General features: G+C 39.6%; 2 protein-coding genes across 8 annotated transcripts; one reads left to right on the top strand and one right to left on the bottom strand.

Moving 5' to 3' along the window:
* Nucleotides 1-16,493: 16,493 nt before the first annotated feature.
* On the bottom strand, nucleotides 16,494-35,985 carry ZNF577 (zinc finger protein 577). Of its 4 annotated transcripts, none has more exons than XM_064294137.1 (7): nucleotides 35,021-35,985; nucleotides 34,511-34,646; nucleotides 33,599-33,690; nucleotides 31,012-31,201; nucleotides 29,423-29,549; nucleotides 29,039-29,134; nucleotides 16,494-22,839 (listed from the first exon to the last, which is right to left on the bottom strand). In XM_064294137.1, the coding sequence occupies exons 4-7, from the start codon at nucleotides 31,024-31,026 to the stop codon at nucleotides 21,482-21,484; spliced, it is 1,596 nt and encodes a 531-aa protein (XP_064150207.1). In that variant the 5' UTR covers nucleotides 31,027-31,201; nucleotides 33,599-33,690; nucleotides 34,511-34,646; nucleotides 35,021-35,985; the 3' UTR covers nucleotides 16,494-21,481. The 4 variants fall into 4 exon arrangements, with proteins under 4 accessions (XP_064150207.1, XP_064150209.1, XP_064150208.1 ...); XM_064294139.1 differs by having other exon boundaries at nucleotides 35,067-35,985; XM_064294138.1 differs by having other exon boundaries at nucleotides 35,089-35,985.
* Nucleotides 35,079-56,395, top strand: LOC100668328 (zinc finger protein 605-like). 4 transcript variants are annotated; one of them, XR_010323385.1, is made up of 5 exons: nucleotides 35,079-39,569; nucleotides 41,202-41,328; nucleotides 41,884-41,976; nucleotides 42,464-44,873; nucleotides 55,049-56,395. XR_010323385.1 is itself a non-coding variant. In XM_003406564.4 (5 exons), the coding sequence occupies exons 2-5, from the start codon at nucleotides 39,555-39,557 to the stop codon at nucleotides 44,350-44,352; spliced, it is 2,124 nt and encodes a 707-aa protein (XP_003406612.2). In that variant the 5' UTR covers nucleotides 35,079-35,618; nucleotides 39,393-39,554; the 3' UTR covers nucleotides 44,353-50,816. The 4 variants fall into 4 exon arrangements, 3 of the variants coding, with proteins under 3 accessions (XP_003406612.2, XP_064150205.1, XP_064150204.1); XM_003406564.4 differs by lacking the exon at nucleotides 55,049-56,395 and having other exon boundaries at nucleotides 35,079-35,618; nucleotides 39,393-39,569; nucleotides 42,464-50,816; XM_064294135.1 differs by lacking the exon at nucleotides 55,049-56,395 and having other exon boundaries at nucleotides 35,079-37,113; nucleotides 39,393-39,569; nucleotides 42,464-50,816.
* Nucleotides 56,396-72,089: the final 15,694 nt, after the last annotated feature.

Below are 72,089 nucleotides of genomic sequence, written 5' to 3'. Positions count from 1 at the left end.
CATTCTGGCTGTAGTTCTCCAAGACAGATTTATTTGTTCTTTTGGCAGTCCATGGTGTATAGTCAATATTCTTCACCAAAACATAATTCAGAGCTGTCAATTCTTCTGTCTTCATTGTCCAGCTTTCGCGTGCAGATGAGGTGACTGAAAATACCAAGGCTTGGGTCAGGCCTATCTTAGTCCTCAAACTGACTGCTTTTTGTTTTTGTTTTTTAAATAATTTTTATTGTGCTTTAACTGAAAGTTTACAAATCAAGTCAGTCTCTCACCCAAAAACCCATATACACCTTGCTACACACTCTCAATTACTCTCCCCCTAATGAGACAGCCTGCTCTCTCCCTCCACTCTCTCTTTTCGTGTCCTTTTCGCCAGCTTCTAACCCCCTCCACCCTCTCATCTCCCCTGCAGGCAGGAGATGCCAACATAGTCTCAAGTGTCCACCTGATCCAAGAAGCTCACTCCTCACCAGTATCCCTCTCCAACCCATTGTCCAGTCCAATCCGTGTCCGAAGAGTTGGCTTCGGGAATGGTTCCTGTCCTGGGGCAACAGAAGGTCTGGGGGCTGTGACCACCGGGGTCCTTCCAGTCTTAGACCATTAAGTCTGGTCTTATGAGAACTTGGGGTCTGCATCCCACTGCTCTCCTGCTCCCTCAGGGGTTCTCTGTTGTGTTCCCTGTCAGGGCTGTCATCGGTTGTAGCTGGGTACCATCTAGTTCTTCTGGACCCAGGATGATGTAGTCGCTGGTTCATGTGGCCCTTTCTGTCTCTTGGGCTCGTAATCACCTTGTGTCCTTGGTGTTCTTCATTCTCCTTTGATCCAGGTGGGTTGAGACCAATTGATGCATCTTAGATGGCTGCTTGCTTGCGTTTAAGACCCCAGACACCACTCTTCAAACTGGGATGCAGAATGTTTTGTTAATAGATTTTATTATGCCAATTGACTTAGATGTCCCCTGAAACCATGGTCCCCAGACCCCTGCCCCTGCTACACTGGCCTTCGAAGCATTCAGTTTATTCAGGAAACTTCTTTGCTTTTGGTTTAGTCCAATTGTGCTGACCTCCCCTGTACTGTGTGCTGTCTTTCCCTTCACCTAAAGTAGTTCTTACCTACTATCTAATTAGTGAATACCCTTCTCCCACCCTTCCTCCATCCCCCCTCTCGTAACCACAAAAGAATCTTTTCTTCTCAGTTTAAACTATTTCTCAAGTTCTTATAATAGTGGTCTTAAACAATATTTGTCCTTTTGCAACTAATTTCACTCAGCATAAAGCCTTCCAGGTTCCTCCATGTTGTGAAATGTTTCACAGATTCCTCACTGTTCTTTATGGATGCGTAGTATTCCATTGTGTGAACATACCATAATTTATTTATCCATTCATCCGTTGATGGGCACCTCAGTTGGTTCCATCTTTTTGCTATTGTAAACAGTGCTGCAATAAACATGGGTGTGCATATATCTGTTCCTGTAAAGGCTCTTATTTCTCTAGGATATATTCCAAGGAGTGGGATTTCTAGATCATATGGTAGTTCTATTTCTAGCTTTTTAAGGAAGTGCCAAATCGATTTCCAAAGTGGTTGTACCATTTGACATTCCCACCAGCAGTGTAGAAGTGTTCCAATCTCTCCACAGTCTCTCCAACATTTATTATTTTGTGTTTTTTGGATTAATGCCAGCCTTGTTGGAGTGAGATGAAATCTCATTGTAGCTTTGATCTGCATTTCTCTAATGGCTAATGATCGTGAACATTTCCTCATACATCTGTTAGCTACCTGAATGTCTTCTTTAGTGAAGTGTCTATTCATATCTTTTGCCCATTTTTTAATTGGGTTATTTGTCTTTTTGCAGTTGAGTTTTTGCAGTATTATGTAGATTTTAGAGATCACGCGCTGATCAGAAATGTCATAGCTAAAAACTTTTTCCCAGTCTGTAGGTAGTCTTTTTACTCTTTTGGTGAAGTCTTTGGATGAGCATAGGTGTTTGATTTTTAGGAGCTCCCAGTTACCTAGTTTTTCTTCTACATTCTTTATAAAGTTTTCTATGCTGTTTATGCCATGTATTAAGGCTCCTAACGTCCCTATTTTTTCTTCCATGATCTTTATCGTTTTAGATTTTATATTTAGATCTTTGATCCATTTTAGTTAGTTTTTGTGCATGGAGTGAGGTATGGGTCTTGTCTCATTTTTTGCAGATGGATATCCAGTTATGCCCAGCACCATTTGTTAAAAAGACTGTCTTTTCCCCATTTCACTGTTTTGCAGCCTTTGTCAAATATCAACTGCTCATATGTGGATGGATTTATGTCTGGATTCTCTATTCTGTTCCATTGGTCCATGTATCTGTTGTTGTACCAGTACCAGGCTGTTTTGACGACTGTGGCGGTATAATAGGTTCTAAAATCAGGTAAAGTAAGGCCTCCTACTTTGTTCTTCTTTTTCATTAATGCCTTATTTATCTGGGGCCTTTTTCCCTTCCATATGAAATTGGTGATTTGTTTCTCCATCTCTTTAAAGAATGTCATTGGGATTTGGATCGGAATTGCATTAAATGTATAGATCGCTTTTGGTAGAATACCCCAAAACCCCCCCAGTGCCATCGAGTCGATTCCAACTCATAGCGACCCTATAGGACAGAGTAGAACTGCCCCATATAATGTTAAGTCTTCCTATCCATAAGCAAGGTATATTCTTCCACTTATGTAAGTCTCTTTTGGTTTCTTGCAGAAGTGTACTGTAGTTTTATTGGTATAAGTCTTTTACATCTCTGGTAAGATTTATTTCTAAGTATTTTATCTTCTTGGGGGCTACTGTAAATGGCATTGATTTGGTGATTTCCTCTTCGATGTTCTTTTTGTTGGTGTAGAGGAATCCAACTGATTTTTGTATGTATATCTTGTATCCCGATACTCTGCTGAACTCTTCTATTAGTTTCAGTAGTTTTCTGGAGGATTCCTTAGGGTTTTCTGTGTATAAGATCATGTCATCTGCAAATAGAGATACTTTTACTTCTTCCATGCCAATCTGGATGCCCTTTATTTCTTTATCTAGCCTAATTGCTCCGGCTAGGACTTCCAGCACAATGTTGAATAAGAGTGGTGATAAAGGGCATCTTTGTCTGGTTCCCGATCTCAGTGGGAATGTTTTCAGGGTCTCTCCATTTAGGGTGATATTGGCTGTTGGCTTTGTATAAACGACCTTTATTATGTTGAGAAATTTTCCTTCTATTCCTATTTTGGAAACCCTGGTGGCGTAGTGGTTAAGTGCTATGGCTGCCAACCAAAAGTTCGCCAGTTTGAATCCTCCAGGCGCTCCTTGGAAATTCTATGGGGCAGTTCTACTTTGTCCTCTAGGGTCGCTATGAGTCCGAATCGACTCGACGGCAGTGGGTGGGTTATTCCTATTTTGCTGAGAGTTTTTATCATGAATGTGTGTTGAACTTTGTGAAATGCCTTTTCTGCATCAGTTGATAAACTCATGTGATTCTTGTCTTTTACATTAATTGTTTTTCTAATGTTGAACCATCCCTGCATACCTGGTATGAATCCCACTTGGTCATGGTGAATTATTTTTTTGACATGTTGTTGAATTCTACTGGCTAGAAATTTGTTGAGGATTTTTGCATCTACATTCGTGAGGGATATAGGTCTATAATTTTCTTTTCTTGTGGTGTCTTTACCTGGTTTTTGTATCAGGGATATGGTGGCTTCATAGAATGAATTTGGTAGTATTCCATCCTTTTCTATGCTCTGAAATATCTTTAGTAGAAGTGGTGTTAACACTTCTCTGAAAGTTTGGTAGAACTCTGCAGTGAAGCCGTCTGGACCAGGGCTTTTTTTTGTTGGGAGTTTTTTGATTACCTTTTCAATCTCTTGTTATGGGTCGATTTAGTTGTTCTAACTCTGTTTGTGTTAGTTTAGGTAGGTAGTGTGTTTCTAGGAATTCATCCGTTTCTTTTAGGTTTTGAAATTTGAGTATAGTTTTTCGTAGTAATCTGATATGATTCTTTTAATTTCCATTGGGTCTGTTGTAATATTGCCCATCTCATTTCTTATTACAGTTATTTGCTTCCTCTCCTGTTTTTCTTTTGTCATTTTGGTCAGTGGTTTATCAATTTTGTTGAGTTTTTCAAAAAACCAGGTTTGGTCTTGTTAATTGTTTCTATTGTTTTTCTGTTTTCTATTTTATTTAGTTCAGCTCTAATTTTTATTATTTGTTTTCTTCTGGTGCCTGTAGGTTACTTTTGTTGCTCTCTTTCTATTTGTTGAAATTGTGGGGATAGTTCTTTGATTTTGACCCTTTCTTCTTTTTGGATGTGTGCATTTATTGAAATAAATTGGCCTCTGAGCACCACTTTTGCTGTATCCCAAAGGTTCTGATAGGAAGTGTTTTCATTCTCATTGGATTCTCTGAATTTCTTTATTCCATCCTTAATGTCTTCTAGAATCCAGTCTTTTTTGAGCAGGGTATTGTTCAGTTTCCAAGTGTTTGATTTCTTTTCCCTGCTTTTCCTGTTACTGATTTCCACTTTTATGGCCTTATGGTCAGAGAAGATGCTTTGTAATATTTCAATGTTTTGGATTGTGCTAAGGCTTGCTTTATGACCTCATATGTGGTCTATTCTAGAGAATGTTCCATGTGAACTAGAAAAGAAAGTATAGTTGGTTGCTGTTGGGTGGAGCGTTCTGTATATGTCTACGAGGTCAAGTTGGTTGATTGTGGCATTTAGATCTTCCGTGTCTTTATTGAGCTTCTTTCTGGATGTCCTGTCCTTCACGGAAAGTGGTGTGTTGAAGTCTCCTACTATTATTGTGGAGCTGTCTATCTCACTTTTCAATGCTGATAGAGTTTGTTTTATGTATCTTGCAGCCCTGTCATTGGGTGCATAAATATTTAATATGGTTATATCTTCTTGGTGTATTGTCCCTTTAATCATTATATAGTGTCCTTCCTTATCCTTTCTGATGGATTTAATTTTAAAGCCTATTTTGTCAGAAATTAATATTGCCACTCCTGCTGTTTTTCGATTGTTGTTTGCTTGATGTATTTTTTTCCATCCTTTGAGTTTTAATTTATGTCTCTAAGTCTAAGGTGTGTCTCTTGTAGGCAGCATATCGGCGAATCTTTTTTTTTAATCCATTCTGCCACTCTCTGTCTCTTTATTGGTGCATTTAGTCCATTTACATTCAAGGTAATTATGGATAGGTATGAATTTAGTGCTATCATTTTGATATCTTTTTTTGTGTGTTGACAGCTTCTTTTTCCCACTTGATTTTATGTGCTGAGTAGATTTTCTTTATATATTGTCCTTTCCTCATATTTATTGTTCTTGATTTTGTTTCTGCTGAGTCTGTATTTTTCCCTTGTATTTTTTTTTTTTTTTTTTTTGGTGAGTAGCATAGTTTGTCTCCTTTGTGGTTACCTTATTATTTACCCTTATTTTTCTAAATTTATAACTTTTATTCCTTTGTATCACCGTATCTTCCTCTCCATATGGAAGGTGTATGATTACATTTCTTGGTCCCTCTTTATTATTTTAATGTTGTCTTCTTTTAAATAATAACATCACTGTTACCCTGTGTTGGGCTTTTTTATTTTTTTAATCTTGCTTTTGTTTTTTGGATTTCCCTGTCTGGGTTGACTTCTGGTTGCTCTGCCCAGTGTTCTAGTCTTGGGTCGATACCTGATATTATTGATTTTCTAACCAAAGAACACCCTTTAGTATTTCTCGTAGTTTTGGTTTGGTTTTTACGAATTCCCTCAACTTGTGTTTATCTGGAAATGTCTTAATTTCACCTTCATATTTAAGAGACAGTTTTGATGGATATATGATTCTTGGCAGGCAATTTTTTTCCTTCAGTTTTTTAAATATGTCATCCCATTGCCTTCTTGCCTGCATGGTTTCTGCCGAGTAGTCCGAGCTTATTCTTATTGGCTGTCCCTTCTAGGTGACTTTTCTTTTATCCCTCGCTGCTCTTATAATTGTCTCCTTATCTTCAGTTTTGGCAAGCTTGATTGTAATATGTCTTGGTGACTTTCTTTTAAGATCTACCTTATGTGGAGTTTGATGAGCATCTTGGATAGATATCTTCTCATCTTTTACAATATCAGGGAAGTTTTCTGCCAACAAATCCTCAACAATTTTCTCTGTATTTTCTGTTAACCCTTCCCTGTTCTGGTACTCCAGTCACTCACAGGTTATTTCTCTTGATAGAGTCCCACATGATTCTCAAGGTTTCTTCATTTTTTTAAATTCTTTTATCTGATTTTTCTTCAGATATATTAGTGCCAAGTGATTTATCTTCGAGTTCAGAAATTCTAGCTTCTACTTGCTCAATTCTGCTCCTCTGACTTTCTACTGAGTTGTCTACTTCTGTAATTTTATTGTTAATCTTCTGAATTTCTGATTGCTGTCTATGGATTTTTCCAGCTTATTAAACTTTTCATTATGTTCCTGAATAATCTTTCTGAGTTCTTCAGTTGCTTTATCTGTGTGTTCCTTGGCTTGTTCTGCGTATTGCCTCATTTCATTCCTGATGTCTTGAAGGGTTCTGTATATTAAACTTTTGTATTCTGCATCTGGTAATTCCAGGAATGCACTTTCATCTAGAAGATCCCTGGATTCTCTGAGAGCCTGTTGAGGTGATCATGGCCTTTATGTGACTTGATATTGACTGTTGTCTCTGAGCCATTTATAAGTTATTGTATTAGTTTATGCTTGCTTACTGTGTCGTAGCTGCTTGCTTTGTTTTGTTTTGGTATACCCCTATGGGTTGCTTGAGTGAGCTAGCTTGATTATTTTCGCCTTTGGAGCTCTGGTGTCCTGTCCCCAGCTGGCTAGAGCTGTTATCAGGTATATCAGTCTAGGAGTCCATTCAGTTTTCTTGTATGAATTCAGCTCAGGTGTCCAGGTAGCTGATATCAAGTGTGTGGTACAGGCTCTGTCCTACAGTCTTAGAGGGGCGGGGTGATTGGCGTATATACCCATATCTGCGGCATGGGGTCATGCTCTGAAGGAGGCAGGGGGCTGAGAACCGACCCCCAAGTGTCTCTGAGGAAAACGTGTCTCTGTTCTCTAGAGCATGCTGGTGGATGGGCTCTGCAGAGGGACCATGGCCCCGCTGCCACCATCACTGCTCTGGGAATGGTGCCTGAGGGCTCCCTGCGATTCAGGTTTGGGAACTCCTCTCTGCTTCTGGACGGTCTCTTCCTTCCCCTGCCCCTCAGTTCGTTGTCTAAGCTTGCCTTTGATGCTCAGGGCTCCCAGCTTGTCACAAATATACCTGTTTCACTTGTTTTTTAGGGTCTTTGTTGTAAAGAGGGCTCAACGGAAGTGTCTGTCTATTCCGCCATCTTGGCTCTGCCTGACATCTTTGCTTTTTAACACTTTAAAGAGATCTTACGCAGCAGATTTCCTCAACGCATTATGTCGTTTGATTTCTTGACAGCTGTTTCCGTGAGCATTGACTGTAGATCCGAGTGAAATCCTTGACAACTCCAATACTTACTCTGTTTATTATAAGGTTACTTATTGGTCCAGTTGTGAGGATTTTTGTTTTCTCTATATTGAGGTGTAATTCATACTGAGGGCTGTAGTTTTTGATCTCCATCAGTAAGTGCTTCGAGTCCTTTTCACTTACCTCAAGCAAGGTTGTGACGTCTACATATCACAGGTTGTAAACGAGTCTTCCTCCAATCCTGATGCCTCATTCTTCTTCATATAGTCCAGCTTCTTGGATTATTTGCTCAGCATATAGATTGAAAAAGTATGGTGAAAGGATACAACCCTGATGCACACTTCTCCTGATTTTAAACCACAGAGTATCCCCTTGTTCTGTTCCCACGACTGTTTCTTGGTCTATGCACAGGTTCCACATGAGCACAATTAGGTGTTCTGGAATTCCCATTCTTGATAATATTTGAATTATCCTCAGCAAAATTTTACTTGCATGTGATGTTGTAAAAATAGACTGGCAACAGCATCTCACCTCCTGTAACTTCACAAGGAGGAAGGAGAATCAAGATCAACAGTCCAAGGCTGATTCCTATGAGAAATGCCTCCTCCCTCTTCCATCTTTACCAATTCTGACACCAACTGTCCCTCCCACGACACTCTGTACTTCTCTGCTGGGTTCAATAATTACTGCAATAACCACATAGAACTCGCAGACAATACTAATGATTATGGAATTTAGCAGGAAAGTAACAGATTACAATTCAGGTTCAGAATGCTCAGGATACAGCTCTACTTAGCCATGCTGGCAAGCAGGCCTCTCTCTGGCCAGTCAGCTTCTGGCCTGCTCAGGCAGGTATTACAAAGCTTTTTTGCTCTGCCAGTAAGTGCCCTAAGACACCTCACTCTGCCAGTAAGGCTCTGCTCCAAGGTGCTCAGCTCTAGCTCCTGTGGGTAGGCAAACCTATCTCCCTCCATCAAGTACCCAGAGACACCTTACTCATCCAGCAAGCCTCCTGCCTAAAGGCACTTAGCTTTCTCGCTCCATGGGCTGGGAAGCCCACCACATCATCTCCTGCAGGTCTCCTGTTGTTTCTCTGCCACTGCTTCTCACCGTCTTCAGTGTTATAGCTTTCTCTCTCTCTCTCTGTCTCCTGATTCCAGGAGCTTCTCAGTGCAGGGATCCCAGGTCCAAAGGATGCAATCCACTCTTGGCCCTTCTTCCTTGGTGGTGGTGAGATCCTCTCTCTGCTCTGAAATTGGCTCTCTTTTAAGCTTAGTGTGATAACAAAACTGACCAATCCCCTTGGTGTGCCACTATTACCTTATCTACCTAACGAACAAGTCTATTTTGGAAGAGGTACAACCAGAATGCTCCTTAGAAGTAAGGATGGCGAGACTTTGTCTCACATACTCTGGACATGTTATCAGTAGAGATGAGTCTCTGGAGGACATCATGTTTGGTAAAGTAGAGGGTCAGTGAAAAAGAGGAAGACCCTCAATGAGATGGCTTGACACAATAATGAGCTCAAGCATAACAGTTGTGAGGATGGCACAGGACTGGGCAGTGTTTTGTTCTGCTATACATAAGGTTGTTGTGAGTCAGAACTGACTCCATGGCACCTAACAACAACCCAGTCACTTGGGTGGGTGTTACAAGACCACAGCGAGAAAGGCCATACAAAAGCAATCCATCACACTGCAGATATTAAATGGTATTATTTGATGTTTTCTGCCTTGTGTTGAATCTCCTTTCTCTGGAATGGGCACAAATATGGATCTCTTCCAGCTGGTCGGCCAGGTAGCTGTCTTCTAAATTTCTTGGCATACACAAGTGAGCACTTCCAGCGTTGTATCCATTTGTTGAAACATCTCAACTGGTATTACGTTAGTTCCTGGAGCCTTGTTTTTCGTCAATGCCTTCAGTGCAGCTAGGACTTCTTCCTTCAGTAGCATCAGTTCTCAAACATATGTTACCTGTAAAGCTGTTAGTTCTTCTCAAATTAATCTGTGAAGTTAGAAATCTTGATCAAAACTTAAAGTGATCCCACAATTCACTTGAAGAAAATGTGGGAAAATGAATACTTTGAAAAGAAAACAACAATTAAAATACACTTCCTGGGCCAGATATGTCCTAAGTAAAAGTGCCATTTTTATTTCTTCTTGCTTTTCCCTCTTAGAGAGGGAGTTTGTTTTTTTTTTTTTAACTAACTTTGTAAATGGTTAGTATTTTATGTTCAGTTTTAATTCATTTCTAGTATCAACCTTTAGGTTATAAAGTTATTTATAAGACTAGCTCTATCTGAAATTTTAAGGCTTGGGAATATAGTATTTTCATTATTTTTTGGCTTTAATCATTTTTTAGTCATTGACACCTTTGAATTGTGGTGTTGGCGAAGCACATCGAATATACTATGGACTGCCAAAAGAACGAACAAATCTGTCTTAGAATAAGTACAACCAGAATGCTCCTTAGAAGCAAGGATGGCAAGACTGCGTCTTACATACTTTGGACATGTTGTCAGGAGGGATCAGTCCCTGGAGAAGAACATCATGCTTGGCAGAGTACAGGGTCAGTGGAAAAGAGGAAGACCCTCAACGAGGTGGATTGACACAGTAGCTGCAACAATGAGCTCAAGCATAATGTTGTAAGGATAGCTCACGACCAGGCAGTGTTTCGTTCTGTTGTGCATAGGGTCGCTATGAGTCGGAACCGACTCGATGGCACCTAACAACAACAAAAATCATTTTTTAAAAATTTTGTTTCAACTTAAAAAAAAATTTATTTTGAAATAACTTAAAGCTTGCAGAAAAGTTCCAAGAATAGCACAAAGAAATCAAGTATATGATTTATCAGATTCAACAATTACTAACATTTTACCAGATTGGCTTTACTGTTTTCTTTCTCTATTTATATGCATGTACAAATATTGTCATACGTTACATATGTATATGTGACATATGTGTAATAAAATTTTTTGAACCATTTGAATGTAATTTGCAGACATCATGCCCTTGTACCTTAAATTCATGTGTATTTCCTAACAACAGAGACATTATCTTATATAAATAAGTACAGTACAGTGATCAAAATTAGTAAATCAGTACTGATACAACAGTATTATCTAATCCATAGAATTGAAGATTTCAGCAATTGTCCCACTAATGTCACTTTTAGTCCAGGATCTCATGTGACATCTAATTGTCATGTCTGTTTAATCTCCTTTGATCTGGAACAGCTGCTCTGTGGTTGCTTTTCAGGACCTTGACCATTTTGCAGAACATAGGCCAGTTATTTGTAGACTGCCACTCAGTTTAGTTTTGTCTGATGTTTCCTCATATTTAATTCAGGTTATGCATTTTTGGCTGGGCTACTGTGTATGTCTTGCATGCAGGACTGGGCAACATTTTGTTCTGTTAGACATAAGGTTGCCATGATTCAGAGCCCTTTTTTCCTGCAACTTTGCTGAATTCATTTATTTGCTCTAATAGCTTTGTTGTGGATTCTTCAGGATTTTCTATACATAGAATCATGTCATCTGTGAATAGAAGTAGCTTTCTTTCTGATTTGGATGCCTTTTTTTTTTTTAATTGTCTAATTGCTCTGGAGCCCTGGTGGCGAAGTAGTTAAGAGCTTGGCTGCTAAATAAAGGTCAGCTGTTCAAATCCATCAGCTGCTTCCTGAAAACCCTATGAGGCAGTCCTACTCTGTCCTGTAGGGTTGCTATGAGTCAGAAGTGACTCAACGGCACCTAACAACAATTGCTCTCTATAGAACTTCAAATACAATGTTGAATAGCAGTGAATACAGGCATCCTGACCACAAACTGAAAGCTTTCAGTCTTTTACCATTGCGTACGATGTTGGTGTGGGTTTTTCATAAATACCCTTTATCGTGTGGAGAAATGAGTTCCTCTATGTGGCCTTTTGCCTTGGTTCCTTGGAAAAACAGCTTGAGAGATTTGACCCCCAAGCCCTGAGGAGTTACCTTTGCCCTAGTTTCTATTTCAGAGGGTTTGTTACTTTTACCCAGGTTGATTGACCTTTCCTGGGCAAGCTGTAAACATCTTGACTTTTTGTCTGGCCCTGGGCTACAGCCTACCCTGTGATTGGTATGAACCTTGCAGGGATTGGACAATAGACTTTGCAAATGAGGTTTGTTGTAGCTTACTATGCAACTGAAGTGTCTGTGGGATCCCAAAAGGGGATTGGTCTGTTCACGGCTCTGCTGGTAGTGCCATGCCTTGAAAATGACAAGGAATTTTTGTATTTAAGCAGCCAGCCCCACAGAGGTTTTACAGACAGAAAGAAGCAAGAGGATAAGCAGCAAGAAGAAGCAAAAGGAACAGAGACAAGAGAAGAAGCATGGAGAGAGAGAGAAGAGGCAAGGAACCTCCTAAAAGAGCTGCAACACCGGTCGAGAGCTGTTACACTGAAGACAACGAAAGGCTTGGGAGGGGCCCAGCAGCAGAGCCAACAGCAACAGGCCCAGAAGGGGCCCAGTGGCAGAGCTGGCAACAGACATCAGGGCCAAGAGGATCCTGTCCTGTGGGGGCTGAGAGGAGGCGCTGAGAGAGCTGTCCTGCCCCAGAGAAGGGAGATTCTGCCTACATGCTTTCTCATCTAGATCCTGAGCCTGAGTTGTACCCTGTTCTTTGATAAGCCACTTAACTGTAAGTATAGTCTGTGAGTTCTGTGTGGCCATTGCAATGGATTATTGAACCCAGCAGAGACACAGAGAGTCCTGTGGCAGAGACGGCTGGGGTCAGAATTGGTAAATAGTTTGGGGAGTGGAGGTATGTCTGAACGCCAGCTCATGGGAATCAGCTTTGTGCTGAACCTAGTCATTACCCACCCTGAAATCAGACAGGTATTACTACTACTACTCTTTTACATCATGTTAAGGAAGTTGCCTTCTATTCCTAGGTTTCTGAGTGTTTTTTATCATAAAAGGGTGAGGTAGTATTTTTTAAAATATTTTGTCCAGAGTCTATGATTGCTGTTTGCAGGAGTGTTGGTTTAACAAGATTTCCCTAGCTATTACCAAAAGCAGAAACTGTTCTTTCTTACAGTGTTTTGGCCATGAAAAAAAAAATTTTTTTTTCTATTTTCATGTACTTAATTTTATCAATATTTTATTGCCTCTTAATTTTGAATCCTGGTCAAAATATATTATTTACTTAATGCCATGTTTCCAGTATGATTTCTTCTTTGACCCACAAGTTATGAGGAAGAGTGTTTTAAATTTCCAAACATAAGCAGCACATTTAATCCTATAATTATTATTGATCACTGCCTTAGTTATCTAGTGCTGCTAAAACAGAAATACCCCAAGTGGATGGCTTCAACAAAGAGAACTTTATTCTCTCCTTAGTCTAGTAGGCTACAAGTCCAAATTCAGGGTGTCAGCTCCAGGGGAAAGCTTTCTTTCTCTGTCAGCTCTGGAGGAAGGTCCTTCTCATCAATCTATCTCTGTACTAGGAGCTTCTCCACACAGGAACCCCAGGTCCAAAGGACTTACTCTGTTCCTGGTGCTGCTTTCTTGGTGATATGAGGTCCCCCATCTCTCTTTTGTATCTCAAAGGAGATTGGCTCAAGGCAAAATCCAATCTTGTAGATTGAGTCCTGTCTCATTAATATAACTGCCGCCTGTCCCACCTAATTAACATCATAGAGGTAGGATTTGCAACCAAAGGAAAATCATATGAGATGACAAAATGGTGGACAATCACACAATACTGGGGATCATGGCTTAGCCAAATTGATACACATATTTTTGGGGGACACAATTCAATCCATGACAATCACACACAGACATATTTTGCAGGAACATGAAGAAAACTCTGAAAGAATGCATACCTGAGAATAAACAGTTATCTCAGGGAAGAAGAGTAAAACTAGAAATGAGCGATATGGGGGCAGAGATTGTTATATTTTCTCAATGTATCTTTATATTGTTTAACTCTTTGTAGTATACACATATTAATGATATGGAGGAACAATTTATTAAATTAGTAAAAATAATAAAATTCTCTATCCTACCACAGGATCACTGAATGTTGGAATCTCTGATACATGTTTCCACAATACCCTTTATGACCTTCATTCATGGCATGATTTATACCTTACTATTACCATATATTTGTTTCCCACACTAAGCTCTGACCCTTTGGGAACAAGAACCCAGGTCATTCAATCTTTTTATATCCCAGGACTCACAACCCCTTCTGGTTCAAGAAAGCTTTTTGAAATGAAAAATATGGCTTTACCTCCAGAACCATGTCCTGGATATGCATACTGAGTGATCTGTGAAATTGACTAAAGAACCATCTTGCATGGCCGTAAGAGCATAAACAGAAATATGCCAGAGTGACAGTTTTGAACTCACTGGTGTGGAGTTCCTGCCCCAGAAGTGTAATTGCTATCCTCGAAAAAGAGCAGTAGTGAGTGCCTAAGAGTTCTTAGCACAGAACTGAGAATATTGGAACAAATCTGTAACTGGTGCTGCTATGTCAAGTTGAAACTCCAGGACCTTCAGGCTCTTTTCTGAACAGCTTCTTCCCATGATCCAAAGAGAATGGCTTCTGGTAACTTAATCCTGTGGTTACTTTTCCTTGTCCAGACTGGGATTGGAGTCCCGGGGAGTACCTTCCTTCTCTCCACATATGCCTCGCCATTCTGCACTGGCCATGTACCAGGGCCCTGATTGTCACCAACCTGGCCATGGCCAACTTCTTGATTCTTCTCTTCAAGGGGATTCCTCAGATGATATTTATCTGGGGAGTGAAACACATCCTGGGCAACACTGGGTGTAAACTTATTGTATCCACATACTGGCCCGGGGCCTTTCTCTATGCACCACTTGCCTCTTGAGCAGCTTTCAGGCAGTCACTATCAGCCCTAGAACTGGAAGGTGGATGGAGTTCAAAGACAAAATTTGGAAGAACATCGGTTCCTCCAGTCTTCTGTGCTGGATCTCCAATCTGCTGATAAACATCTTTGTTCCTAAGAATTTACAGGCTCCTCAGCACATCCATAATCCCACCAAGATACAGGACTATGGACTGTGCTCTTCTAAAAATCCTGAAACATCTTGTTTCAAAATATACAATTCTAATGACTTTCCCGGATGCTGTTTTCATGGGACTCATGGTTGGGGCCAGTGTCTTCATGGTACTTCTCCTACACAACCACCACCAGAGAAGGAGGCATATATTCACACCATCAGCATCTCCCCCAGATTCACCCCTGAGGCCAAAGCCCCTCAAACCATCCTGCTTTTGGCAAGCACCTTCATCTTGTTTTACTTCATCAATTCTATGCTTACAATTTACAATATTGTTTTTTCCAAATCTGGTCTCTGGCTGCAGCACATTACCTACCACCTTTCTGGCAGCACGTCATCCCACTCTCAGCCCCCTAATATTGATGCTCCAATATCCTCGTGCACCAAGGTTTTGCTCTTAAATTATGAAAAATATCCCAAATTATTGGTGGACCCATTCACAAGTTTCTTTTCTTCAAAGAATCTTGCTATTATTCAAATAAGGATTTGTGGCTGTCTAGTTTTTTTTTTAGTAGATGACTAACATACCCCAAGATACTGACGATGAAAAGATCTGTATATTATCTTAGCCATGTAGAAACTTGCAGCTTCACTCATGAGACAAAAATGTCATCAAATAAAGACAACACAGAACAAATGTTAGCATTATCCTGGTGCTTTCTGATTCTTTTTTCCCCTATGAAGTATGTGATGGAAACATGGAGGTGAAGTTGGGCAGAAATAGTTTGGGAACATTTAAGAATTTTTAATGATTTATTAGGGCCATTATTAAATGGGATAAAGTACTGTGGATTGATAAATGGTAATGGCTTCATGTACCAACTACAACTGTAACCTATTGGAAGCTATTCAACCATTATAAGACTTACTGTATTTACTTATAAAATTAATAAATTGCATTTCATGAGATTATTGTACAAAAAAAAAAAAAAAGGGCAAGGAGGCAGGACTTCCATAATGGCAGAATGAGGGCCTCTGTAAATCCACTCTTCCATAAAAACAAAACAAACAACAAAAACCTGGCAAAATTATTAATCAAGTTTTCAGAACTCCAGAAATTAACCAAAGGCCTCAACAATCTGAACAGCACTTATTCAAGAAAAACTACTGAGCCTCAATAACAACAGCTGGAGTTGGGCCTATTCCCATCCCCCCACCCCAGCTCTGCAGTAGCCCTGAAAACCAGGGCTTCACTTAGTTCATTCTGCTTTGAACCCCTGCTGAGAATTTGCATTTCTAACAAGTTCCAGGTGATGCCAATGCTGATGGTTAGGGACCAATTCTGAGAACCACTAGTAGAGCAGTGGTTCCAAAATTTATTATACGTAAGAAACACCTGAGGATCTTGTTAAACTGTGGATTATGATTCAGTATATCTGGGGCAGAAATTAAAATTCTCAAACCAGAATGAACCAGTTTGAAACCCTGTTGTAAACCTGCAGCCTTATAGCCACCAAAGGGTGCAGATAAGCTTAGAGATAAATCTTCAATCTATCCATTGACTTTTTTTGATTGAACTCTTGGAAAGTAAGTGGCAAACATCATGAATTTCACTCTCAAAACCTCAACTTCAATCTCCTAATAACAAAGACATTCCACAAGTCACATCTATATGACACCTAAGGAAATTAACAGTAATTTCTTGATATGATAGCAGTCCATTTTCAAATTTCTCAAATTGCCCCAAAACAGCTTTTTATTGAACTAGGATCCAGTCAGGGTTAACACATACCATTTTGTTGTTATATTCTTTCAGTCTGTTTTAATATAAGCTATCCCTCCCGTTAAGTTTTTTTCTCATGACATGGACTTTTTGAAGAAACAAAGCCCATTGTCTTAAAGAATATCCCACATTCTATGTTCCTCTGATTGCTTCTGTGTGTGTTTGTGGCTTGTTCCTCTATTCTCTGTATTTTTTTTTTTTTCCCCTTGGTGAATGGAAGTTACATCCAAAGTTGATTAGATTTGGGCCAAATATTTTTGGCAAGAATGCTTTATAAGTAATGTGTTACATCATCAACACTTTGTATCCCATCACATCAAGAGGAGTCTAATACCACGTTGTCCCATTGCTTGTGATGGGAAATTTGATCACTCCGTTACAGTGACCTCCACATCTCTCCATTATAATGGTAGGTTTCCCTTTGCAAATAGCAAATAATCTACTTTGGTATTTTGAAAATAAGCTATTCCCAACAGTTCTAATGATTTTAACATCCATTGCTGGTTATTGCCTTAATCATTTATTTCATTGGGCTTACAAAATCGTCATTTTTTGTCTAATTCTTTCACTCTGTTAGAAAACAAACAAACCCACTGCTGTCGAGTCAATTCCGGCTCATAGCAACCCTATATGAGTTCACTCTATTAAATAAAAAAAAAGCTCGCATTAATTCATAAAAAATATTCCTCATTGTATTGATTTACTGAGGCTACTGTATCAAATACATTGTCAAAATAATAGTGAAAATAGTTGGATGTTCCATGGATTGAGAAAAAGCTACATAAAAAATATTTTAATCAACTGAGTACGTTCACCCAGATCACAAAGTAAGCAGGTGTTCCAAGCATTTTAATTTGGAAGCTTTTTGCTTCTAAATTAATGATGTTACTGCACCACCTTCTGGCTTATTTTGTTTCAGACAAGAATTCTGCTGTCATTATTAGCTTTGTTTTGCCCATGTGTCAGCTCTGCTTCTTAGATTTTTAATCACTTTCAACAGTTAGATTACTAAATGTTAGTATGGTTTTCCTCATGTTTCTTTTGTTTGTGGTTTGTCTTGGTTTCTTGGATTTGTGGGTTTATAGTTTTCATCAAATTTGGAAGATCAACCACCGTTTTTAAAAACATCGTTTTCTGTCCTGCCATCTCTATCCTCTCCTTCTGGGACTCTAATTACGTGTACGTTAGGTTGTTTGTTGTTATCCCACAACTCAATGATTTTTTTTTTCCCCTCAGTTTCATTTTGGATACTTTTTTCTATTATTATGTTATCAGGTTCACTGATGATTTCTTCTACAATCTGTAATCTGTTATACCCATCCAGTGTATTTTTCACTTCTAGCTGACTGGAGTCTTTTTTTAGGAGCCCTGGTGGCACAGTGGTTAACTGTTTGGATGCTAACCAAAAGGTTGGCAGTTTGAATCCACCAGCTGCTCCTTGGAAACACAACAGAGCAGATATACTGTGTCCTGTAGAGTCTCTGTGAGTCAGAATTGACTTGACAGCCAACAGGTTTGGGGCCTTTTTGTATTTTCTAGTTCCTCCTTAATCAGACTCATGCTTTCCTCCATCTTCTTGTCACATGCAATATTTATAATAGCTGTTTGGACAGCCTTGTCTACTAATTTTATCAGGTGTCATTTCTGGGTCTCTTTCTATTGACTTTTCTCTCTGTTATGGGTCATATTTTCCTGCCTCTTTGCATTCCTGGGTAAATCTGAGTGGATGCCAGACATAGTGAATTTTTTACATTACTGGGTGTTGCATTGATTTTTATTCCTTTAAATATTATTGGGCTTTGTTCTGGGAAGCAGTTAAATTTCTTGGAAACAATCTGAACCCTTAGAGGCTTGCATCCATGCTTTGTTAGGTGAGTCTAAAGCAGCCTTTAGTCGACCTAATTTGACCCACCCACTGAGGCAATACTCTTCTGAAGATTCACTTTTATTCCCCAAATGTCAGGAAAAGTTTCCATTCCAGTCAGTGTGAACACAAACTATTCCCAACTCAGTGAAAGCTCTGATGATTATTCTGCCTGCTTATTTTCAGTTCTTTCCCCAGCCTGGGTAGTTTCATCACATGTGTTGATTACAACTTATACAGACTTCAGGGGAAACTTGCTATAGATCTCTGACCTCTCTCTCCTCTAGTACTCTGCCCCATGAATTTGAGCCACTGGGCCTCCTGGAGGAGTCTCTGAGTTGTGCAAAAGTTTAATTTGCTTGGCTGCTAACTGAAAGACTGGAAGTTTTAGTCCACCCACAGGCACCTCTGAGAAAAGGCCTGACAATCTACTTCTGAAAAGTCAGCCATCAAAAGACCTAGTATTGAGTGTATGTTAATGGTGGTGAAATAATTTGGAAAAGGGTAGCAAGAATTTCTGCACAACTTGAAGAATGTGATCAATGTCACTGACTTGTATATACAGAACTTGTTGAATTGGTATATGTTTTGTTGTGTATATTTTCACCACAATCATAAAAAAAAGGCAGATTTTACAGATGAGTGGTGTTGGATAGAAAGGGTCACAGGTCATATTTTGTTAGGAAGTGCATTATAAACAGTTTTTGTCAAATCCCTTCACTTTGCAATAGTTTTCGTGTATATTTGAGGACTCTTATTTTCTTACATGTCTAAATATTGTGGCAAATAAGTTTATTTTAAAAAAATTCCTAGGGAACACAGCTGTATTCTGACACATGTGGGGTCACCATGAGTCAGCATCAACTCAACAGCAACTGGTTTTGGTGGCCTCCTAGAACTGTTTCAAACTCAGGGAGACCACTAGGATCTGTTTGGGTTCCTCCTTTCTATGCCAAAGCCTGGAAACTCACTCCAGGCAGTAATTCTGGGGAAATCATAAAACTCACTTCATTTGTCTCCTCTTTCTCAGGAGTTGCTGTCCTGAAATCCCTATGACCCAATATCTGAAAAAAGTTAACTCATATACTTTGTTAGTTGTTTAGGGTGAGAGAGCATACCCATTAAACACCGTTTAAGAGGCTGTTGGAAATGGCTGTGAAAAATGTTAATCGGTATTTAGGTGTCTTATGGCGTATGCATTCCATACTCAGAACTAGGATTTTATTAGGAAATTAGGAATTCTGCAGTTCCAGAATAAATACAAATTTGCATTTTGCAGCATTTCAGCAGCATAAATCTTATGGAAGTTTCAACTTCCTTTGGAAGTTTCAAAATAATTCTTTTCCAGTGCTGATAATTTGATTTACACATTTCAGCAGCATTCCATGGTACGCATATCTAACAATGATGGTGTAAGACTGATTATAGCAAAGTGTTAATATATGTGGATCATAATTACTTTAGGTCATTAATTCTCTGGGAACATGCTTTTCCACGTTTATTTAATGCTTAGGTAGGAATTTATTGTAATGTGAATTCTCTGTAATCCAACAAAGTTGTGATAGGCAGAGTAACAGCCTCCCAAAAACGTCTGTCTTCTTCCTTAGAACTTAATATCTTACATTACATGACAAAAGAGAATTAAGATTTAAAAAACAAAACAAAAACAAACTGTTGCTGTCGAGTCCATTCCGACTCATAGCAATCCTATAGGACAGAGTAGAACTGCCCCATAGGGTTTCCGAGGAGCAGCTGGTGGATTCGAACTGCCGACCTTTTGGTTTGCAGCTGGGCTCTTAACCGCTGTGCCACCAGGGCTCTGAGAATTAAGATAGCAGGTGGAATTAAGTATTTTGGGGCCATGTAACTTGTTTCTTTGGTTTCACAGGCTTACATAAGGAGAGTTGTGCCTCAAGATAAATCCGTAACCAGGATCTCAACTATAGCCTATTTAGATGATGATATTTGATACTTTTGGAATAAGATTTAGATGAAATTTTGGATTTTGATGCTGTAACAGATGGAGACTTTTGGGTATACTGAAATAGGGTAAATATATTTTGAATGTGGGTTGGACATGAATCACTGGTGCAGAGAGGATGGACAGGGGCCTCCAAAGATGTCCATGTCCTAATTCCCAGAATATGTTCCATTACATGGCAAAGGAGACTTAATGTTGCAGATGAAAGTAGGATTGCTAATCAGCTGATCTTAAAACAGGAAAATTATCCAAGATTATCCCAGTGGGCCCAATGTAATGACATGAGTCCTTAAATGTGGAAGGAGGCAGAGGACTCAGTGTCAGGGTGATGAAAGACTTGACCAGCTACTGCTGCCTTTGAAGATAAAAGGGAACTATTGGCCCAGGAACATGGGCAGATTCTAGAAGATGGAAAAGGCGAGGAAAGACATTCTCTCCTAAACAAACTAACAACAAAAAGAAACAAAACCCAAACCCAATTGCCGCTGAATCGATTCCAATTCATAGCTACTCTATAGGACACAGCAGAACTTCCCCACCGGGTTTCCTATGCTGTAATCTTTACAGAAGCAGTCTGCTACATCTTTCTCCTGTAGAGCAGCTGATGGGTTTGAACTGTTGACCTTTCGGTTAGTAGCTGAGTGCTTAACCACTGAACCACACGGGCTCCTTTTGTTCTCCCTGAGAATCTAAAAAGGAATGCAACCCTGCCAACACCTTAATTTTAGCCCAGTGAGAACCATTTGGACTTCTGACCTCCGTAACTGTAAGATAATAAATGTGTGTTGTTTTAAGCCACCCAATTTGTGGTAATTTGTTACAGCAGCAATAAAAACTAATACAGTTGTATTCTACATTCAACTATATTCATAGTTTTTCATTACACAATGCAACTCCTGATGTTTACAAAGACTTAACTTATTGGAGATGCCTTTCCTGGATTCCCAAGGTATAAGAATGTGATATGTGAGTTAGACTGGTGAAAGAATTTCCATCATTTATTACTTTCAGGAGTTTCTCTTTTCTGTGAGTTCTTCCACATTTTATTAAAAATGTTTTCCACATCAGTGTCTGAAGAGTTTTCTGTTTCTCTGACATGTAATGCGGTAAAACTTATTAGTGAAAACACCATCATATTCTTCCCTACGGTTTTAGACCTGTAAGAATATTTGACAGCAATTGTGATCTTACCTCCAGACAGAGGCTTCCCCAACTAAGCTACATTTCTACCCAGTATGATCTCACTGATGTTAAATAAGTCTAACTTACCACAGAGGGCTCTTCAACACCAACTGTATACAGTGTTCCTGTCCTAAATGAACTCTCTAATATATAGTGTGTATGGAATCCTTGTTAAATGCTTTCCCACATTTCTGGTATCCAAAGTTTTTTTTCCCCTATACAGTATCTGTAACATAAAAGACATAATTTATTACTGAAGGTGTTGTCACATTCACTGCATTTACAAGGTTTATTTCCTGAGGAAATTCCTGATTATTTACCAAGGCTGAACTTCTTGAAAAAGTCTGTTCTACAATCACTGCATTTCTACCCCCTAGGAGCTCACTGATGTTTAATAAGGGCTGAGTTCCTACAGAAGGCATTTCCACAGGCACTGTATTCACAGGGTTTTGCTCTTGTATGAATTCACTCATGTATAAAGAGCTATGACTCCCTAAGGAAGGTTTTCTCACCTTCAGTGAATTTATTGCTTTCTCTCTGCTATGAGTTTTCTTATGTTTAATAAGGACTGACATGTGGGCAAAAGCTTTGCCACATTCACTGCATCCATATGGTCTCTCTCTGGTATGAGTTCGCTGATGCTGAATGAGCTTTGATTTGCTTCTGAAGGCTTTTTCACAATCAGTACACTCATAAGGTTTCTCTCCTGTATGAATTCTTTGATGCTTGGTCAGGTCTGATTTAAAAAAGAAGGTTCTTTTACATTCACTGCATTCATAAGGCTTCTCTCCTGTGTGGAGTCTCTGATGTGCAATGAGGTATGCCTTCTGGGAAAAGGCTTTCCCACACTCATTGCATCCATAGAGTTTCTCTCCAGTATGAGATTGCTGATGTCTGTTGAGCCGGCACTTCCTGATGAAGGCTTTTCCACATTCACTGCATACATAGGGTTTCTCTCCTGTATGAGTTCTCTGATGTACCATGAGCTGTGACTTTCTGGAGAAGGCTTTCCTACATTCATTACATTCATGGGGTTTCTCTCCTGTATGCACTCTCTGATGTTCAGTGAGTTGAATCTTCCTCATGAATGTTTTCCCACAGTCATTGCATTTGTGGGGTTTCTCTCCTCTTTCAGTTCTCTGATGTCTAATAAGTTGTGCGTTCCTGGAGAATACTTTCCCACATTCACTGCATTCATGTGGTTTCTCTCCTGTATAAGTTTTTGGATGGTTATTGGGCTGTGGCTTGGTGCTACTGGGTTTAATACATCCACGGTGCTTAATTCCAGGAAAAGTGCTACCATACTTCATGTGGACAGATGACTTCTTGTATCTACTAAACTCGTCAGAATCCTTCTCTGCATCTCTTCTACTCCGGATAACAAAATCTAAGGGAGGTATCAAACTTTTACAACGTGAGTCCAATGTATTCTGCTGTTGTTTTATAGGAACTACATTTTTGCTTAAGTCATAATTATTTCCAAGTGCATAACTTTGCTCACATTTTCCCAAACTTTTAAGCTCATTTTGGTTTTCTGGTTGCCACTGCATTTGGTCAATTGCCCATATTTCTTCTAGAAAAAAGAATAATGAAAACATCCATGATCATTTTAGGGAGGAAAAAAAGGTACAAAAATGCTATAATATGGGCTGGGTTTTATAAGATCCCAGTTTAAGGGAAACATGCCTTATGGCAATGCACCCTATGCTCTAAAAAAAAAAAATACAGTATTATAAAACAGGAAAAGAAAAAAAGTGCTCCTGTAGAAACAATGATGGATAGTCTACAATGACTAAATATAATTCGGGCTACTTTCCAAACAGGACCTTGCAAAATGGGGACAGAAGTAGTAATAGAAAAATATTACTATTGGAATAGAACAAAAAGAGATGGAGGGAAATCTGATCCAGGATTGTAGGGGATGGATCAGTTCATCCAACAAACATTTATTGAACAAGCTGGTGTTTGGGATGTTAGAGTAACTAATATATTCTCTTGTCTTCATGAAGCTGTCATTCTAGTTGGAAAACAAAAAAGAATCACCAGGTAAGTAAAGAAATAAGAAAATTACAGGATGTGAAAAATAACATGAAGAAGGTGACAGAGAAGTGGCAGGTCAATCTACGATAAAGTAGTCACCCATAAGAGACGGAAAGTTGAACTGACCTCACAGGATAAGAATGAGCACCATTATGCAAAGAACTAGATGAAGAATATTCCAACAAGAGGAAACAGCCAGTGCAGAAACTCAGAGGCACAAAAATCTTGGGCGTGATCAAGAAAGCTAAGACAGGCTGGTGTACCTGGTATACCTGGAGCTTGATGAAGTAGGACTAAATAAATCTGGAAAGGTAGAATTGAGAGCATGCAGCTCTTGTAGGAAGACTTTGGGAGAAACTGAATTTATGCTAAGGACAATGGCAGTAAGCCACTGAACATTTTTTGGCAGGAAAACATGTTCTGAATTGATAGTTTCAAAAGGTCACATGGCTATCTTATGGAGAGTGAAATGGAGAGATGAAAATGTAGAAGAAAAAAGAAACGAGGCTATGGTAGAGTTCAGGCAAGAGATAGGAAATTTGGCCCACAAAATGCCAGCTTCCACAACTGCATGATACTTTTCCTTTATATGGTTCTTGAGTTCTGTGGGACGCAGCAAATCAGGGAACCCAGAGATGGAAAGAGAAAGTGCTGAGGGGAAAGAGCAGTTGATATTAGAGATGGTGGAATGGTACAGGAGCTTGGAAAAGCTGGGACATTTGGGACATCTTTAACCTCTGCCTCACAGGAACCGGCACTGATCCTTATAAAACAAATGATTTGTTTAAGCACTCTGACTGTACTTCTTCCAAGACAGATTTGTTCGTTCTTCTGGCAGTCCGTGGTGTATTCAATATTCTTCGTCAATGCCATAATTCAAAGGCATCAATTCTTCTTCGGTCTTCCTTATTCATTGTCCAGCTTTTCCATGCATAGAAGGTGACTGAATATCATTTGGTCACGGACCTTAGTCCTCAAACTGACATCTTTGCTTTTCAACACTTTAAAGAGGTCCTTTGCAGCAGATTTGCCCAATGCAATACATCATTAGATTTCTTGACTTTGCTTCCACAGGCATCGATTGTGGACCCAAGTAAAATGAAACCCTTGACAACTTCAATTTTTTTTTGTTTTTTGCCTATAAGAATAAAAATTTATTGTCTCACAGTTATGGAAGCTTGAAGTCCGAATTCAGGGTATCAGCACAGCCATATTCTCTCTGAAGGCAACAGGGAAAGATCCTTTTTTTTTTTTTTAAATGGTGCTTTAGGTGAAAGTTTACAGTTCAAGTTAGTTTCTCATATAAAAATTTATACACACATTGTTAGGTGACCCTAGCTGCCATTCCTATAATGAGACCACACTTTCCTCCTTTCCACCCCAGATTTCCTGTGTCCATTCCATGAGCTCTTATCCCTTTCTGCCTTCTCATCTCACTTCCAGACAGGAGCTGTGCACACAGTCTCATGTGTCTACTTGAACTAATAAGAAACACACTTTTCCTGAGTATCATTTTATGTCTTACAGTCCAGTCTATTCTTTGTCTGAAGAGTTGGCTTCGGCAAAGTTTTCAGTTCTGGGTTAACAGAGAGTCCGGGGCCATGTCTTCTGGGATTCCTCAAATCTCAGTCAGACCATTAAGTCTGGTCTTTTTACTGGAATTTGAGTTCTGCACCCCACTTTTCTCCTGCTCTGTCAGGGACTCTCTGTTGTGTTCCCTGTCAGGGTGGTCATTGGTGGTAGCCAGACACCACCTAGTTCTTCTGGTCTCAGGCTGATGGAATCTCTGGTTTATGTAGCCCTTTCTGTCTCTTGGGCTCATAATTACCTTGTGTCTTTGGTATTCTTCATTCTCCTTTACTCCATGTGGGTTGAGACCAATTGATGCATCTTAGATGGTCGCTTGCTAGCTTTTAAGACCCCAGATGCCACTCACCAAAGTGGGCTGCAGAACATTTTCTTAAACTTTGTTATGCCAACTGACCTAGATGTCTCCTGAAATCATGGTCTCCAGACCCCGCCACTACTACACTGACCCTCAAAGTGTTTGGTTGTGTTCAGGAAACTTCTTAGCTTTTGGTTTAGTCCAGTGGTATTGATTTCCCCCATATTGTGAGATCCTTCTCTTCACCTAAAATAATTCTTGTCTACTACCTACTTAGTGAATTCAGTTCTCCCTCCCTTCTCACCCTCATAACCATCAAAGAATACTTTCTTCTGTGTTTAAACCTTTTCAAGAGTTCTTATAATAGTGGTCTCACACGGTATTTGTCCTTTTGCAACTGACTAATTTCAATCAGTATAATGCCTTCCAGTTTCATCCATGTCATGAGATGTTTCAAGAATTCATCATTGTTATTTATCGCTGAGTAGTATTTCATTGTGTAAATACACCATCATTTGTTCATCCATTTGTCCGATAATGGGCACCTAGATTGTTTCCATCTTTTGGTATTGTGAACGGTGCTGCAGTGACCATGGGTGGGCACATATCTATTATGTGACGGCTTTTATTTCCCTAGGATATATTCCAAGGAGTAGGACTGCTAGATCATATGGTACTTCTATCACCAGCTTTTTTAAGGAAGTGCCAAATCGATTTCCAAAGTGGTTGTAACATTTTACATTCCCGCCAGCAGCGTATAAATGTTTCAGTCTCTCCACAACCTCTCCAACATTTATTACTTTTTTTTTGGATTAACGCCAGCCTTTTTGGAGTGAGATGGAATCTCACTGTAGTTTTGATTTGCATTTCTCTAATGGCTAATGATTGTGAGCATTTCCTCATGTATCTGTTAGCTGCCTGAATGTCTTCTTTGGTGAAGTGTCTGTTCATATCCTTTGCCCATTTTTTAACTGGGTTATTTGTCTTTTCGTGGTTGAAGTTTTGGAGTATCTTGTAGGTTTTAGAGATTAGACCCTGATCAGACATGTCACAGCCAAAAAATTTTTCAGGTTGTCTTTGTACTCTCTCGGTGAAGTCTTCTGATGAGCATACACAGACAACTTCAATATTTCTCTGTTTATCATGATGATGTTTATTGGTTTAGTTGTGAGGATTTTTGTTGTCTTTAAGTTGAGGTGTAATCCATACTGAAGCCTGTAGTTTTTGATCTTTATCTGTAAGTGCTTTAAGTCCTCTTTATTTTCAGCAAGCAAGGTTGTGTCATCTGCATACTGCAGGTTGTTCATGAGTCTTCCTTTAATCCTGATGCCGTGTTTTTCTTCATATAGTCCAGCTTCTCAGATTATTTGCTCTGCATATACATTGAATAAGTATGGTGAAAAGGTACAACCCTGACAAATACCTTTCCTGATTTTAAACCACGCAGAATCCCCCTGTTCTGTTCTAATGGCTGCTTCTTGGTCTGTGTACAGGTTCCTCATGAGTACAATTAAGTGTTCTGGAATTCTCATTCTGCACAGTGTTATCCAGAATTTGTTATGATCCATACAGTCAAATGCCTTTGCATAGTCAATAAAACACAGGTAAATATCTTTCTGGTATCCTCTGCTTTCAGCCAAGATTGAGCTGACATCAAAAATGATATCCCTTGTTCTACATGCTCTTCTGAATCTGGCTTGAATTTCTGGCAGTTCCCTGTCAAAACACTGCTGTAACTCTTTTTGAATTATCTTCAACAAAATTTTACTTCCGTGTGGTATTAATGATACCATTCGATAATCTCCACATTCTGTTGGATTACCTTTCTTTGGAATGGGCACAAATGTGGATCTCTTCTAGTCAGATGGCCAGGTAGCTGTTTTCTAAATTTCTTGGCATAGATGAGTACCTCAGTGCTGCATCTGTTTGTTGAAACATGTCAACTGGTATTCTGTCAATTCCTGAAGCCTTATTTTTCATTATTGCCTTCAGTGTAGCTTGGATTTCTTCCTTCAATACCACTGGTTCTTGATCATATGCTACCTCCTGAAATGGTTGAATGTCAACAAATTCTTTTTGGTACAGTGACTCTGTGTATTCCTTCCGTCTTCTTTTGATGCTTGCTATGTTGTTCAAAATCTTGCCTTTAAAAATTGTAACTCGATGCTTGAATTTTTTTTCTTCAAGCCACCACAGTATGACAAACTGACAGACGGGTGGAGCATCTCTGGATAAAAAGCATTAAAACAGTGGAATCTGATGAGAACTATAAGAAGTTAGTGTTGGTTGAAAATGCAAGAAGTCCACATATATTCAGTAGAACTGAGCCAACTCGAATGAGAAGGATCAGGGCTGAGATAGAAAAGTCAAAAGAACTTAGGACTTCTATTTACTTAGGAGTACCTATCCAAGTACAGAGATCTGAACTCTTCGGTACTACAGGATGAAGAACTATTTTATGCAAAGAATTTGATCTCTGTCCCCAGTTCCTGGGAAATAACCTCTAAACGCTAATGAGATGACTCAGAACGGGAGCTTGCAACACCAAAAAGAACCACCATATGATAACAGCATGACACCTCCAGGCAGGGGAAGGGGGCTACAGATTCGGTTCAATCACGTGGCCCATGATTCAAGCAATCAGGTCTACATAATGAAACTACAATAAAAACTCTGGGTGATGAAGCTCAGGTGAGTTTCTCTGTTAGTGATGGACATCAACACACCCTATGTGTCTCTTCTCTTGTATTCTTTTGCTATAAGAAATCAGAAATCATTAAGTATAGTGCTTTCTTTAGTTCTATGAATTGTTCTAGTGCATCCCTGAACCTTAGGGAGTTGTGAGAACCCCCAATGTACAGCCAGTTGGTCAGAAGCCTGGGTGTCCTGGAAATCCCTGAGCTTGTGGCTGGCATCTGAAGTCTAGGGTACACATGGCATTCTGGAGGCCTGTACCCCCTTAATGTGCAAAGTCTGGACCTAACTCCGAGGAGTTAGGTTCAGATAGACCTAATACTGTAGTTCATATCAGAACAAAACTGCATTGATATTAAAGGTTCATATGAATACATTCCATCATGGTGAAAACGAATTATCTGGAAGAAAGGATTCTAGTTTTTCATACAGAAAGTAGAAAATCACAGTGCAGCTGCCCTGTGGCTGAAAAAATTCAGAGAATGGAGTGCAGATTAGATATTAGAAGAGCAAGTGTCAATTTCAGAATCTATACCAGGGAAGAGAGAGCTTAGACCCTGTAAATGAATTAAATTTTTATTATGAGAATCAAGCAGAAGATATAAAAACAGAACGTGGATAGGAGGAGATAAGAGTAAGTTGATAGTTACCTCATGAGATGTGGTGTGTGGTTTTTTATATGAACTAATAAGCTGAGGTGGACTGTCAGGAGGGGGAAATCAACTCTTTCAAAAGGGACAGAGATATGAACAAGCACATGGCAGTGCTGAGTGTGAGGTTATCTGTAGGAACTGAGCGGGGGAGTCATAGCAAGGAAGGTGGACAAGAGGAAGTGAGACGGCCAAAGAAGAAAAGGAGAAGATGTGAAGATGCTGGGAAGAATGGAATCAGGCAAGAAATCAAAGTCCTACATGAGACAGACTGTGATCAGATTCAGAAGAAAGAAAAAAAGGGAAGACATTGTCCTTTAATCAGAGGCAAAGGAAAACAGCCCTAATAAAGATCAGAGATGCTAAATGTGTTGAGCTTTCTGGGGCACCAGCTGGTGCAAGAAAAGTTCTATAAAAAAACATTTCAAAAGTGTCAACACTTCATTGACCACCTGGAATCTTAGTGTCATTTCTGCCCATTGTCTTGCCTGTCACTCACTCACCTGGACTGCTCTGACTGTGGACTGCTCCCTCCACTATCCATGGTGTTTCTCCTTGCTCCAACTTAAAGACTGAATCTGGTTTGGGAGCTGGATGCCCTGTAAAATAAGAAATCAACGAACACTTGGCACCAAATATTTATGCTTGGGGAATCTATGGAAACTGGAGAAAGTTGTATTTTGGGGACCATGTTATTTTTTGCTAAATAAAAACCTTTTACTCAGGAGGAGAAAGCATACACTTTAGGGTCGATGATGAGAATAAAAGTCTATGACCTACAGTTCTTTAGTCCAAACACTAAATATTCACGGGGCCCAAAAGATTTCACCACATGAGAAAGAAAACAATTGAAGGAGCCCACAGTGACCCCATGATGCTGTCTTTACCTACTGACACCAGGTTATTGTAGTTCTCCAACATCACCTCCTTGTACAGGTCCTTCTGAGGAGGGGCTAGTAACTGCCACTCCTCCCATGTGAAGCCCACAGCCACATCCTCAAATGACAATGATCCCTGGAAAAACACATCCCAATGCAATCTGAGATAGATATCAATACATGATGTCAAAAAGATGGACAGGACCACGTTCTGCTCATTTGCCCCATGACAAATTGTGCGCACTGCGACTATTTCACCTACTAGGTAAGACCACGGTTTCCCCTAGCTAGTTCTTCCACACCTAAAATAATTACCAGAGCAGTATTTGCGTAGATGCACAAAAACGTGCAGTAAGAATGTTCATTATTTTATTGTTTATAATAGTGAAAAACTATCCATAATCTAAATTTCCATTAAAAGAAGACAGGTAAAACTACAGTACCTCCATACCATGCAAACATTAAAATCACTGAGGTGATGGACCTATACTGACTCCAAGGCATTCTCTTAAATGAAAAAAATTCAAGCCCGCAAGTAGTGTATATGTTACGATCCAAGACAGGTAAAAATCCTTAGCGATACATACGATTGTGTAGGTACACGTAGGTGTGCAGAAGTCTATATAAGTATACACATAAACGTATTCTACCACAGTGTAAGTTCACAAAAAGAGACTAGCTGGAGACCTGAACTATTCATATTTGTTACCTTTGGATTCGCAGTTGGGCAGGAAGGAACAGGAGATACTGTCTTTTTCTACAAATACTTCTGTTTGTTTAAATTTCTTGCATGCAAATGTATCATTCGAGTTATTTTTTAAAAAAGGAATAATTGGTTCTGACTTCATTTTTTTGAGCTTGGGGCTAAAGAAGGTACCAAGGGAGCACTGTCAATATCTGTATTCCAAGTTTTTAATAAAAAAATAGAATTTGCATCTGTTTCCTGCCAAATCAGTTACCAAAATTTGGTTGAGAGAATTCTTCTCCATGGATGACTAGTTGATGGCCAAGTAGTCCCTTCTTTCTACTGGATAATCCAGACTTCATTACTGGATAAAATCAGACTACCAGGAGGTTCTACTATCAAACCACATTGATTTTGAAGAAATTTTTTCAATCAAGTTTTGCTTTGGCATTACCTCTTAGTTTACTCTGAAAAATTTTAAGACCCAAGAGCAACAAAATGTTCACTTCCCATGAAGAACTGGTTTGCCTTCTCACCCACCCAAAACCACCCAATGCCATCAAGTCGATTCTGACTCATAGCGACCCTAGGCACAGACATTGCAAATCATGTAACTTTTCATGTTTTCTTGTTATACAGCTGCTAAATAAAGTAGATACCAGTTTATATGTAAGGCACCCCACAGGCTCCTACCCAGTCATTCATCTGTCTTCCAGTGCTAAGAACTTTGCAAGAACCCTATGGTCTCCACATATAAGTTCCTAATTTGTCCTAATTTTAAGATTATAACCTAAGCTTATTTTCTGACAGATCCTAATTTTTATCTCCATTTTCTGCCTCAATGAATCAAGCTTTTATAAGCTTCCACAAATCCACTGGAAAACGAGGGTAAAATGAGTCTAACAAACCTCACCTGGGCCTTGGTCATTTTCTTCCGTTCTTAAGAAAGGACTAGTAACTCTAGGGTGTATTGTCTTCTATCTTTTCTGGAAGTTGTGGTCAGGTATCTCAGGTCCGTCTGTTACCAGAAACAATAATTTCCCAAGCCTGGAATCTCCTCCTTCTCCTATCACTTAAAATGTCTTGATCCTGTAGGCCAGAACCTGTGGATTCCATAGCAAATTCAATTATAAGACATATGCCTGGGGCCACAACTCTTTGTCTCTGTTGCCATATGGACTCACCCTAACATAAGGCCCCAGCATGTAATCTGTCTCTTTAACTGTCTACAAGCTTTTACATCATGGGTCAATCTCCATAGGAAAATATGGAATGGGTGAGATGAATGTCTTTTTTGGTCAAGTCAGAAGACAGTAGATATGAAAGAGGAAATTGGAAACCAACATCAGCTCATGGTCTTGTTCACTAGTAAATTCTCACAAAGATTAACTTTAGTAAAGGCAACATATGTAAGTGGCAGCTTTGGAAACTGATGTAAAATCATCTGTGCCCACATACTCCTCAAGTGTTTTTGTATGGCACTGGGATACCTGCCCTAGTTTGAAGACCAAAGTACTAAACAAACCGTAAGTGCTGTCTTATTTAATCCTAATTCTACTCTGTACAGTACTTATTATTATCTCCATTTTAGTTGGAATCAACTTGACCACAAGTGGTTTGGGTTTTATCTGAAGCTGTAAGCTGGATGAGATGAAGGGTGTCGTCCAGGGTAACGTACCTCCTAAGTAGCAGTGTGCCATGATTTTTTGGTTCATGGATTATTTAGAAGTATATGGTTTAAATTACCAAACAAATGGGGATTTTCTAGTTATTATTTTGGTATTGATTTATAACTCAATTCTACTGTCAGAGGAAATGCTGGGTATGATTTCATTCCTTTGAAATGTGTTTAGACTTGTTTTATGACCCACCGTATAGTAACTTTTTATAAATGTTTTATCTACATTTGAGAAAAATTGTTGGGTGCAGTGTTTTATATCGGTCAAGTGTGATAATCATATTATTTTCAGTGGTCGGTACTACGGTGGGCTAAAAATACGTTTTTGCAAATAAAGTTTTATTAGAACACAGCTATACCCATTTGTTTAGATATTCTCTATAGCTACTTTCACACTACAATGGCAGAGTTGAGTACTTGAGGAAAGTAACTGTCTGAAGAGCATAAAATATCTACACAACAGTTTGCTGACCCCTGGTAGTTTTTTTTGTCTACTTGTTCTTGCAGTTAAGTCAAAAAATGTCTATAATGAAAGCTGGTAATAGGGAACCCAAGGTTGAGAAGGGAGAGTGTTGACAAGTTGTGGGTTTTTTTTAACCAATGTCATAAAACAAAATGTGTAATAATTGTTTAATGAGAAGCTAATTTGTTCTGTAAATCTTCATCTAAAGTACAGTAAAAAAAAAAAAAATTCTGGTGCGCTGGTGGTGTAGTGGTTAAGAGCTCGCAGGCTAACCAGAAAAAAAAAAATGTCTGTTATGACTAGGGATTTGTAGTTTCTCCTTGTATCTAGCACACCCTATACCTCATGAATTTTACTTCCAGGGGTATACCCAATATAACTTTTATGAAGCAAAAGATGTACAAAAATGTTCACTGCAGCATTATTCATAATAGCCACAAGTCAGGAACAACTCAAATGTCTACTAACAGTAGAATGGATACACAAGTTGAGGGATAATCATACAATGAAATGCTATACAGCAATAGACAGAAATGAAGTACTGTTGCATGCAGCAACTTAGATGAATGTCACAAACAAAATACTGAGCACAGTGAAGCCAGACACCATTTCTACTTCTATAAAGTTAAAAACCAAGCAAATTTACTTTGATGTTAGAAGTTAGGATAATAATTCTCTCTGGAGAGGAGGGTGGAGATGAGATAGAGATGGTGACTTCTGGGGAGCTGTAAGATTCTTTTATTAGTGTTATACTTGAAAAATCATTTTAAAGAAACCTATGGATCAATTTCACTTATAAATGTAGATGCAAGAAAATTTTTAAAGTCTTTATTACAAAAACTTTCAAGCAAGAGAATATTAAATCCCATGTAGAAAAGAAAGTAAAATCGAACTCCATATATCCATCACGCAGCTTCAACAATTATGAACTCAAACCTAATATTGTTTTATCTCTACAACTACTCACCCCCCCATCACTGGATTATTTGAAAGCAAATCCAAGATATATTTCCATTTCTAGATGCAAAAATATTAAATAAAATGTTAGCAAATGGAATTCAGCATTGTTTTAAAAGAGTTAACCGTAAGGGACAAGTATGCTTTTTTCCTAGGAATGTAAGAATTAAGAAATCTAGCATCATCAAAGAAATTTTTGAAGAGAGAGAGAGGAAAGAAATATAAATAATAATTTTAAAGTAAAGAAGACTAGAAACTGGGTAAATCACTGTTTCCATTTATTCAGACTATACTATGTTCCAGGCATGGCGCCTTGTACTTAGAGAACATTTGCTGACTTAATCTTAAAAAGTAGGATATTTTCATAAACGAGGAAACTGAAACAGAAATTGAGTAATTTACCCAAGTCAGGGGCAGAAGCTGGTTATTCTTACTCCATAGTCCATGAACTTGCCACCAGGCCAAAATTATTTGCAGATGATGAAAATGCTCAACTAGAAAAAATAAAGGAATCAATTTAAAATTGATTAGTTGTAACATAAGTAGAATGAGGGGATAGCTAAATAATCAAAAAAAAACTTTTGCTTTTGTATATTAAATAAAATTAGAAAACAAAAAAGGGTATGTGGGACCATATTAAAAAAAAAACATTTACAACAAAAGTATAAATTATGTAGAAATCAACGTAACTAGAAATGTCTAAGACACGTGTAGAAAAACACCACAGCAGTTCAAAAGAAACAAAAAACTTAGGTTGATGGAAACGCAACACAAATTCCTCAAAATGTTAATACCTGATCTAAGTCAAATCTACCCAAATTAAAGCACCCACTTAATGGGCCACTAAAAAAAAAAAAAACCAAACTCACTGCAGTCGAGTCCGACTCATAGCGACCCTGTAGGACAGAGTAGAACTGCCCCATAGAGTTTCCAAGGAGCGCCTGGCGATTCCAACTGCTGACCTCTTGGTTAGCAGCAGTAGCACTTAACCACTACGCCACCAGCGTTTCCAATGGAACATTACTGCAGTTTAAACAAAAAAAAGAAACCTTTCAAAATAATATGTAATTGGTTATGATAAGATTAAAAAAAAAAAAATCAAGTCCGTTGCCGTCGAGTTGATTCCGACTTGTAGCAACCCTGTAGGACAGAGCAGAACTGCCCCATAGGGTTTCCAAGGTGGATTCGGATTGCTGACCTTCTGGTTTGCAGCCGAACTCTTAACCACTAAGCCACCGGGGTTTCCGATAAGTGTATAAAATTGTTCCAATGCCTCAGGACCTGACGCCCATGCTAAAAGTGACACATACTAACCTTTAACAAGAGTTATTTTCTGGAGAAATATTTAGGATGATGGGGATGTCATTACTTGGGTCAGAGTGAAGCTGAGGATAAATTTTCAATACGAATATATAGCCAACTTGGAGAGAAAAGTGCCAGAAATGACATCCTAAAAGTAAGCATATGATAAACAATAAAGAGCTTCCCAAACGCTGCCCCCAACACCGACCCGAACGACTCATTTCTCCAACCGCAGACACCCCAACGCGACACCCCTCCACGCGCTACTCGAGCAGACCTCCCGACACGTCCCAACACGAAACTCCGCGAGCTCTCCCCTGCACAGGGAGCCCTCAAAACGTATTCCCCAATTGATCCCCTAACACAAAACCCGCTACCCCCAGGGAGACTCCCACTAAGTTCCCACAACACTGGCCCCTACTAGCTCCCGACACAACACACCCAACGCGCTCTGCCGGGCCCTGAGACTGACATGACCTATGACCTCCGTCTCTACCACTAGAAACGAATCCCAGAACTCACTTGTCTAAACGTTTTCCCTCTCTGCCCCTCCACCCCATGGTCCCACCTCCGCGGCTGACTGGACTCACAAAGCTTGCGGATGGCAGTCTACTAGAGCCACCTGGCGCCTTTCCAGAAACTCGTAATCTGGTTTGAAACGTCCCTTCATGACGCAATATGCGCGCGCCCCGTTCGCGGATACCGGCCGGGAGCGGCCATTTTCCAACCAATTGCCGTACATTGTGCGAAGGTGTACTCACACCTTTTGCGCAAGGCACAGGACAATGAGAAGCAATGGAAAACTACCAATTTTGCTCTATATTCAGGCCAACTCAACTATTGTGCTTCCCCAATCTGAGAAAGCGGAGCGGCCATATTGCTTAGCGATAATTCTTGGAGATTTAGAATCCGCACTTCGAAAGTACTACTGAGTCTGCGTAATAGCAGCAGAGGCGGGACAGCGACACCGTGAGCGGAAGCGGAAATGACGTATTGGTTTTTGGCCTTCTGGGTCATAAGGTTTTGGGACTCTACGTTTTAGGTTATTTTGGATTTCTTCGAAAAGACTAGGAATCGGGCTCTGTGGGGATTCCGTGACTTGGCATGTGGCTTGTGAAGGGTACTCGTGGGGAGTTGTTTAAGGCGGCTTTCTGGGAGTTTCGGGTGCTTTGGGCAGTGATACTGAGGGTGCGAGTGGTCCATATCGCGTCCCTGACCCTGGGGAGAGGAGTTGGGAGAGCCACAGAACGAGGGGACCTCCGAAGTGTGTTCAGTGAGGGCAGGAGCTGGTTAGTCATCTAGGGCTTCTGTGGTTCGGGTGTGCGGACCCGGAGCGTCCCGTGTTGGGGTCCGCGTGGGCGTCGGTGTCTGGAGCTGTGAACGGTAGCAAGAAGGTTGGGGGTCAACATTGGCCTCGGTGATGGAAGAGGCTGGTGGTGTTGAAACGAAGGAGGCTTCAGGAGGGCGGTGATTTGGTTGCGTAATAAGCGTTGGGATGCTAAATTTCCCGAGTTTTTATACTGAAAAATTTCAAGCATCCAGAAAAGTTAAAAAAAAAAAATAGAAAAATGTTTTTTTGAGATAATTAAATGGTTCTTCCTAAACTATGCTTGCGTTCCTGAAATAAAGGTAATTTAATCATTATACCCGTTACTGTTGAGTCAATTCCGATTCAGCGACCCTGTAATAGGACAGAGTGGAACTGCCCCATAGGCTTCCAAGATGGATTTGAACTGCTGGCTTTTTGGTTAGGCAGTCCTTTACCACTGTGCCACAAGGGCCCCAAACGTAACTTGGTTGTAATATGATAAATTCTCTTCACCTTTTGTTCGATACGTTGCTGTTCTTGGTGCTGTCCAGTTGGTTCAGTTTGGACTCATGGTGACCCTCTGTGGGATAGAATGAAACACTTCCCAGTCCTGCACCATCCTCACAATCATTGATATGTTTGAGCCCACTGTTGCAGCCACTGTGTCAGTCCATCTTGTTGAGTGTCTTCCTTTTTTTTTTTTTACTGATCCTTTACCAAGCATGATGTCTTTTTTCCAGGGTTCAGCCCCTCCTGATAACATGTCCAAAATATGTAAAATGAAGTCTCGCCATCTTTGCTTCTGAGTAACATTCTGACTGTACTTCTTCCAAGAAAGATTTGTTTGTTCTTCTGACAACCCATAGTATATTCAGCATTCTTTGCCAACAGTGTAATTCAAAGGCATCAATTTTTCTTTGGCCTTCCTTATTCATTGTCCAGCTTTCGCATGCATATGACTCGACTGAAAATACCATGACTTAGGTCAGGTGCACCTTAGTCCTCAAAGTGACATCTTTGCTTTTTAACACTTTAAAAAGGTCTTTTTGCACCACATTTGCCCAATGCAATATGTGGTTTGATTTCTTGATTGCTGCTTCCATGGGCGTTGATTGTGGGTATGGCTTTCTAATATTTTATTTAGGGTTTTCACAGCTAAGCTCATAAACTAGATTGACTTTTAAATATTGTTTTTCATGCTGTTCTTGAAATCTGTATTGTTCAATTTTCACATGCCCTGCCAAAGACAGAGTTGCATTTTACTTCAGAGTTTCCAGAGACGCGATATTGAGAGCATCTAAGTTATGTTAGTATATTTCTCAGCTATCCTGACATATGTGCATTAGCTTCAGTGTGAAATTAATTCTTCACAACCAGCACAGGAGATACAGTTAGGGTTTTGTGTGACACTGAGGTCCAAAAAAGAGAGGCACAGATTTGAGATTCAGTTGAAACTTCATAGAAGTTTAAGAATATGTACTTTGTCTTTTGAGGCAGACATTCTATATTTGTTTTGCTTTTTGTAGGTAAAAAGTTCCCTGTATTGAGCTATAATTTACACACAGTAACATTCACCATATTTTGTCTGCAATTTGATGAGTTTTGACAAATGTGTATCATCATGCAGTACCACCTTAAATCAATATCTAGAACCTTTCTATCAACCCTAAGTGTTATTTTGTGCCCCTTGCAATTGATCACATTCACTGTTCTCTGTCCCCTGACAATCACTGTGTGCTTTCTATAGGTGTGTATATTCTGGGACTTCATAGAAATGGAATTATACTGTACGTAGGCTTTGGTGTCTGGTTTCTTTCCTTTAACATATACTTTTGAGATTCGTCCTTGTTTTTGTATGTATCAATAGTTCATTCCTTTTTACCGGGGAGTAGTGTTCAGTGGCACAGATATACCACAATATGTTTACCCATTCACCAGTTGATAAGTATTTGAATTTTTTCTAGGTTTTGGCTATTATGAATAAAGCTACAATGTATAGTCATATACAAATCAAAGTGGTTGTACCATTTTGTATTTTCACCAGCAGTGCATGAGATTTCCTGTTACTTCACATCCTTTCCCAGGGCTTTGAACTGGTTCATTCTGGTTCAAACCCTTGCTGAGAACTTGCATTTTTCACTCCTCAGATATACTGAATCAGACTCTACATTTTAACAAGGTCCCCAGGTGATTTCTTATGTGTGATATTCTGAGAACCACTGCTTTTAATAGTGGTTCTCAGAATTGGTCCCTAACTGGCAGCATTAGCATGGCATGGGGACTTGTTAGAAATGCCGATTCTCAGCAGGGGTTCAAACCAGTAAGAATTGGTTAGACTCCCTGCCTTGTCCATACACCGTAATATCAGTCTTTTTAATTGTATCCATTCCAGTAGGTAAGTAGATTATTTCATTTTGGTTTTAATTAACCAACATAAAGCAACTTGTCGTGTGCTTTTCACCATTTCTGTTTTTTTTTCTTGTGATGTTTCTGTTCATGTTTTAAATTGCATTATTTCTTATTGAGTTGGAAAAGATTTTTATATTTTTTGGATAGAAGTCCATTGGCAGATATATGCTTTGCAAATATTTTATCCAACCCTTGGGCTTTACCTGTCTTCCGTTTTTTTTTTTAAGTGTTTTTTGAAGATCAGAAGTTTTTAGTGTTGATGAAATCTAATTCACCAATTCTTTTTTTTTTTTTTTTTTATCATGGCTGATGGAAACACTAACTATTCCTAACCTTGTGTGAGCTCCAGGAATTGTTCTGCCTGTTCTTTCCCAGTGATTCTTTCCATGGCTTTCCTAGTTCCCCATAGTTGATTCATCAGAGACTCAAAGGAACCATCTGCATATCTGCAGAGTACAGAGCTCTGTCTTTCTCTTTTTCTTGTGTACTGCCTTTGCCTCCACAAGCTTTGACTTGTAGACTCTTTTTGGGTTCCTTCTCCCTGTCCTGAGCCCTGGAGACTTTGCACAGACAGTAAGCTACAGCACATGAGGGGCTCACCTTGTTTGTTTCTCTTCTTCTCTGCCTTGTGTGTCTGAAAATAGTTGTTTTAGATATTTTTTCCATTACTTTTATAGTCATTTATGATGGGAGGGTAATTCTGCCCCGAAGCAGAATCTTATCAGCCTAGAGGGTTTGTATTTTAACCTTTGCTTCACAAGTTACTAGCTGTGTAACTTTTAGCTAGGTGCTTGATCTTTCCATTCTTAGTTTTCTCTAAAGTGGAGTAATCACGTTGTTGTGTGCCATCAGGTTGATTCTGACTCATAGTGGCCCTATAGGACAGAATAGAACTGCCCCATGGGGTTTTCTAGGCTGTATTGTTTTCAGGAGCAGATCACCAGGTCTTTTCTCCTGTAGAGCTGCTGAGGGGTTCAAACCACCAACCTTTTGGTTAGCAGTGAAGTGCTTAACCATTGTGCTACCAGTGCTCATTGGACTAATTATAGTCTGCACCTTATAGGGTTGTTGTGACGATTAAAAGAGATAATAACTCAGTTAAAACAGTCTTTTATATGTGTAGTAACTTATTATTATTATTGCCACATAAAAACAAATCTTGGTTTGAATCCATAGGTACTGGCTTCCTAGAAGCAGACGGCTCCTATAAGGGAAGAAAGTAGATCTCAGGTCCAGAAATTCATCCTTGCTGAGGATACCCTTGATGAGAGACCATTTCCAGAATTTCAGGGCAGACAGATCCTAGGGGTACTCGCCATTTCCAGAGGGCTGCTGAAAATGATCGAGTCCCAGGTGAACTGTTTATTTCCCAGTAGATTTCTGGAGGTTCATAACAATGTACATGGTCAAATTGGACAATGTATATAGATAAATTGTGGCTAGGAGGGCTGTGTTTAGACTGGGAGACAGAAGAGAACACTAGCCAATCAGAAAGGTGGATCTATCTGCATGTCTTCAGGTCCTTCAAAGTGCTAATAATTAGAATTTTGAACATAAGCAGCAAGATCCAAAGCTGAGTTGCAGTCTTTTCTCTATGGTAATACTGGCAACCAGAACAAGAATAAAAAAAGTTACAGGATTTACTCTGTCCATAGGAGAGAGCAGATGATCTGCTTCCATAAAGATTACTGCCTAGAAGAGAGTTCTGCAGATGAATTCCTTTAGATCGGTAAAATGCCTTTGATGGGGCTGCTGCTTCCTCCTCATTTTTTCTGATTTAGAGTATGGACCCAGTAAAGTTACCCTAAGGAAATGTGGGAGACATAAAAGGCACGGCTAAAAAAAACTTCTCTAATCTCTTATCTATAAAAAGAAGAAAATAACAGTACTGACATAAGAGTTATTGTGAGGATTATTGTGTTAATATACATCAAATGTTTTCAGCGATACATGGCACATAGTAAGAGCTCCGTGCTTATTTTTATTACTGTCGTGATTTAATCCGTATCACAATTTCTAAACAGTGGTTCTGAGCATACCATACTCATATGTAAAAAACAATGAAGTGTCTCTCCACTATCTCCAGGAAATGTACACATTTGTTCAAATACTTAACCTCTGTCTGTCACTTTAGCATCTGTTCTCCTCAGTCCTCCCATCTATAGCTTCTCTTCCTGTATTACTAAACTCTTTGTAGTTCTTGAACTCAGCATGGGATTTAATACCCTTATGCATACTGCTTCCTTCTGGAAGGCTCTTGCCCCATCTCTTCTACTTACTGGGAAACACACTGTTAATCACGATAGACACAATGTTCCCACCTGACCTCTTTTTTAGAACGAGTATTTCTTTACCTACTCACATCCACATTTGAACTTGAGTAGACTTCTATTATGTTGTTGTTATTAGGTGCCATTGAGTCAGTTCTGACTCAATGACCCAGGTGATAGAGCAGAACTCTTTTCTAGGCAGTAATCTTTATGGAAGCAGATCATCAGGTTTTCCCCCTGCAGCGTTGCTGGGTGGGTTCGAATCACCAACCTTTGTTTAGTAGCCAAGTGCTTAACGATTGTGCCACCACGGCTCCTACTTCTGTTATAACTCTTGTTAAACTATAATGCCACTGTTTGAAACATCAGAAGCAACTTGAGAGCATTGCCATGTTTTATTAATGTTTTCATTGCCTTATGTACAGTGGGATAACAAATGCTCTATATATATAGATTACAGGTCTTTTTTAGGTAGTTGAAAATTTTTAAGGACATGTGACATTGGATGAAGAATTGAGATAAGAAGTGAATGAAAAAAGCATAAAGAAAGGATGGTTTTAATGAATTTAATCCACAGATTATAAAACAAAGCTAGGTTAAACAAACCTGTACATATAATTTTTGTAGTAAAAATATTTGGAATAAGTTCCTCTAGGTTTTTTATACTTTATTCCATGAAATTAACTCCAAATTAAAAAGGAGCATGTTATTACAGGGATTATTGTCATTCAATGATGTGGCTGTGGACTTTTCCTGGGAAGAGTGGCGGCTCCTAGATCCTATTCAGAAGAGCCTTTACCGGGATGTGATGTTGGAAAATTACAGCAATCTGATGTCATTGGGTAAGGACTTTTTTTTCTAAATATCTCAGAGTAAGCCCATTAATTGCCTGTATTTTTTATATTGCTACAATTTGTAAGTACAGATAGTTCCCAACTTAGGACCGGGTTCTTTTCCGATGACTCCTGTAAGTCCGTTCTGACGTAAGTCAGATACCTCTTTTTTTTTTAGTTTTTCATTATTGTCTGCTATATAACAGTAAATCATAACATTGAACATCTGTGAGTGAACATCTGAGGATGGTAATTTCAGCAAATTATGGACTGCAACATTGTATGTAGTAAAAAATAAAAAACAGACAGTCGTAAATGCAGTTTGTCCTAATTCAAATGTGTCGTAAGTCAGGGACTACCTGTACTCTAATATCCTCAATGATTTTGGACTTTGACTTATATAAATGATAGAAATTGTTTTCTTTGTGATCAGATAGTGACTGTACATAGTTTCACTTTCCAAATAAAAAGTTTTTAATTTGCTGAGATTCAACTGCATTCCCTGAAAATGGAATTTTCCTCAGAGACCAAAATCGTGTTCAGGTTCTCTGTGATTACCCACAGGTTATGAAACCACCAAGCCAGAAGCAGTTGTCCTATTAGAAAAAGGAGAACAAAGGATAGTAGAGAATGAATTCCCAAGTCGGTGCAGTCCAGGTGAGTGAAGCTAATGCAATGAGAATTAGTGGAATTAAAGTACCAGTTGGTCATTGATGGGTTGGAACCCTTGTTAAATTTTTCCAGTACTTTTTCTTACGGTCTCTGAACCTTAAAATGAGTGACAAGAGGTGTTCAGTATGAATGATGGCTCCTCTACTTCCAGCCTTCCGTATAGGATTCTCTTCTAGGAACCACTTAGGAGAAGATATACCTCTTTATAGTTATTCTGGTTCAGATCCAGACCCCTCCTATCTCTTGTCCATATTCATATACCTCTTCTATTATGCTTTCAAATATTTACAGAATTTTTCCCAAGTTTGAGCACATCGATGTCCATTAATTCATTATGTATTATGTCTTTCCTTTATCATATGTCTCAGACTTAGATTGTATCTCACCTTTTGAATTGTCTTTGAAAATTGACTTGCAATTCCATCCCTCTTCAATTCACGATAATGGTAGGATTCATTGATTTCTTTTCTAGAAGTAATCTGGCAAGTTTATGATTGCTGTCAGGAAAATATTGAGAAGGATGAACCTGTGGACAGAGACCGTGACAACACATTGAGGAAAATAGTCTCTCTGAGCAAAAACTTTGTTCCTTTAATAGCAAGACCCTATAAATGTGTCTCAAAAGGAATAAGTTTGAAACAAAATTCAGATTCAAATTTTCAGAGTAAAAACTATGCAGAAATGAACTGCGATGAGTTAAATGGTCTTGGGAAATCATTTTTCCACACTCAACATGAAAAATTCCACCCTCAAGTCCAATGCTACAAACATAATTCATGTGTAAAGACTTTCAACGTAATGGCAAACCTTAAAAGGGATCACAGAATTCACACAGATGGGAAACCTTATGAATGCAGTGAATGTCCAAAGTCCTTCAGGTATAAGTCAAAGCTCATCATCCATCAGAGAACTCATACAGGAGAGAAACCATATGGATGCAGTGAATGTCAGAAAGCTTTCAGTACAAAATGTTATCTCACGCTGCACCAGAGAACTCATACGGGAGAGAAACCATATGGATGCAGTGAGTGTCAGAAATCCTTCAGAACAAAATATCACCTCATTCTACACCAGAGGACTCATACAGGGGAGAGACCCTATGAATGCAAAGAATGTGGAAAAGCTTACAGGGAGAAAACAAAACTCAGATTACACTACAGAACTCATACAGGAGAGAAACCTTTTAAGTGTGGTGATTGTGGAAAAGCTTTCATCCAGAAGTCAAACCTGATTATTCATCAACGAGGTCATACAGGAGATAAGCCCTATGGATGCAGAGAATGTGAAAAGGCCTTCTGTAGTAAGTCTCAGCTCATTGTTCACCAGCGAATTCATACTGGAGAAAAATCCTATGAATGTAGTGAATGTGGGAAAGCCTTCAATAAAAACTCACACCTCACAACACATCAGAGAATTCATACAGGAGAGAAACCTTATGAATGCAGTGAATGTGGAAAAGCATTCATACATATGTCACAGCTCATTGTACATCAGCGAACTCATACAGGACAAAAACCTTATAAATGCAAGGAATGTGGGAAAACCTTTAATAAGAAATCACACTTCATTACACATCAAAGAATTCATACAGGAGAAAAACCTTACGAATGCAGTGAATGCGGAAAAGCTTTTATAGATAACTCACAGCTTATTGTCCATCGGAGGACTCATACAGGAGAGAAACCCTATGAATGCAAGGAATGTGGGAAAGCCTTTAATAAAAAATCATCTCTCATAACTCATCAGAGAATTCATACAGGAGAGAAACCTTATGAATGCAGTGAATGTCGAAAAGCTTTTATAGACAAGTCACACCTCATTGTCCATCAAAGAACTCATACAGGAGAAAAACCTTATGAATGCAGTGTATGTGGAAAAGCTTTCTTACGAAAGGCAATGCTCATTGTCCATCAGAGAATACATACAGGAGAGAAACCCTTTGTCTGTCTTGAATGTCAGAAAGCCTTTAGCAGTATGGCAATGCTCAGTAGACATCAGCTGATTCATACAGGAGAGAAACCCCATGGATGCAATGAATGTGGTAAAGCCTTCCGACAGAAAAGTCATCTCGTTATTCACCAACGATGCCATACTGGAGAGACACCCTATGGATGCATTCCATGTGGGCAAATCTTCAACCAAAAGTCACAGCTCATTAGACATCAGAGACATCACACAGGAGAAAAACCATACCAGTGTAGTGAATGTGGGAAAGCATTTTTTGAAAAATCATATCTCAGTGTCCACCAGAGAAGTCATGCAGGAGAAAAACCCTACCAATGTAATGAGTGTGGAAAAACGTTCTCTGTCAAGTTTTTTCTCACTTCACATCAAGAAATTCATACAGGAAAGAAACCTTAGGAACACAGTGAGGGCTGGAAAGACTTTAGTGAGATGTCAGATCCTGAATACAAGAACTCATACAAGAAACACCCTATGAATACACTGAGAATTGGGATATTTTTATAATAATTTTAGACTTTGTAAGCATCAGAAAACTCAACCAGGAGAGAAATCTTTTAAATGTAGTGAACATGGAAAACTGTCTCCCAATGATGTAGCCTCATATTTTATCAGGGAAGTTATAGAGAAGAAAGACAGTAAGAATAAATCAAATGGTGGAAATCGTGTCTTGAGAAGTTACATTATATGTTACACAGTAATGAAAACTTTTGAGTGCAGCACATGTTGGAACACTTTTCAGAAAACATAGGTCATCGTAAATTAGACAATTTTCTCTGAGGTAAAATCCCACGGATGCTGTGAATGCTGAAACACCTTTCCCATAAATAACTTTTCCTTTCATACCAAAGAATACAGATGACTGAAGACCTGTGAATGGGGATGCTTCTGACATGAAGTACAACTTTACAGTGGATCAGGTAATATTTATTGAGAAATACATAATTAATGATGTTGGAGACTGTTCACATATAAACAATTTTGTAATACAAATCCTGATTCTGCCACGTTATCATATATATAGAAAACATAGCACTAAGTAGTCAGTTATGAAGAGCAGATAGCATCAATGTGGTAAATAACACTTTGTTACATGTTTGGTTATACAGAATAGTTAGAGCCGTAAATTAAGATCAGTCTCAGATGTATGTATTTGCTTTGTGTCTGAGTGTTTTTGTAGAATATCTATATAGCAATTTTCAAATTTCACAGGGTAATGAAAGAAAATCGTCAGCCATGAAATTCCTTTTCTGGTTTTTATGTGTAGTAACTACCGAAAAAATGTCCATATTTTAAGTACGTAGATCATATAATTTGTAAGGGACGTAGTCAAGTTCCCCATTAAACAAGAACTCTGCAATACACCGCCTAGTACCTTTGTTTTCCTGAGTGGTGATACATGTAAATGGATCTGATAGTCCTTTTGAATAATAATGCCAAGCTTTTTTTTTTTTTTTAATTTTTCTTCTGGTCAGAAAAAATACTCATTAAAAATATCGAGATTTAGAAGTGATGATTGATCACAGCTCCTCTGTTTCCAAATGAGTTCTAAAAAGTGAAACAGCTGATGTTTTCAAGAAAATGAAGACTGAAATGTCATTTCGTTGATGGGGAATGTGGCTTGGACTTACGGTTTTTATAGGTTTTTATAAGTCAAGTGTGCTTCCTGCTGCTTTCCACCAAAATCTAGTAATTTGGGTATAACTCCATAAAGGTAGTCTCAGTTTCATATCAGACACACTTTGATGCAAACAGCTGACTCACATTCATCATCCTTCCACAGTAGAAACTGAGAAGAAATAGTCTGTATATATGCCTTGTTAAGGCTCACTCTGCATCTCCTACTACTGGTGCTAACCACCATGACAGCAGACTTAAGAGACAGTGGCTTCATACTGCAGACAGACTAACCCAAATACAGAAAAAGGGAGTCTAGACCAGCCATGCAAAAACTTTTGATAACTCACAAATATGATAACCACACTGTTCTTCCTTTGCAGAGAAGTCGATAAGGGCAGAGGAAGAAGTGTGTAGAGTGTTCTTCCCAATACTATGGAAGTAGTTGAAGTTGCTTTTTAATAAGTCCAGTTATAAACATGCGAAGATACAGAAAATGTTTCAGCCTACTAAAACAGGAGGGGGGAGTCTTGCTAATTATGTTGAATATGCGAGTTTATGAAATACATGTTCATATAAGAATACTGAAAACAGCAAAGATACATGCCTGAGAGCCACATACATCAAAGAGATGAATGTCACCAACATACAGTGCAAAAACTAGTTGCATAAGATTACATCCAGTACAGCTGTGTCAGTTATCAATGCATTGCTTCTCAGACACAAATCTTCCCTTCTTAGCCCCTGGATTTGGATGTTGTGAACATTTCTCCTTTGCCAGCTAGTGCACTTACTTTTACGTAACTTAAAACTGATATTTAGGTAACTTACCTGACGTAGTAAAAACCAAAACCAAACCTGTTGCTGTTGAGTCAGCCTGTGATTGGTCTATTTTACACACCTCGTAGGGATCAGTCAATATACTTATACAAATGAAGTGACCTGACTTGATAAGCAAAAAATAAATAAATAAAAATAAAAACATGTAGATCCTGGTAGGAGTTCAGTTTCATTCTTATATTCCAATTTTGCACTATGGTAACTTTACAAGGCTTTAGTGAACAGGATGTAAAGCCCAGGACCCGCCCAAGATAGGTAATTTGATAGGAAACACCATTTGAGATTCCCAAAGAGTGAAGACCTCTATTTGAGAGTGAAAAATAATCACAATGCAGAAGATGCACAAGGAAACTGGCCTGTTTTGAATATGTCATTGACTGGAGAGAAACAACCCTGTTTTCCCCCCACCCACATAATTAACTTTTTTTAATGGACATATAGAACACTCCAAGAAGTAGAGAAGGCAAATTCTTTTCATGTAAACATGGAATAAATATAAAAACTGACCACATATTTGGCTATAAAGCAAGTCTTGTTTCATACAGCTGACATTCTCTGAACACTGCACTTAAATCAGAAATGAATTATAAAAAGATAATTAGGGAAACATCAAACTACTAAGTACCTCATGAATAAAATATGTACATATATTAGAAACTGAATAATAATGACAACATTAATCAAATATTAGAGGCAATTTAAGTCTCTCTTTGGGCTGCAGGATATCTCAGATTTATTTCTGATGAAGTAAGTTCATTTATGTGACCTTTTGCCTTGGTTCTTTGGAAAAACAGCTTGAGAGATTTTTCCCCTAAGCCCTGAGGAGTTACCTTTGCCCACTTTTCTACCCCAGAGCATTTGTTACCTTTGTCCAGATTGATTGATATTTCCTGGGTAAGCTGTAAACAGCTTGTGGTTTGATACTTTTTCTCTGGCCCTGGGCTGCAGCCTGCCCTTCCTGGGATTGGTCAGTATACTTATGCAAATGAAGTGACTATAGACTACTATGCACATGAAGCAACTGTGCCCTACCAAGAGAGGATTGGTCAGTTTGTGGCCCTGGTGGGAGGGCCATGCCTTGAAACTGACCAGGAGTTTGCTTACATGTGCAGCCAGCCCCACAGAGGTTTGCAGACAGAAAAGAAAGAAGCAGCAAAAAGGCAAGGGAGGCAAGAAGAGAAGCAGCAGAAAGACGGGATGTGAGGAACCTCCCAAAAGAGCTGTAACACAGGTTAGAAGTAATACTGAAGACAGTGAGAAGCCTGGAAGGGGCCCTGCAGCAGAACTGGCAGCAAGCCACCTGGAAGGGGCCTTGTGGCAGAGTCACTGGTGACAGCAGAAACCTGCTGCTTAGAATCTGCCTGAGAGAGCTAAACAAAACTGCTACCCTGGTCATGAGTTGGGTCAGTTAGCAATGGAGAGGAAACCAGCAGGGAAGCCGAAGGCAGAGAGGCCTGCAAGGCTGAAAAGGGCAGCATGGCCAAAAGGAGGCTTGTCCTCAGGGGGTTGAGAAGAGACCTGCACAGCTATGAAGGCACATGCATGGCCAAGAGGAGACCTGCCCTGAGGGGGCTGAGAGGGGGCATGCACAGCAGAGAGGAGCTAAGAAAGCTCTCCTGCACTGAAGAAGGGAGGAATGTGTTCTCCACTTAGGGGGAGCCTTGCAGACTGTGCCTACATGCTTCCTGATCCTAAGTTGTAGCCTGTTGATTCTGATCTCGAGGTGTACCCTGTTACTTCCTTAATAAACCACTTAACTGTAAGTATGGTCAGTGAGTTACTTGTGGCCATTGCAATGAGTTATCAAACCTAGCAGAGAAGTAGAGAGTGCTGTGGGGAAGAGGGCTGGTGTCAGAATTGGTAAAAGCTTGGACAAAGGAGGTATGTCTGACCTCCTCATAAGAATTATCTTGGGCTGATGGTTATTCTCTGTCCTGACATTAGAGGAGTTCAGGCACTACTAGAACATTACAATTTCTTAATTTCTAAAATTATATGATTTTTATAGGTAATTTTTGTCATTAAAATGTTGAAAACTAATGATCTAAAGCACTGCAAAACAGGAGAGAGAGGATAAAGAAAAGAGCAGTAATTAGTGAAATAGAAAACAATGAAGAAAAGAGCAGTAATTAATGAAAAAGAAAACTGATAAGAGTACATCAGCAAGGTCAAAAATTGGTTCTTTGACGGTAGTAACATAACCGACAAACACTAGGCAACATTGATCATGAAGAAAAGAAAATTAAAAAAATCAGTATTAGATGCAAGGCAGTTCAGTGGGAGAAAGATGTAAAAATGACGTGGTGGAGGCATCAAACCTCCCCTAACTTCACAGGGGGGACGGAGAATCATTATCAGCATGAACAGCCCAAAGCCGATTCCTATGAGGTGGAGGTCAGACATGCCTCCTCTATCCAACCATTTTACCAATTCTGACACCAACCATCCCTCACACAATAATTGATTGCAGTGGCCATATAGAACTCAGAGATAATACTCATGTTTATGGGCTTTATTAGGGAAATAACAGGTTACAATTCAGTATCAGAAATGACTCGATATAGTTCTTTGATCAGGACAGCCTCTTTCTCCCCCTCGGCCCCTCTGCCCAGCCTCTGCCCTGCTCGGGCAAGTGCTTACATCAGGGCTGTTTATCTCTGCCGATAAGTGCCCAGGGACCCCACTCCAGCAGCAAGCCTCCTGCCCAAAGGCGCTCAGCACACTCAATCCATGGGCCTGGAAGCCCACTATGCTGCCTCCTCCTGGCCTCCTTGTTCTTCTGCCTCTGCTTTTTGAGGTTTCCGGTGTTACAGCTCTGTCCGATTCCTGGGTCTAGGAGTGTCTCAATCCAGGAATCTTGGATCCAAAGGATGTACTCTGCTCCTATTGCTTCTTCTTCCTTTCTGCCTCTAGGATGGCTCATTTTAATCCTAGGATGGCAAAACTGACCAATCCTCTCATTAGGGCTCTGTATACCTTATTTGCATGGTCCCGCTCCCACAATGGTACCATACATCTTATTTGCATTATTAGGAAGCTGATCCCTTGGTGGGCCACAAGCACCTTGTTCGCATAGTCCCACCAAATGTTTTGGTGGGAGGTACAAGACTGACAAGAAAAGAGATCCATCACACTGCAAAAGGATAGTCTTGAACAAATGGGACGCAGACAGTTGGATATCCACATGCAAGACAACTCTCACCTCATACCATACACAAAATACTAATTCAAAATGGATTATAAAGCTAAAGTAAAGCTATAAACCTATGAATTATATACCTTTTATAAAAAAATACAGGAAAAAATTTTTGTGACCTTCATCAAAGTGTATCTAGAACACCCCTAGGTATCTACCCAAGAGAAATGGAAACATTTGCACACAAAGTACTATGCAAATGTTCATAGCAGTATTATAATAAAAGCCTTTGAAATATGTTTGTATTTATAAGAGAACAATAAATTTGGGAAATGTTCTATGAGTGCTTGAAAAGTCTGAATTTTGCAAGTTTTTGATATATAAAGCAAAAATACTGCCTGTAATGCAGTGTAAGGAATTGTCTAAATTCATGAGGGATAAGAATCAGGATCAGCACACAGCTGGTTCCTAGGAGGTGGAGGTCAGATAAACCTCTGCTCTCCCAACTTCTTCACCATTTCTAACACCAGCAGTCCCTTCCACTGCACTCTATACTTCTCTGCTGCGTTTGATAATTTTGTTGCCATGGCCATACTCACAGGTATGTGGTTCATTAGGGAAGTAACAGGCTACAACTTGGTATCAACATCTGGAAGCACATCCCCAAAATGGAGAACACATCTCGGCCTTCTTCAGTACAGGACAGCTCTCAGCTGCTCTCTGCCATCAGGTTCCCCTAATGTTGGCCTCCTTGCTGCTAACTGACCCAGCTCAGCTTCAGGACTGCTGGATCCCCACATGGCTCTGCTTCTCTGTCAGCCCAGCTTTCAGCTAACATCTTTCAGCTGCAGCCTTTTTTTTTTTTTCAACCAGTCCTGGGTGGGGCCTCTGTGTCCCAAAGGACATGCTCCTTTCCCAGCTCCTATCAACCAGGAGACCACTAAAACCTCTGCATTTTAGCCATTTATATATCCCAGTCCTCATAAGTTACAAGGTGGGACTCCCTCACCAGACTAAAGTTCAACTAATCATCAATTACCCATGAGATGTCAACCAACCCAGGTCTTGTACAAAAATAACCTTTTCTGCTGGCAGAAACCAGCTTATCTCCTGAGCAAAAGTAACAACCCTCTGGTGTAGAAAGCAACGTAGGAGGTCCCCAAATTCCTACTCCACAAAGAACTAGGGCAAAGTAATAACTCCTCAGGGCTTAGGGGGAAAATTTCCCAAACTTTTTCCAAAGAACCAAGGCCAAAGGCCACATAAAGAAACTCAGTGTACCACTCTATCTTTCTTACTCTGTTTATGAACTAACCACATAAAACACAAGGATGTGGAAAGGATAATTTCTTTTAATGGAAAGAAATACGTAAATACTAAGCATGACAAGACTGCAGGTAAATGATTATAAGAAAAAAATTCTTTAAGGAAGAGACTCACTTCACAATGAGGGAAAAAAATCCTAAATTCATATTCATCTTAAAACAGTACTTCAAATTCCCTAGAGCAAAAATGGAAGAATTACAAAAAGGGATGGACAAATCCACAATCATAGAGGGAATTTTAATCCATTTCTACAAGTATGTTATAGAACAAACTGACAAAAATATTTATAAAACTGTGTAAATTTTGAACAATACAATTAAATTTGTTGGACATATAGAACATTATATACAAAATTCTGCAAAATTCTTTTCAAGCACTCATGGAATGTTTTCCAAACTTACCAAAGCTTTAAGAGTATATGTACCATGTACATATTTGGTGCAAATGATCGTACCAAGGCACAAATACAATAACTTAGAAATCGGTGACATAAATTAGCTAGAAAATACCTATAATTTTGGAAATAAATTCAAAATATCTCACAGGCCAAAGAAGAAATGTTTGAAATTATAACTTTTTTTCTTTTCAATTTTGCATCCTGATAATTTTTAGCAGAGGAAAAAATTGAAAGACTAAGCAATAATGATCTACAAAGTAAATTCATGAATTATGACCTCTTTGCTACCTATTTTCCATTTTGTTATCTGCCTGTTTATCTGCTTTTTTGAATAATTTGAAATATCCAGAAAAGACTTTTATGCAAATATTCGTAGCAGCATTATTCTTAAAACTGGAAATAGTTCAATTGTTCACCAATAGATTAATTAACAAATTGTGGAATATTCACATAATGGAACACAGAGGAATAACCTACACAGCTATATGGATGAAACTAAAAAAAAATTATGCTGAACGAAAGAAGCCAGACACAAATGAGTATATATAACTATACATATATGAAATTACAATAATCAAAATTAATCTATAGTTAAAGAAAGCAGTCTGTGATTGACTGGGAATGGACATACTGGGATGGGGGGTGGGGTTGGGTGTGCAGGGTCAAAAGTGAACTTTTTTGAGCCATGGAAATACTGTATATGTTGATGGCAGTAGTCACATCATGGCTGTATATATTTGTTAAAGCTCCTCAAACTGTATAATCAAAAGAGGATACTCAAACACATTCAATATGTTTGATTTTATATCCATAATGGGAAAATGTGGTGAACTCACAAATATGTGGAAATTCAACAACACATTCCTAAATAACCAATGGGTCAAAGAAGAAATCAAAAGGGAAATCAGAAAATACTTTGAGGTGAATCAATCAAGACAAACACCACAATTTATGGAATGCAGCTAAAGCAGTGGTTAGAGGGAAATTTATAGCTCTAAATGCCTACACTAAGAAAGGAGAAAGAACCTCAAATCAATTAAAAAAAAATCCTTTAAGCCCTGAAAAAAAAGAACAGCAAAGTAAACCTAAAGCAAGCAGAAGGAAGGAAATTATGAAGATTAGAGTGGAAATTAATGAAATAGAGAATAGAAAAACAATAGAGAAAATCAATGAAATCAAAATCGTTTAACTTAGTCTGCACAAAAATCAACTGAAAATGCAGTTTTCAACATTTTTGGTTCAGAGGGGTCCTGTGATGGGGCTCAGGAATCTGGGTTTTAAGTATACACAACAGAAGATTTTGCTACAGGCTGACCACAGCTCACATTAAGGTGGCTAATTTTGTCTGAGGCTGAATCTCCGCTTTGACACTGGGGATCACAAAACCCAGTGTGAGGAGGAATTTAACTCAATTACTTCGTGTGACATCACCAACCCACAGGAAGTTTGGCGACATTCAGGTGAAGTGTAATTTTCCTTGGGTAAGTCACTTAAGCTGTTCGATTTCCCATGATGTGGATCAGGCAGGAGGGAGTTTGGAATAGGGGCTGGTTGGTTTGATTTGTGGAGTCCATCACAGGCTTTCAAAAATACGATACCTCGGATCTCCATTTTCTCTGAGTTTAGGATCCCTAGCATTTCGCGTCCTTAGGAGACTGGAAGCCGGGTTCGCGCTCTTGGCCCCGGCATCTACCATTGCCCTGCCCAGAATTGGTCCTGCCACTGAGAGCGTCCTGAGCCCGTAGCATATTAGCTCTGGCACCAGCACTGGCCCGACTTCCTGGCTGTAAAGGAAAAAGCCTGTCCCTGACACTGGCATCCTCCTCCTAGTCCTTCTAGTCCTCCTCCCTTTTCTTTGCCACAGCCTCTACTTTCAAACGCTCTGGAATTCTTCTTCTTTCAATGCCCTTGCCTACCTTGCCCCCCACGGAGCACACAGCCTTCTATCAGGGATCTTTCTGGAATCAGTTCCCTGCCTATTCCAGTTTCCCTGGCTAGAGAATGCATTCACTCCTGTACGGACAACCACATCTTCAACATGGCTGTCTTCTCTCGTTGTACAAAGCGGCACAATGGGTGAGGCCATCACAGAAGGACTGGCTTTTGGGTGGTCAGGGTCGGTGGAGGTGGGGCATTCATAGGCTACTGAGCATGCATAAGACCCCTGCTTGGGTGTGGAGAGGAAAGCCCTGGGATGAAGTTTACTGACAGTCATTGAGAGCATGGGGGCGGGGGAATGTCATTAAGCTTTCTGGCACAAAATTGGTTGCCATGGAGTGGATTCTGCCTCACAGCGACCCTATGAGACAGTAGAACTGCCCCATAGAGTTTCCAAGGCTGTAATCTTTACTGAAAACAGACTGCCTCTGCGGCTGGTGGGTTCCATCCAGGACGTTTGGGTTAGCAGCGGTGCGCTCAACCACTGCGCCACCAGGGCTCCTTCTTCTGGCACAAAGGGCTCATTTGCCCTCTGTATGGCACCTCTTTCAAGATTGCGTCTGTCATAGAGCCTTCGGACGGGTGGGGCCGTATTTATCTCACGAAGCAGTGATGAGTTCACAATCAGGGTTTTTTTGAAGGATTCAGCCCCTTACATCAAACAGCTCCTCCGTAAGCCAGAGAGGGAGGTCGGTAGTGTGTGGGGACCGGAAGTGGAGGGGGTGTACGGAATCCTTTTAAACCTCCTGCAATGCTTTGAGTAGTCTAGTGGCTGGTATTCGGTGTGCTGCGCGAATAGGTAGTTCTTGGGGCAGGTAATGGGGACCTTTGGCTAGGGGATCAGGTTGTGATGAGTCTTGGGGCCGAGTGAGTGGCATGTCAAGGAGGTGGGTTAATGATTGGGTTTGAGGTATGGCCTGTGGGAACTGGGGAGTAATCCTTGGGGAGCGTTTGGTGGTCAGTGTTCAAGAAACCTGATGGTACTGTTTGAGGGCCCTGTGGGTTGGTGATGCCCTGAGCGTGGTGGTTCAATAAATGGGGGCGACCCTGGGTGGTGTAAAATGTTTGCCCTTAACTACTCACCAAAATGTTGATGGTTGAAACTCACCCATCGGTGCCATAGGAGAAAGGTCTGACAGTCTGCTTCCAGAAAGATTATAGCCAAGAAAACCCTATGGCGCTCGGGTCTCGTCTGTAACATACAGGGTCTGCCCTGAGTCCAAATGGCAACTGTTTTGGGTTTCTGTGTTTTGGTTTGGGGTGGGATGTGTGTGTGGGTCATTTGTGTTTGTGACTGAGTCCCTTGTGGAGTTGCATATAGGTCTGAGCAGTGCAATGAGCTGGAGGAGGCTTTGGTGGGAGGGGAAGTTCAGTAATTTGAGTCCGCAACCTTAAAGAGAACAGGTTTTTGGTAGGTATGATTCTCACAGTTGACATGCAGTTCTGTCCATCATACCCAATTCCTACTCAAAGCTTGCTTTTAATTGTCCTTTGACCCCAAGTCATACTCTTCTCTTACCCTATCTGCAAAAAATGAAAATGCTTTGAAATATTTAAACTATTGTACAGTGACATAGGAAATCCTAGTGGCGTAGTGGTTAGGTGCCACGGCTGCTAACCAAAGGGTTGGCAGTTCAAATCTGCCAGGTGCTCCTTGGAAACTCTACGGGGCAGTTCTACTCTGTCCTATAGGGTCGCTATGAGTCGGAATCTGCTCCACGGCACTGGGTTTTTTTTTTTTTTTTTTTTTGGTTATACTGATATATGTGTTATGAAAGGTGTGACTTCTGACTTTTTGTTCTCAAGGATTTTATATATTTCATTTGTGTATTTCCTTTCAGTGGCTAACCCAAAGGTTGGCAGTGTGAACCCACCAGTGGCTCCTTGGGAGAAAAGACCTGGTCATCTGCTCTTCCGAAGATTACAGCCTAGGAAACCTGACTCGACAGCACACAACAACAAAGCATTTCCTTTCTGGGCTCCTGGTACAGGTAGGAAGTAGCAAGTTCATGTCCCCCAAAATATGCTGCCTAAGACAACTGTTCTAAAAATTTGGCTATTTTCCTTATTTTAGACTTTTTAATACCTTTTTTCCCAAGTTGTATAAGTTAACTGCATAATTTGCTCTTTTCACTTGAGCTTGTCATACGCACGTTCCCATATTACAAATTCTTTGTAAAAAATACTTTTATTAACTACGTAGTATTAACTACATACTACTATAGGATTTTGGCTGGTGTCACGTTAAAACTATATATAAATTTAGTGAGAACAGACTATATACTCTCTTAATATAGAGTTTTCTGATTTTAGTATTTAGGTTCTGGATATTTGTTAAGTCTTTAAAAATTACATTTTTGTTGCTATTGCAAATGTTTCCTTTTGCAGTTTAAATTTTCTTAATATTTGAAAAAATGGCATAATGGAGGCATCTCACCTCCTCTAACTTCACAAGGGGGAGGGAGAATCAAGATTAAGGGCCCAAGGCCGATTGCTATGAGGTGGAGGTCAGACATGCCTCCTGTCACAGCAGCAGTAAATAACATGCCTCCCTTTTTGCCATTTCTGACACCGTCGGTCCCTCCCACGGCATTCTGCTTCTCTGCTGAGTTCAGTGACTTGTTGCAATGGCCACACAGAACTCACAGACCATACTCACAGTTATGGAGTTTGTTAGGGAAGTAACAGGTTAAAATTCAGGTTCAGGAACACTCAGGATACAGTTTTTCAATTAGAACAGCCTCTTCTCAGCTGTGCCCAAGACAGGTTTCTCTCTGGCCCCTCAGCCTCTGCCCTCCTCAGGCGAATGTTACAAAGCTCTTTTAGCTCTGCCAATAAGTGCCCCAAGGCACTCCACTCTGTCAGTTAGCCTTCTGCCCAAAGGCACTCAACTCTCTCACTCCATGGGTCAGTGAGCATAGCTTTGCTGCCAAGTGCCTGGAGACAGCCCACTCCCCCAGGAAGCCTCCTGCCCGAAGGTGCTCATCTCTCTTGCTCTGTGAGTCGGCACACCCACTGTAACCGCCTTGCTCCATCAGCCAGGAAGCCCACTGCGCCGTTCCCTGCTGGTCTCCTAGTTCTGCGGCCTCTGCTGCCGCCATTTCTCACCATATCTGCTGTTACTGCTTTCTGTATGTCTCCGGTATCTAGGAGGTTCTCAGCACAGGGATCCTCGTTCCAAAGGATGCACTCCACTCAGCTCTTTTTCATGGAAGTAATGTAGTCCCTCTCTGTTCTGGAATTGGCTCTCTTTTAAGCCTAGTAGGATGACAAAATTGGCCAATCTTCTCATTAGGGTTCCATACATCTTATTTTCATGGTCCTACCCCCACAATTGTGCCATGCATCTTATTTACACAATTAGCAAGCTATCCAGTCCCCTTGGTGGGCCAAAAGCACCTTATTTGCCTAGTCCCACCCTCTCATTTGGTGGGAGTTACAAGGTCATTGCCAGAAAGGCCACATGTGTTAGTTATTTACTGCTGCTGTAACAGAAATACTACAAGTGGATGGCTTTAACAAACAAATTTATTCTCTCACAATTTGAAAACAAAAAAACCAAACCCATTGCCATCAAGTCAATTAGAATTTCCAGTCCTTGTCATCAATGTTTCCCTGGTCTAGGAGCTTCTCAGTGCAGCGATCCCAGGGCCAAAGGACGCACTTAGCTCCCAGCTCTTCTTTCTTGGTGGTGGGAGGTCCCTCTCCCCTCTGCTCGATTCTCTCTTTTATAACTCAAAAGATATTGACTGGAGATACAACCTAATCCTGTAGGTTGAGTCCTGCCTCATTAACATAACTGCCTGTAATCCTGCCTCATTAACATCATAAAAACTCCTTGCTGTGAGGTCGATTCTGACTCATAATGGGACATATAGGACAGAGTATAACTGCCATGTAGGGTTTCCAAGGAGTAGCTGGTGGATTCAAACTGCCGACCTTTTAGTTAACAGCCAAGCTCTTAACCACTGCACCACCAGGGCTCCCGTTAACATCATAGATGTTAGGATTTACAGCACATAGGATAGTCACATCAGATCATAAAATGGTAGACAGCGACACAATACTGGGAATCATAGCCTAGCCAAGTTGACGCACATTTTGGGGAGACACAGATCAATCCACAACATCATATAAAATTGATCCATTCATTAATCCAAAAAACACAAAACAATAAATGTTGGAGAGGCTGTGGAGAGATTGGAACTCTTATACGCTGCTGGTGGGAATGTAAAATGGTACAACCACTTTGGAAATCTATCTGGTGTTATCTTAAACAGTTAGAAATAGAACCACCGTACAACCCAGAAATCCCACTCCTCGGAATATACCCTAGAGAAACAAGAGCCTTCACACAAACAGATATATGCACACCCATGTTTATTGCAGCTCTGTTTACAATAGCAAAAAGCTGGAAGCAACCAAGGTGTCCATCAACGGATGAATGGGTAAATAAATTGTGGTATATTCACACAATGGAATAGTACGCATCGATAAAGAACAGTGATGAATCTGTGAAACATTTCATAACATGGAGGAACCTGGAAGGCATTATGCTGAGCGAAATGAGTCAGAGGCAAAAGGACAAATATTGTATAAGACCACTATTATAAGATCTTGAGAAATAGGAAAAACTGAGAACACATACTTTTGTGGTTACGAGGTGGGGAGGGAGGGAGAGGGTTTTTTATCGATTAATTAGTAGATAAGAACTGCTTTAGGTGAAGGGAAAGACAACACTCAATACATGGAAGGTCAGCTCAATTGGACTGGACCAAAAGCAAAGAAGTTTCCGGGATAAAATGAATGCTTCAAAGGTCAGTGGAGCAAGGGCGGGGGTTTGGGGACCATGGTTTAAGGGGACTTCTAAGTCAATTGGCAAAATAATTCTATTATGAAATGATTCTGCATCCCACTTTGAAATGTGGTTCCTGGGGTCTTAAATGCTAACAAGCGGCCATCTAAGATGCATCAATTGGTCTCAACCCACCTGGAGCAAAGGAGAATGAAGAACACCAAGGTCACACGACAACTAAGAGCCCAAGAGACAGAAAGGGCCACATGAACCAGAGACCTACATCATCCTGAGACCAGAAGAACTAGTTGGTGCCCGGCCACAATCGATGACTGCCCTGACAGGGAGCACAACAGAGAACCCCTGAGGGAGCAGGAGATCAGTGGGATGCAGACCCCAAATTCTCATAAAAAGACCATACTTAATGGTCTGACTGAGACTAGAGAAATCCTGGCGGCCAGGGTCCCCAGACCTTCTGTTGGCACAGGACAGGAACCATCCCCGAAGACAAGTCACCAGACGTGAAAGGAACTGGACGGTGGGTGGGAGAGAGATGCTGATGAAGAGTGAGCTGATTATATCAGGTGGACACTTGAGAGTGTGTTGGCATCTCCTGTCTGGAGGGGGGATGGGAGGATAGAGAGAGTGGGAAGCTGGCAAAATTGTCACGAAAGGAGAGACTGGAAGGGTTGACTCATTAGGGGGAGAGCAAGGGGGAGTATGGAGTAAGATGTATGTAAACTTATATGTGACAGACTGACTTGATTTGTAAACGTTCACTTGAAGCTCAATAAAAGTTAAAAAAAAAAAAAGTGATCCATTACACCACACTCCCTTTGCTCTAAATCCTTCCAACCCTTTCTTGTTGTCACATCTTTTGCTGTTTTTCTGACTGATGGGACTATATAGTATCTTCTTACAGTTTTGATTGTAATTTCCTTGATTATCAGTAGGATTGAGCCCCTTTTACTAAGTTTACTGAACATTCCATTTTTTTTTTTGTATTACATGCCCAATGTTTTGGCCCACTTTTTTTCAGGCTCTGTGCCCATTTAAAAAAAAATTGATTTGTGAGTTCTTTATATTTTCTATGTATGAGCCCTAGTTGGTAATACATGTTGCAAATGCTTGTATTCTGTGTCTTATTTTTTCACACTTTTAAAAAGATAGTTGTTTATTTTTAATAATTTTTAATTGTTTGTTGCTATTGTATAGGAATATAATAACTTAAATATTGACTTTTGCATCCAGCTATATCATACTACTTTCTTGTTAGTTTTAATAATATATCTGAGGAGACTTTTTTTTCCTTTTTACATAATTGTAACAAAACCAAATTATGACAGTTGTATTTCATCCTTTTCAATCCTTATACCTTTTTCTTTCTTTTTTTTGTTCCTGATTTCAGTGGGGGAAAACTTTCAGTGTTTCATTATTAAGTATAATATTTGATATAGGTTTTTGTGTAGATACCCTTTGTTGAATAAGGAAGTTCTTTTCTAGTACCGTTTTATTAAGGTTTTTCTTATTGTTTTAGTTACCAGTGTATGCTGAATTTTCTCAAATGCTTTTTTGCAGCTTGATTTTTCCATTTAATTAATTGTCATGGCGAATTGTATTTATTGAGTTTAGAATTTTAAATAAACTTTGTATGATGTCCTTGTGTCCTCATAAATTAGGTTTTCTCTACATTGTTGAATTTGCTTCGTTCTTTTGTATAGTCTTATCAGTTTTTACATGTGAGATTTGCGTGTAACTTTCTTTTCTTGTACTATTGTCAAACTCAGTTTCTTCCAGTTATAATACTAGAATTGTACCTGTTATGGATTTGAATTGTGTCCCCTCAAAATGTGTGTCAACTTGCCTAGGCTATGATTCCCAGTATTGTGTGGTTGCCCTCCTTTTTGTGATCTGATGTGATTATCCTATGTGTTGTAAATTCTAACTTCTATCATGTTAATGAGGCAGGATTAGAGGCAGTTATGTTAATGAGGCAGGACTTAATCTACAGAATTAGATTGTATTTTGAGTCAATCTCTTTTGAGATATAGAAGAGAGAATCAAGCAGAGAAGAGAGGGACCTCCTACCACCAAGAAAGAAAAGCTAAGAGCAGAGTGTGTCCTTTGGACCCAGGATCCCTGCACTGAGAAGCTCCTAGACCAGGGGAAGATTGATGACAAGGACTGGAAATTCTCCCAGACCCCACAGACAAAGCCTTCCCCCAGAGGCTGGTGCCCTGAATTTGGATTTCTAGCCTCCTTAACTATGAAAGAATAAACTTCTGTTTGTTAAAGCCACCCACTTGTGATATTTCTTTTCTATCAGCACTAGATAATTAACACAGTACCCTACTGTTGAAGTCCCAGATTGTAAATATGGTCAAAGATTAGAATTTCAATTTAGGTTCATAGTACCTAGCAAAGTTATCTGTACACAGGTACCATCAGCATATATTGTGAATGTTGAAGGGATCTCAGCCTTTGATAGTGAATTAAGCTAAATACATGAGGTATCAAATTCCATGTTATTTTTGTTCCCAGCAGCATTGATCAGAGTCAGCATAAGACCCAGCTTGAAATTTTATGTGAATATAAAATTTCTTCTAAAATAAAAGCAAAGGTTTGGGAAATGAAGTGAGTCTACAACGTAAAGTGAATATTCCCCTTAAATCCATAGATCTTGATTTCCTGGAACAAGACAGGTCCTATATCATGAGGAGGTGAGGTACCAGACAGTGTCTTGTTGCTGGTGCTTCCCTTGGACAGAGAGTTCTTAATGAGATTCAGGGCATAGCTGTGAGAGTCAACTGAGCAGATGTTGGAGTCACTGGCCAAAAAAAAAAAATTCCCGAAAGCAGCAGAAAATGACCAAGTCTCAGGTAAGCTATTTTTTTCCTTACTTGATTTTCCAATGGATTTGAAGCTTCAAACAGTGAACACAATTAAAAGCAACACTCTAAGCACATAAAAGTCAAGTGGGTAAAAGAAGAGAAAATAGAAGATTAAGGACATAGCCTACTTGGAGCATAAACATATACATAGATCATGAGTCATGTAAAGTGCTTATTGTAACATTACTATATAAGCCGTTGGGTCCAAAATTGAGCCGCCAATTTTCTTCTGAAGTTGCTGGCAGCCATAATCAAAAGAGAAATAGAGGTGTTTTCATGAAGTAAATTTTCCATAAAAGAGGAAACACAGTTCCTTGAGGTCAATAGGTGTTTTCTAATACTTAGGTATCAAGAAGTATTTTTACAGGTCTTCATCAAGAGTCCAAAAAGTTGTCCAAATTCAGTATCTCCAAGCCCCCTTATCCTTCTCTGTTAAACCCACTGAAGTGACTCTTAACCCACTGTTCCTCCAAAAGTGTTTTTTATTTTTTTAGAGTCACCGAAGAATCCATTTTGTTAAATTCCATGGTCAGTTTTCCTTGACCTTTCAACAGCATCTGACATAGTTGATAATTCCTTTTTCCTTAAATACTTTCTTTGTTTCATGTTCAGAATGCCACACTCTCTTGGTTTTCTTTCCTACCTCATTGTCCATTTCTAGGGTTCAGTTTCTTTTTGTAGATTTTATTTTGTCACGCATGCTCTAGTCTTAATTCTTGGAGTGTCTCAAGGCTTATTCTTGCATCAATGATCATTTCTGCATGTAATGCTCTCATCTAGTGTCACAGGTTTAAACACCATCCATATGCTGATGACTTCCTCTTTATGTCTATATCCAGGTCATATACCCTGAGGGTCACCTTCTACATCTCACTGACTTCTTGACATCACTCAGTACATTTGTACAGAAGTGTCCAAGTTACTATTTCTTAAACCAACCTCCTGATCTCACCTCAAGCCTGTTCCACAGTTTTCTTCCATGGTTTCCCCATTTTATTTAACAGATTTTCTTTGCAGTTGCCCAGACCAGGTGTCAGCAAACTTTTCCTGGAAAGGAGCAGCAGCTAGTAAATATTTTAGGCCTTGTGAGCCAGTCTCTGTCACAACTACTCTACTGTTGTAGCACAAAAGCAACCGTAGACAATTCATAAACAAATGGGCCTGGCTGTTTTTCAGTAATACTTTATTTACAAAAGCAAAAAATGAGGTTCAACTAGTTAGTCTTAATAATTTGATAAGCATTTCAGATTCACTCTGAAAGATAAGACCTTGACAGTAGGACATAACTAATCATACTGTCATCCTCTTCCCTTCCTCCAACTTCTTCCTACCTGAAGTAGCCATCATACTGAATCCTATGTTCATCATATTCTTGCCTCCTCGTGATGTAGCTTATCATTGCTATTAGTTGCTGTTGAGTTAATCCCAAATCATGGCAACCCTATGTCTGCAGAGCAGAACTGCAACATAAGGTTCTCATGGCTGTGACCTATGGGAAACATATTGCCAGGCCTTTCTTCTGAGGTGCCTGTGGTTGGGTTTGAACCACCAACCATTTGGCTAGTAGTTGAGCACTTAACCATTTGCACCACCCAGGGGATCCTTGATATAGTTTATATGTATTCCTAAAAAGCAATTTTTTTAAATCTTCGTTGCTTTTAATTCATGAAAAGGCTATCATTTTTGTGAAATCTTTGTAGACTTACTTTTCACATGATGTGTAAAAAAAATTGTTTATATTTGTCCATATGTGTTGTGTATTAGTATGTTTATTTTGTGAATACCCCACAGTTTATTTATTTCCACTAACAGAACTTCGACTGTTTGCCACTATGATTTCTTCGATCTTTACTGGTACTGTTCACTTCTGGAATGCTCTCGCCTCCTGTGTGATCCCTCTTCCCCTGGTGCTTCCGTATTAATAATATCCTGAATTACGCAAATAGTACAGAGAATTCCTATATACCCTTTACTCAGCTTCTGCTAATGTAGTATCTAATACAATCATAGTACAGTTATCAAAAACAAGGCATTTAATACTGGAACATGTGAAAATGGCATGGGGGCAGTGTCTGACCTCCTCTGTCTTCACAGGGGGGAAGGAGAATCAAAATCAACAGCCCAAGGTTGGTTCCTGTGATATGGAGGTCAGACATGCCTCCTGTTTCCACCATCTTTATCAATTCTGACACAAACCGTCCCACCCATGGCACTCTCTACCTCTCTGCTGGGTTCGATAATTCATTGCAATGTCCACACAGAACTCACAGACAGTACTCACGATTATGAGGTTTATTAGGGAAGTAACAGGTTACAGTTCAGGTTCAGGAATGCTCGTAGGCACGCCTCTCTCTGGCCCTCAGCCTCTGCCCAAAGGCACCTATCCTTTTCTCTGCGTGGGTAGAGAAGCCCACCACATCGTCTCCTGCTGCTGGGTCTTGCTGTCTTCACTGTTACAGATCCCTCTCTCTCTCTCTCTCTGTCTCCAGGTTCCAGGAGCTTCTCAGTGCTGGGATCCCAGGTGCAAAGGATGTGCTGGCTTCTGGCTGTTCTTCTTTGGTGGTAGTGTGATCATCTCTGTCCTGCCTCTGGGGTGGCTCATTTCAAGCCCTGCAGGGTGGGCAAACTGACCAGTGCCTTTGGCGGGCCACAATTACCCTATCTTCACAGTCCTGCCTAATCACCTGGGTGGGAGTTAGAAGACCATGGCAAGAAAGGCCACACAAACGCAATCCATCACATTGACGGACATTAAAGTTAACTTTTTTTTTTCTGTTCCAGCATCCATTTGTTAATTTCTCTGCTGCCCTCTGAGTGATCTAGATATCTCTGTTTCTCAGACTTTTCCACCAATCTCTACACTTTCCATCACGCATAACATCCCAGTGTAAGTGCTGTTGGTTCTTTTTGCAAAGTAGACCTTAAATCTGTTCACGTCTCTCCGTTTTCACAGCACCACTCTAGTCAAAGCTGTGAGTGATAGATTTTTTTCCTCCTAATTCTTACGCCTTTTATTTCTTTTTCTTGCCTAGTTGCAATGGCTAGGATCTTCAGTACCATGTTGAAGAGAAGTGGTGATAGCAGACATCCATGTCTCATTCTGTTTTCAGGGTGAAAATTTTCAATAATTCACTATTAAGAATAATGTTTGCCTTAAGTTTTGTATGGATATACTTTTTCAGATTAAGGACGGTCACTTATATTCCTGATTTGCTGTGAGTTTTTATTATTAATGGGTGTTAAATTGTATCATGTGCTTTTTTTTTTAGTTTTCTCCTGATTTTTATTATAAAAATTTTCAGATGTACAGAAAAGTTAAAAGAATTTTACAGTGAACACTCATGTACTCACTGACAAGATTATACAATTAATGTTTTAATATAATTGCTTTATCACATATCTCTCCATCTAGCCATCCCTTTTTTCATTTTATTTTTGATGTATTTCAAAGTAGTTGCAAACATAAGCTAAAAAAACCCCAAACCCAGTGCCATCAAGTCAATTTGGACTCATAGCAACTGTATAGGACAGAGTAGAACTTCCCCATAGGGTTTCCAAGGCTGTTATCTTTATGGGAGCATGTCTTTCTCCCATGAGGCTTCTGGTATGTTTGAACCACCAATCTTTAGCAGCCAAGTGCTTTATCCAGTGCACCACCAAGGCTGTCTGCAAACATCAGAACATCCCCCTAAATACTTCAGCATGCATATCATTAAATACAACTTATTATTTGTTTATAGTTCTTTTTTATTTAATGTAAAATTTATATACAATTAAATGCACAAATCTTAATGTACCATGCAATGGTATTGACAGTTGCATAACCTGTGTTACCTGCTTTCCATGCATCCATTTTCATGATCATGTGATTTTTATTTTTTATTCTGTTAATGTGGTAACTTACATTGGTTGATTTTTGAATGGAAGGATATTTTAATAAGCTTTGAGTTTCTTCTATCAACTAGATTCACCAAAGATTGCATTAAAGGTACTGTTGTGAAAACAATAAGTTCATGTGCATGTTTTCCACATCATTGAATGAAAATCACTTTAAATTGAACAAGAATATGCCATCGTAGGTAACATTATTATTTATGGATGTGTCTGTGGACTTTACCTAGGAGGAGTGCTGCTCAGAAGGAGCTATATTGGGATGTGATGTTGGAAAATTATAGCAACCTGATGTCAGTGGGTAAGGACACCTTTCCTGTAGAAGCCTTGGTGAACCACCAGTCTAAATGCCTTTTCCTTATTAATGGCTGTAATTTATAGCTCCTCTGAAATGTTTAATGATTTTGAATTTGGGATTTATAGATGATAAACTCTCTCCAACCTCAAAGGATTATGCTCTCACCTCTCAAATGAAAGTTCTTCACTTTGCTGAGGTGTGAAGTCTGAAACAGACTTTTTCCAGTTCTTCAGAGCCTCTGAAGACCAAGCTCGTAGGCCCAGGTTTACCCATATACAGGTTATCAGGCTTTTAGACTAGAAGCAGTCTTTCAAATGGAACAAGAAGAGTCATGGATTGTAGAGGGAGAAATCTTCAGTAAGGGCAGTCAAGGAGAGTGAGTAAAAACCAGGTATATAGATGACTGAGGGGCGGAGCCAAGATGGCGGACTAGGCAGACGCTACCTTGGATCCCTCTTACAACAAAGACACGGAAAAACAAGTGAATCGATCACATACATAACAATCTACGAACCCTGAACAACAAACACAGATTTAGAGACGGAGAACGAACTAATACGGGGAAGCAGCGATTGTTTCCAGAGCCTGGAGCCAGCGTACCAGTCAGGTACGGCACAAGCACAGAGAGCGGCTCCACCCCCCTGAACTAACCCCGGGAGGGGGACCAGCCGGTTCCACGGGCGGCGTGGGACGCAGCCAGTAGGAGAAGTCCCCGGGAGGCAGCGACTGGTATTGGAGTGGGGAGAACAGCGTCCCAGCCGGAACACTCGGTCACGGCACAAGCACGGGGAGCTGCTCCACCCATCTGAACTAACCCCGGGAGGAGGCCCAACTGGTTCTCGGAGGCGGCACGGCCACGCGGCTGGAGGGACGAGAAGTCCCCGGGAGGCAGCGACTGATTTTGGAGTCGAGAGTGCACCGTCCCAGTAGGGGAGCCTTGACGCTGGGCGTGGGGCTGGAAGCGGAGGATCTGACCTTGACTCCAGCGGGCCACACCCCCCGGGGGCAATCTCCACACAGCCAGCACACATAGGCGACGCGCCCCCCGGGAGTCTCAGATATAATAGTCATTCCAAGCAAGATAAGCAACTCTGGCTATATTCTGAGGTGCTACTCTCCTATCTCTCTGTTCCCTCCCCCACCCTCCCCAGGCAGCTTCATTAACATCCGAATAGCCTGAGCCAGAGGGAGAACTCTGATAGGGATCTGACTGCATTTTTTTTTTAGCGGATTTTCTGGAAAAACTAGTTTCCCAGTGATGGCTCGGAGACAACAATCCATATCAAACCACTTAAAGAAGCAGACCATGACAGCTTCTCCAACCCCCCAAACAAAAGAATCAAAATCTTTCCCAAATGAAGATACAATCTTGGAATTATCAGATACAGAATATAAAAAACTAATTTACAGAATGCTTAATGATATCACAAATGAAATTAGGATAACTGCAGAAAAAGCCAAGGAACACACTGATAAAACTGTTGAAGAACTCAAAAAGATTATTCAAGAACATACTGGAAAAATTAATAAGTTGCAAGAATCCATAGAGAGACAACATGTAGAAATCCAAAAGATTAACAATAAAATAACAGAATTAGACAACGTACTAGGAAGTCAGAGGAGCAGACTCGAGCAATTAGAATGCAGACTGGGACATCTGGAGGACCAGGGAATCAACACCAACATAGCTGAAAAAAAATCAGATAAAAGAATTAAAAAAAATGAAGAAACCCTAAGAATTATGTGGGACTCTATCAAGAAGGATAACCTGCGGGTGATTGGAGTCCCAGAACAGGGAGGGGGGACAGAAAACACAGAGAGAATAGTTGAAGAACTCCTGACAGAAAACTTCCCTGACATCATGAACGACGAAAGGATATCTATCCAAGATGCTCATCGAACCCCATTTAAGATTGATCCAAAAAGAAAAACACCAAGACATATTATCATCAAACTCACCAAAACCAAAGATAAACAGAAAATTTTAAAAGCAGCCAGAGAGAAAAGAAAGTTTTCCTTCAAGGGAGAATCAGTAAGAATATGTTCTGACTACTCAGCAGAAACCATGCAGGCAAGAAGGGAATGGGACGACATATACAGAACAGTGAAGGAGAAAAACTGCCAGCCAAGGATCATATATCCAGCAAAACTCTCTCTGAAATATGAAGGCGAAATTAAGATATTTACAGACAAACACAAGTTTAGAGAATTTGCAAAAACCAAACCAAAGCTACAAGAAATACTAAAGGATATTGTTTGGTCAGAGAACCAATAATATCAGATATCAGCACAACACAAGGTCACAAAACAGAACGTCCTGATATCAACTCAAATAGGGAAATCACAAAAACAAATTAAGATTAATTCAAAAAAAAAATACACATAACAGGGAATCATGGAAGTCAATAGGTAAAAGATCACAATAATCAAAAAGAGGGACTAAATACAGGAGGCATTGAACTGCCATATGGAGAGTGATACAAGGCGATATAGAACAATACAAGTTAGGTTTTTACTTAGAAAAATAGGGGTAAATAATAAGGTAACCACAAAAAGTATAACAACTCTATAACTCAAGATAAAAACCAAGAAAAACGTAACGACTCAACTAACATAAAGTCAAGCACTATGAAAATGAGGATCTCACAATTTACTAAGAAAAACGCCTCAGCACAAAAAAGTATGTGGAAAAATGAAATTTTCAACAACACGCATAAAAAGGCATCAAAATGACAGCACTAAAAACTTATTTATCTATAATTACCCTGAATGTAAATGGACTAAATGCACCAATAAAGAGACAGAGAGTCACAGACTGGATAAAGAAACACGATCCATCTATATGCTGCCTACAAGAGACACACCTTAGACTTAGAGACACAAACAAACTAAAACTCAAAGGATGGAAAAAAGTATATCAAGCAAACAATAAGCAAAAAAGAAGAGGAGTAGCAATATTAATTTCTGACAAAATAGACTTTAAACTTAAATCCACCACAAAGGATAAAGAAGGACACTATATAATGATAAAAGGGACAATTGATCAGGAAGACATAACCATATTAAATATTTATGCACCCAATGACAGGGCTGCAAGATACATAAATCAAATTTTAACAGAATTGAAAAGCGAGATAGATACCTCCACAATTATAGTAGGAGACTTCAACACACCACTTTCAGAGAAGGACAGGACATCCAGTAAGAAGCTCAATAGAGACACGGAAGATCTAATTACAACAATCAACCAACTTGACCTCATTGACTTATACAGAACTCTCCACCCAACTGCTGCAAAGTATACTTTTTTTTCTAGCGCACATGGAACATTCTCTAGAATAGACCACATATTAGGTCATAAAACAAACCTTTGCAGAGTCCAAAACATCGAAATATTACAAAGCATCTTCTCAGACGACAAGGCAATAAAACTAGAGATCAATAACAGAAAAACTAGGGAAAAGAAATCAAATACTTGGAAAATGAACAACACCCTTCTGAAAAAAGACTGGGTTATAGAAGACATTAAGGAGGGAATAAGGAAATTCATAGAAAGCAATGAGAATGAAAATACTTCCTATCAAAACCTCTGGGACACAGGAAAAGCAGTGCTCATAGGTCAATTTATATCAATAAATGCACACATACAAAAAGAAGAAAGAGCCAAAATCAGAGAACTGTCCCTACAACTTGAACAAATAGAAACTGAGCAACAAAAGAATCCATCAGGCACCAGAAGAAAACAAGTAATAAAAATTAGAGCTGAACTAAATGAATTAGAGAACAGAAAAACAATTGAAAGAATTAACAAAGCCAAAATCTGGTTCTTTGAAAAAATTAACAAAATTGATAAACCATTGGCTAGACTGACTAAAGAAATACAGGAAAGGAAACAAATAACCCGAATAAGAAATGAGAAGGACCACATCACAACAGAACCAAATGAAATTAAAAGAATCATTTCAGATTATTATGAAAAATTGTACTCTAACAAATTTGAAAACCTAGAAGAAATGGATGAATTCCTGGAAAAACACTACCTACCTAAACTAACACATTCAGAAGTAGAACAACTAAATAGACCCATAACAGAAAAAGAGATTGAAACGGTAATCAAAAAACTCCCAACAAAAAAAAGCCCTGGCCCGGACGGCTTCACTGCAGAGTTCTACCAAACTTTCAGAGAAGAGTTAACACCACTACTACTAAAGGTATTCCAAAGCATAGAAAATGACGGAATACTACCCAACTCATTCTATGAAGCCACCATCTCCCTGATACCAAAACCAGGTAAAGACATTACAAAAAAAGAAAATTATAGACCTATATCCCTCATGAACATTGATGCAAAAATCCTCAACAAAATTCTAGCCATTAGAATCCAACAACACATCAAAAAAATAATTCACCCTGATCAAGTGGGATTTATACCAGGTATGCAAGGCTGGTTTAATATCAGAAAAACCATTAATGTAATCCATCACATAAATAAAACAAAAGACAAAAACCACATGATCTTATCAATTGATGCAGAAAAGGCATTTGACAAAGTCCAACACCCATTTATGATAAAAACTCTTACCAAAATAGGAATTGAAGGAAAATTCCTCAACATAACAAAGGGCATCTATGCAAAGCCAACAGCCAATATCACTCTAAATGGAGAGAACCTGAAAGCATTTCCCTTGGGAACGGGAACCAGACAAGGATGCCCTTTATCACCGCTCTTATTCAACATCGTGCTGGAAGTCCTAGCCAGGGCAATTAGGCTAGACAAAGAAATAAAAGGTATCCGGATTGGCAAGGAGGAAGTAAAGTTATCACTATTTGCAGATGACATGATTATATACACAGAAAACCCTAAGGAATCCTCCAGAAAACTACTGAAACTAATAGAAGAGTTTGGCAGAGTCTCAGGTTCTAAAATAAACATACAAAAATCACTTGGATTCCTCTACATCAACAAAAAGAACACCGAAGAGGAAATAACCAAATCAATACCATTCACAGTAGCCCCCAAGAAGATAAGATACTTAGGAATAAATCTTACCAAGGATGTAAAAGACCTATACAAAGAAAACTACAAAGCTCTACTACAAGAAATTCAAAAGGACATACTTAAGTGGAAAAACATACCCTGCTCATGGATAGGAAGACTTAACATAGTAAAAATGTCTATTCTACCAAAAGCCATCTATACATTTAATGCACTTCCGATCCAAATTCCAATGTCATATTTTAAGGGGATAGAGAAACAAATCACCAATTTCATATGGAAGGGAAAGAAGCCCCGGATAAGCAAAGCACTACTGAAAAAGAAGAAGAAAGTGGGAGGCCTCACCTTACCTGACTTCAGAACCTATTATACAGCCACAGTAGTCAAAACAGCCTGGTATTGGTACAACAACAGACACATAGACCAATGGAACAGAATTGAGAACCCAGACATGGATCCATCCACGTATGAGCAGCTGATATTTGACAAAGGACCAGTGTCAATTAACTGGGGAAAAGAAAGCCTTTTTAACAAATGGTGCTGGCATAACTGGATATCCATTTGCAAAAAAATGAAACAGGACCCATACCTCACACCATGCACAAAAACTAACTCCAAGTGGGTCAAAGACCTAAACATAAAGACTAAAACGATAAAGATCATGGAAGAAAAAATTGGAACAACCCTAGGAGCCCTAATACAAGGTATAAACAGAATACAAAACATTACCAAAAATGATGAAGAGAAACCCGATAACTGGGAGCTCCTAAAAATCAAACACCTATGCTCATCTAAAGACTTCTCCAAAAGAGTAAAAAGACCACCTACAGACTGGGAAAGAATTTTCAGGTATGACATCTCGGACCAGCGCCTGATCTCTAAAATCTACATGATTCTGTCAAAACTCAACCACAAAAAGACAAACAACCCAATCAAGAAGTGGGCAAAGGGTATGAACACACATTTCACTAAAGAAGATATTCAGGCAGCTAACAGATACATGAGAAAATGCTCTCGATCATTAGCCAGTAGAGAAATGCAAATTAAAACTACGATGAGATTCCATCTCACTCCAACAAGGCTGGCATTAATCCAAAAAACACAAAATAATCAATGTTGGAGAGGCTGTGGAGAGATTGGAACTCTCATACACTGCTGGTGGGATTGTAAAATGGTACAACCACTTTGGAAATCTATCTGGCGTTATCTTAAACAGTTAGAAATAGAACTACCATACAACCCAGAAATCCCACTCCTAGGAATATACCCTAGAGATACAAGAGCCTTCATACAAACAGATACATGCACACCCATGTTTATTGCAGCTCTGTTTACAATAGCAAAAAGTTGGAAGCAACCAAGGTGTCCATCAACGGATGAATGGGTAAATAAATTGTGGTATATTCACACAATGGAATACTACGCATCGATAAAGAACAGTGACGAATCTGTGAAACATTTCATAACATGGAGGAACCTGGAAGGCATTATGCTGAGCGAAATGAGTCAGAGGCAAAAGGACAAATATTGTATAAGACCACTATTATAAGATCTTGAGAAATAGTAAACCTGAGAAGAACACATACTTTTGTGGTTATGAGGGGGGGAGAGAGGGAGGGTGGGAGAGGGTTTTTTTATTGATTAATCAGTAAATAAGAACTGCTTTAGGTGAAGGGAAAGACAACACTCAATACATGGAAGGTCAGCTCAATTGGACTGGACCAAATGCAAAGAAGTTTCCGGGATAAAATGAATGCTTCAAAGGTCAGCGGAGCAAGTGCGGGGGTCTCGGGAACATGGTTTGCGGGGACTTCTAAGTCAATTGGCAAAATAATTCTATTATGAAATGATTCTGCATCCCACTTTGAAATGTGGCGTCTGGGGTCTTAAATGCTAACAAGCGGCCATCTAAGATGCATCAATTTGTCTCAACCCACCTGGAGCAAAGGAAAATGAAGAACACCAAGGTCACACGACAACTAAGAGCCCAAGAGACAGAAAGGGCCACATG

Source organism: Loxodonta africana, chromosome 11 (genome assembly GCF_030014295.1).
Source record: "Loxodonta africana isolate mLoxAfr1 chromosome 11, mLoxAfr1.hap2, whole genome shotgun sequence".
Lineage (NCBI taxonomy): Eukaryota > Metazoa > Chordata > Mammalia > Proboscidea > Elephantidae > Loxodonta > Loxodonta africana.
The sequence above is the reverse complement of the archived record's forward strand: the minus strand, read 5'-3'. Positions and strand labels throughout refer to the sequence as shown.

What these genes read in the sequence shown, in the direction of transcription:
- ZNF577 (XM_064294137.1), bottom strand. An exon ending in CAATAACCTGGTGTCAGTAG is followed by an intron (nt 29,135 to 29,422) that starts GTAAAGACAGCA and finishes CTTATTTTACAG; the next exon opens with GGCATCCAGCTCCCAAACCA. An exon ending in CCACAGTCAGAGCAGTCCAG is followed by an intron (nt 22,840 to 29,038) that starts GTGAGTGAGTGA and finishes TCTTTTTTCTAG; the next exon opens with AAGAAATATGGGCAATTGAC.
- LOC100668328 (XM_003406564.4), top strand. An exon ending in CAGCAATCTGATGTCATTGG is followed by an intron (nt 41,329 to 41,883) that starts GTAAGGACTTTT and finishes GATTACCCACAG; the next exon opens with GTTATGAAACCACCAAGCCA. An exon ending in CCCAAGTCGGTGCAGTCCAG is followed by an intron (nt 41,977 to 42,463) that starts GTGAGTGAAGCT and finishes TTTCTTTTCTAG; the next exon opens with AAGTAATCTGGCAAGTTTAT.